This window comes from Triticum aestivum, chromosome 5B (assembly GCF_018294505.1).
Source record: "Triticum aestivum cultivar Chinese Spring chromosome 5B, IWGSC CS RefSeq v2.1, whole genome shotgun sequence".
NCBI lineage: Eukaryota > Viridiplantae > Streptophyta > Magnoliopsida > Poales > Poaceae > Triticum > Triticum aestivum.
In genome coordinates, this window is record NC_057807.1 from 472,154,555 (window position 1) to 472,223,666 (window position 69,112).

Here is a 69,112-nt window from a genome sequence, read left to right on the forward strand (position 1 = left end):
GAAGGAGTAGTATATTCTAATCTAAAATAGATACAAACTTCAATGCCCGAGCGTGGAACGACTACGAACCATGCTCAAAGACTATGTCTACGTGGTGTTTGGACTTATATGCAAAAAATAGCAAGATGCCCGTGCATTGCACGGCACACCATCATCACCAACTCGGTTTTTTCTCTACTCCTACTCCTATAAAAGACTCAGTTGGTGATGATGGAGGCAAGGAGGCGTGTTCAGCCGGGTGTGCAATGGACGGTGCAACACTATTCGATTTGTTATAAAAAACAAAGAAGAGCAGTAGAGATAGAGACTTAAGGGAGGAGCACGAGGTTGTGGGAGATAAGGATGAACGAGGCAAGGCCTTATCTGTAAATGTGGAGACAGGTGCGGGTATCTTTTGTAAAATTGTCATAGTTGGCTTTCTATCCGTCAGATATAGATCGGACAGTCTGTATTACAAGATGGCAGGCATACCATCATAACCAACTCGATTTTCTATAAGAGTAGATATAGATAGATAGAGACTAGGGAGTACTAGTAAGGACACCATCTACTGCTTCATGTGCTACTCCCGTGCTCCATTCGGCGGCCGCAACGTCCCCTACAGCCACTCCCTCCTACGCTTCATCCGGCAGGCGCTGTTGACATTTGGGGAGCGCACTCTCGTGACTTCTAGCAGCCATGACTTCACCGACAACGACTTCTTCCCCGACCTTGGCAACCTCTTCCTCAATGACATGGGCGACAACCTCAATGCCAACGGTGCTGCTCCCGTTGCACCGTATGTGTTTCTATCCTTCCTGTTCGAAATCGTGGGAGAATTCATGTTTCTATTCAATATCCTACTACTATGCTAGTCCACATGATTAGTTTCATCTCTGTTATAGCCGTCATGATTTATTTTGTGCTTATCGGATTAAATCTCGTAGTAACTTGCTCATATATTCAATTGGCGCAACGTCCCCTACAACCACTCCCGTTTCATGGACGGCCTGGTCGATGCCTCCAAGGAGCCCTTCATCCACTGCTATGAGTGCCCGATGTCGTTTTGGGGCTCGCCGGCGGACATGGTGCATCACCTCACGGATGCATGCAGCGGTCACTACTGGCCCTTGGTGGAGAACATCAAGTACGAGACGTGCTACCCGTTCACCATGCCGGAGTCGCTGGAGGATCACTGCCGCCTGCTAGTCTCGGAGGAGGACGACATCGTCTTCCTCTTGATCGTGGACACCAGCTAGGCCCGCGTAGGCCGCCGCCCCGTCTCTGTAGTGTGCATCAGGGGCGACGCCGCTGACACTGACACTGACACGAGGGCGATGTACGGGTGCGTGGTCAGTGTTACTACCCCTTCAGGTCACGTGGGCGGCGACACCGGCCTCATCGAACGGACATGGACTCTGGGGAGCTGGGACTATCCCGCCGATGTGGACTTGGAAAACCCATGGCATCCTTTACCCGCCGACGCGGTGCACGGGGACTCCAAGGAGGTTCACCTGGACATACGCATTATCAAGTTAAATGTTGATCATTAGTCTTTGCTCAATGTAATCCGCTGTCTAAGCATGTGGAGACTTCCATGCAGGATCTTGATCTATTGGAGTATCGCGCATGAATAAAAGTGTATCCGTTTATGGTTTAGTCTAGAATCTTCCATGTATGAATTTTTACTACAGTACTGGTGAAAGACTTACGATGAATCATTTCTTACATCTCCTCTGCCCCCTTGCAAGTCATCCTGATTTAATCCCTCCGTCTAGGTGTATAAGGGCATGGTTAATATTACTTAATAGTATAGCCAACTGTTGACTATAAGAAAGTGCCATGTCATCTGTAGCCAACATGTATAACAATCGATACTCAAAACTAATTCTTAAAGATCATTTCTTGCAAAGCACAATAAGTGTTATTTCTTCACAAGTTTTGGATGCAGGGTTGAACAGTTGAACGCTTTTGTTTGCAAAAGATACCTTTTTATCTATTTCACCCGGATGTTTGTGAGCTCTAGAGATGAAATAATATCCGAAGAAACCTATTGATACCCGTTACACATGAGATGACCCCTACATCCTTTGTCAAAATAAACAACTCCCTGATCAATGCATTTCACTCTTCGGTGCAACGCACGGGCACCTTACTACTATAGATTTGTACGACCAAAAGTCGAACTAACATTATATATAGTACGATAAATGCTGATGCATGTCACCTAAAATTATATCATTCAAAACTATGTTCAAATATGAATCCAACGATATAGTTTTTGTTGACATGCACTAACATTTTGTCAGTTAAATCTTCAGTCAAATTCAACGGGGGACTAATAAACCACGACCGATGTAGTACAAGTGTAGAGGGCGGCGCTGCACGGGAGTCTCACCTCTCGCCCTGCTCATGGCGTGGAAATAAAGCCGTCATATCACAAAACCCAACCACTCCTAGTAATAAGTGGCCTGGTAAAACAAACGGACAAGCAATCATCACATCCCTCTGTCTTTTTTGCACTTCATCTCTCTGCATTTACTTTCTCCGGTTCATCTTGCACACTCGATCCCTAGCTACTACTCCTAGGGCTAGTTCTTTTGGCGGCTTCCCCAGCTTTTCCCATAAGACTACTCATAGTGGAGAGTAACAATAAGGCGCCTCACTCATTTATTTGGGCTTCTAAACTACTAATCCATCCTGGTTTATTCCTCACCATTGTAATTTGTGCTAAATTTTAACCAAAGATTTAACTGATAAAATGTTACTCCCTCCGTCTAGGTGTGTAGTCATCTTACGAAAACCAAATAATCCCAAAACACTTAGCCATGATGCATTAACTTCTACCTCGTTTCTTGTTTCTTGACATATCAACCAATAAGAGATAAAGAGCATGCATGCTTTTAATGACTTGACATATCAAACACGACATGCAGTGGTTAGTTCATTGCATGCAATACTATTAATTAGCAAATAAACATTAACGTTTCTCGTTTTCTCCTCCTTGGTCACAGTGCACAGCCTAAGATGACTTACTCACCTAGACGGATGGAATAGTGCATGTGACATGCACTAACATTTCATTAGTTAAATTTATGATCAAAATTTGACACAGATTACAATGGGGACCAATAAACCAGGACAGAGGTAGCAGTTATGGGATTACTAATCTAGAAGCCTAAAACAACTGGCCCCTGGTACTCCTACTAGTAGTAGTACTCAAGTTGGAATTCCAATTGCACGGCACAACTTGTTAGGCAAAAAATTCGATACAGGGTGTAGGAAGCGGTTTGGGAATTTGCATGCCTTTCCAACCAGTGAGATACTCCGTACAAAGTACGACAGAGAAATAACTACAGAGAAGGAAGCTAAAAGTAAACAATCAAATGAGCATTTTTGCATTTGTTTTGCATTGAATCGTTTCACAAGCTTGACTAGTGCTATTTTTCTACTTTTGCAAAAACCGCATCGTAATGTTAAAACGTGCATTTTCACGTACATAAGTAATAGTAGTACTCCCTCCGTCTAGGTGTATAAGTCTTCCATCCTTCTTGGTCACGGTGCACAACCAAAGATGACTTATTGACCTGGATAGAGGGAGTATCATAGTCTGCAAGCATATATCGAGAGAGACATGTAGTGCGATAGTATATAGTAAAGTTTGTGCTATATGCACGTACTTGCAAAATGCGTATGAATACACAAGGTTTCCAAACTTTTCGTTTTACGTACTTAATTAAGGACGCTAAAAATTCCTGAACGTTCGGGATTTATCATTTGCGTCCCAAAACTAATGAGATCACCTTATGAAACAAAAATTATACTCCTCCTAAAAGCCACGACGCTCGCAGGAGCGCTTGCGGCGTGCCATGAGTGCCCTGGTGCGCGGCCGTTTCCCAGCGCACCGACACAATGCCTCTTCCTCAGCCTCGCAACTCGTGAGGTGCTGATTGGCGGCTTGCCGGCGGGCGAGCGCGATCTCACCGGTGTGGTGATCCGGCGCCAACAGGTACTCCTCCTCGCTGGAAGCATGCACCCGGTCCATGTACCGCCAAGCGTAGATGAGGCACTTGGGCCCGACTACATTTAGGGCATCGGCACGGGCGTCCTCCGCCATCCTCACGGCCCTCGCATGAGCCTTCTACCAAAGCGCCAATTGCCTGACTCTCTCGGACGCGACATAGGCCTCCCAGGCAGCTTGTTCTGCGGTGCACTTCTCTTCCTCGGCCTTCTTCTCCACCTCTATTTTGGCACGCTCTTCTGGAGGCAAAGCCTCCCACAAGGCAACATCCATTTCTTTCCAAATCTCCTCAAGGCTGGGGGGCTCGGCGGGCGGCACGGCGTTCTCTCATAGCGGGGAGCCGACGCGTCCTCCGACGCGCGTGCTGGCAAGATTGAGAATGCCGACGCGTCCACCTCGACGCGTCGCGGCGAGGAGCGGAACGCTGACGCGTCCTCCTCGACTAGTGGCGGCGAGGAATGGAACGGCGACGCGTCGCGTCACGGCGAGGAGTGGAACGCCGACGCGTCCTCCTCGACTAGTGGCGGCGAGGAACGGAATGGCGACGCGTCGCGTAGCGGCGAGGAGCGGAACACCGATGTGTCCTCCTCGACTAGGGGCGGCGAGGAACGGAATGACGACGCATGACCGTCTGCGTGGTGCAGCGAGGGGCTCCTAGGGCTTGGGAGGGGCTATGCCATAGTGGTCGACGTGAGAGGGATGGGAAGGAGATAGCGATGAACGTGAACGTGAGGGGCAGGAGATAGCAATGTCACGGGAGGCGCAGTATTTATAGTGAGCAATGGCACACCTACGTAAGATATGGACTGAGCTACACTGACTTAACTGCAGGTTCAGTTGCATCACTGACATGTGGGCCAGACCCCTGTTGGGCCCATATGTCAGTGATCCAATGCACCTACTGTTAAGTAACATCTACGTGGGCATATTTGTTGGAGTAAATTACGGGGGAGGGAAGGGGTGGAAATATTGCTGGTCACAATGGATTGGACGAGCGTGGGGGGAGGAGAGTCATGCATGCAGATTTTTTCACACAAGGTGGAGTGGTGGGACCGCCGGAGATCCTTCCTCTCTCGTCCATGTTTTTCCAACTCTCTCATCAAACATGTTGTCTCTTCTCCTTCCACGTATATAGAATCCGGATACGCACGCATCTCATGTATATTACATGTCTCCATCTTTCTCACAGACCTAACTTCTTACTCTCTCTTTCTCTCTCTATCTCTCTCTCTGTCTCGTTAGGTTTGTCTCCTACTCTCTCGTCCACATACATACAATCTTTCCCGCCCTATCTGCTCCATCTTCAAAAGCTCTCTCTGCACGTTTCATTCACACATTGGGATATGTCAAAATGTTGCTTCTATAATGGCTGATGTAGAGTTATGGTTGTTTTTGTTGCATCCTACAAAGTAATAACTATGAAATGCATTTAGATTCTCATTTGACTGGGATTATGTGAGTTTGAGCATGTTGTGAAGTACTATAGACCTTATATACATCTTGGGATTCGACAATGATTGTAACTATTGAATTGTATAGACCATTACATTCGTAGTCAATAGCCTAATATATTTATTTCACAATTTAAACAATTGATTAGTTCACTACAAACTAAGAAAACAAATGTGTACTCCCTCCGTTTTTATTTAAGTCCGCGTATTAGCATTGGTCAAAGTCAAGTTCTGTAAACTCTCAGAAAGCTTATAACAAAAAATATTAACATATACAATAACAAATAAATACCATTAGATTCATTATTGAATGTACTTTCACATCATACATATTTGTTATGGTAAATGTTTATATTTTTCTATAAACTTGGTCAAACTTTAGGAAGTTTGACTTCGGTCAAACCTAATGTGTAGAGTTTACTACTACTACTCGCTAGTTGCTTAGCCTAATCACTCAACACGCCACACGGGGAGTCGAGTGTCACAAAATTTTGAGGTCGGCGGGAAAATCTCCCGCGACCCTGATTCGAGCAGTGGGAAGTTACCATCATAGCCTTCGGAACAGGCCTACGGATGACGCTTGGTAGGGGGCTGTTTTTGTAACTTCAGATTCACCCTACCCAGCCAACCCCACCCCGGCACCCAGAGTACACCTGAATACTCCCCATTTTCTATCCCCACCACAAAATAGACTTCTCCACGACACCACAGCCTTCGTGCTCCTCCCCCTTTACATCGGCGCACTCGTCCAACGCATCGCATCTGCCTCATCGACGACCTCGTACGTCGCACTGGAGCCGGTCCACCGTCGTCGTCGTACACGGAGCCTCTTCCTCGGCATCGTCTTCCACAGTCTCGGATCTGCTTCCCAGAAGCCAACGCCAAGCGCAGAAGTACCATCGTCGTGGACAATGAACTGACTCTCGTTGCCGACCATGACTCACAGAGGCCGCCGCGACCATTGTTCTCCTCCTTGATTGGTAATGTTTCTATTGAATCACTTAGCAGTACATGTGTAGTTCCAATTTTGTTCATACCTACCCTTCAAATTTCCTGGGTGCTATTGTTCCCGTAAAAGTAATTGGTTATAGCCTCCATTGTCCAACAGAATATCAGCTGGTAATTGTGCGTCGCTCCTGTATCGCGTTGTGCTTGGGTAGGTTTTTCATCTGCAACCAGTAGTGTGGCAAATGATGGAAAGGTTTTTTAGAACTAGCAAGATGCCGATGCATTGCACGCATCAAGATGCATTTGTATGAGTAGTTTATCTTGCGGGAGAAAAGGATGAACGAGGGAAGGCCTTATTTGCAAATCTGGAGAGGGCTATGGGTATCTTTTTGCGAAATTCCCATTTGTTTCCTTCCTATCTGTCAGATATAAATCAGACGGCCTATATTGCAAGAAAAAAAAGTATAGAGAAAAAGTAGACAGTAGAGAAGTAGAGATAAATATTAAATATTAAATATTAAATATAAAATAAATATAATAGTAGAGAAGAGAGTAGAGATAGCAGAGACATCGGGAAAGGATTGCGCGCGCAGGAAAAAGTGGACGGGTGTGCGCTAGTTTTTGCACGCGGCATCCGGCGCGCTTTATAAAATCCAACGCCCTCCCACCACTCTGTGCCTTGCCACCGCTCTATGCCTCGTCACCGCTCTCTCCCTGCTCTTTTTCGCCTTGCCGCCGCCGCGCCACCATGCCGTCACGTCGCCGGGAAACTCGGGGATACCGCGGCATCCGCGCGTGCCCCTCCGACGGCTTCTTCGCTGAGATCCGGTTCCGCGGGATGCGCCTCAACCTCGGCAATTTCGACACCGCCAACGAGGCCGCCCACATGTACGACGCAGCGGTGTGGCGCCTCCGGTGCATCATAGAACATTGAACTTCCCCAATGTGCCAACATGAGAGCGGGTGCAGGAGCTCGTGCCTCTGCCACGACTTAGCACTGACGAGGATCGTCGCGAGAACCGGAGGCGGGAGCACCGTCTCGGCATTGCTGAGATGGACAAGGAAGCCATGTCACTGTGGTGCCAACACTTCCCGCAGGACATCATCAACGAGCGCGAGTTCTACGCGCAAAGGAGGGCGGAGAGGGATAAGAGGAGGGCGGAGCGAGTCGCCTATCGCGAGGACAAGCGTAGGCGAGAAGCGGATGCTCAATTCAACATGAGGCTAGGAGCAGCATTGCCCTGGGAATCCGACGATGATCGGTATCTTCACGCCTACAGTCAGACGTTGGAGGAGGACATCACCGAGGAGGAGCCGGCGACGAGGAGTAGTTGAATTATATTTTTTATCTATCTATGCTGAGAACTATCCTCTACTCTCTAGTCTCTACTTCTCGATCTCAGCACTGTAAATGCTTTTTTAAAGCGCCGCATGTTGCGATTCTGTTGGAGATGATCTAACATGGCAGACGAGTGCTTTAATGTTGCCCACAAGATGCGCGAGTATTACTAGTAGTATCTTTTTTCTTGCCATGTTGAGATTGTAAAACCATGAGTGCGGACATGCAGAGGAGCAATGAAGACCAAACACGGGATATTCGGGACATCTTCAAGGAGCATGGCAAGTTAAAGAGGAGTTGCACCGAACCTGTAAAACGAGCTTTGGTAAGTAACACCCTTTCAATTACTTTCATTTAGCCTCGTGTTCTTCGATGTGTATATGTTGTAGTTTCTATTTCTCTTAAGCGTGGTGTTCTTCGATGTGTAATAAGAAGAGTCTTAATCGTCTTAATGCTTTCATTTTTAGCTTGATGTAGGAAGTGGGTGTTCTCACCTTGTAGTCTGTTTTTATATTTTTTTCCTTTTGAATTCACTTCTCCGAGTTCTGTTTATCTGGCTTCTACTAAATGGATCTAGGTTGCTCCGAGTATTGATCTAAAAGAGAAGTAACTTCATGTCAGGATGCAGTTCTTGCGAGGAGGGAAGTATGGTCAACCTCGAGATCATGTTTCCAAAATGAGGCTGGATTACACACAAGGTGCCAATTCCCTAATGATGCTGGATTAGACACAAGGTGCAAATTCCCAGATGATGTTGGATTACACACAAGCCAGGCGGAGTCGTCAGTTGTTCGTGTCCTCGTGGCATTAGTAAAGGCTGAAAGAAAGCGTGTAGCTAAGTTCCTGAAGAAGCAAAAAGAGCAATCAGATGCTCTCTTCACCCAACCCAAGGAAGAGATGGAAGAAGCCAGAAATAAGCTAGCAGAGGCAGAGCAGGCTAGGCGTCTCCTGCTATCTAAAACTGTTGTCAATACAAAATTTCTTTCATAATAGCTAGGTTTAAATGTTTATCCAGTCAGCATGCCTGTTGTGATGTCCGTGCATCTACTGATGTGGTACAAAATGTTTTTTTCGGGTCATGTAATAACAGCAATTACTTTTCAAACAATAACAAACGAAGCATTGGACATGGTATAGTTCACGCGCAAGCCCAACATTCCAAGTTCAACTTCCACATCAAACTCATGTTCACAGATATCTGCATATTCATACATAATGTCCACCACCATGATTCACTTCAAAGCCAAAAAAATGTGAGGAGAGTTATAAATAAAGAAAAACCTCTACTAGTTCCTGCTACCAGTGCGAGCACAACAAGTCAAGACCATGCGTAAATTAATTATATTTTAGTCATTTTTTGTGTTCTAAAATGCATGTCGGCTCGCGGAATGACGTGTTGCGGGCACACGCGGGGATTCAATGAAGGCAGGCGGGGCAGTCTTAAGCTAGTTGCACGCGGCAAGGAGGCGTGCTCAGCTGGGCCTGCAGTGAGTGCGGCCCTCTTGGTCGGTGCGTCGATTCAATGCCTGCGCGATGAGAGGACGTGTCCGTGTCAGAGCAATCACTCCCTCCAGTCCTTTTTTGTTTGGGTATAACCTCGTTTTCCATTCACATTTTACAAGTAAAATTCGTGGACAAACTTTGACCCAAAGTACGATGGTGACTAGTAAACCAGAATGGAGGTAGTAGTTTTTTTAATCAAAGAAGAGTTTCTTGTTCCGATTTTCATTACTGAAAACCAGCATCTAAATCTAAACCATAGTATTTGCCCTAGAACTACCAGGTTAAACATCTCGCAACATAAACCCATACAACCATACGCAAAGGAGGTACATAGTACTATGAATTCCATTTTCGCTCCATACCAATCATTCTAAAAACTAGTTACTACTTATGACGCGCCATAGAAAATCGGAACTCTTAACCCCGCTAAAAAATGATATTTTAAACGTGGCTACTTGATCTGTGGCAACTGGCGAGCCACCGCGCTCCAAGTCATTCACGTGTGGTCCCGACCATCAACTCCTATGAATCAAATTATCACGCGAGTTGACTATTCCTACAAAGGTGCCCCACCACGTACCCGGTACCCGCGAATGCAGCAATCGTGCACCTAGGGTTTTAGGGTTTATTTGTTAATGTCGCCTTTACGTAACACTCATGTGTGCGAGACAGCGAGAGGCCGACTACGTGCGTGCACCTCTTCTCTTCGTATATGTACTCCACCGTTTTTCTGGTGTCCAAAAATTTATAATAACTACTAGCAATGTGCCAATGCGTTGCCACACGATCAAAGTAGATTAATACATATTCACCGATTTGATAGAAAAAAGTCTAGTTTTGAAATACGTATATCACTAAAAATATATTATGTTTCACTCAAAATATAGTCCTTTGGCGGTTTTGATGAGATAAGGGAGGAATGTTGTTGGTTTCAAGATTCGAGAAGTGGTATATGTCTAATATCTACTCTTACTAGCAAGATGCCCGTGCGTTGCATGGAACATCAAGATCTTGTGGTAGAAAAGGATGAACAAGGGAAGGCCTTATCTGCAAATGTGGTGAAGAGTGCGGGTAAATTGCCATATTTTCCTTCCTATCCGTCAGATATAAATCGGGCGACCTACATTGCAGGATGGCAGGCCCACCATCATCACCAACTCTATTTTTTATCCCTACTCTTATAAAAAGCATTGTCGGTGATGATCGTGTGCCTGTCATCCTGCAATATAGGACGTCCGATCTATATCTGACGGATAGGAAGGAAACTATGGCAATTTTGCAAAAAGATACCCACACCCCTATCCACATTTGCAAATAAGGCATTCCCTTGTTCATCCTTTTCCCCCACAAGATATACTACTCATACAAATGCATCTTGATGTTCCGTGCAACACATGGGCATCTTGCTAGTTGTTGCAAAAAGCCCATGTGTGTGTGAGAGAGAGGGAGAGTGGAGGAGGACGGAGTGCATGTGTGACAAAAACACAAGGAGTGTGTGTGCGATAGGTATCAGCTTAAAATGAGGCGATAGTGTGTGTGTGCACGATCGAGAGGGCATGTCTCAAGAAGGGAAGAAAAATCTATATAGATACAAGGAGCGGGAGAGAGACATGTATGCGATAGTGGAAGCATGAGTGTGCGGGTGTATAAACCTATCTAGAGGCTAGCTAGTCGATAAATGTTTGTGAGAGAAATACGAGTTGGGGTGCGAAAGCGAGAGTTTTGTGTGTGCGAGAGAGAGAGACGGTAGTCGGGAAGGGGAGTGAAAGCAGGAGTTGTGTGTGCGTGTGAGAGAGAGAGAGAGGTGGGGGGTTGTCTGATCGGTAAACAAATGAATAATGTCAGTCTGGGATGGAGACGAAAAGGAGACCGCAACAAATGTTGTGTCTACAGGAGAGAGAGAGAGAGAGTATTTTTAGTGGTATGGGTCATATGTAGAGACATATAGGGTGTGTGAGAGAATCCCATAGAGAGAAAGACAAAGTGAAAGACGAATGGAGATTGTGTGTGTGGCGGTGAAAAAGAAAGCTTAGGTACCGAGTGATACCAGAGAACAGTAGAGACGTGAGAGATAATGAAAACCTTGTAATGTATAATGATAGGGAGCGTGTGACACTTCTCCAGGGAGACGTCGAGAGACCATGTTTGCGAGGATAGGAAAAACATGAAGTGAGCGTGCGGGTGAGCTGGAGAAAAGAGAGTGATAGCTACCTGAAGGAGCATGCATGCGAGAGAGATGGGCGTGAAAGGAGTGAACAAAAAAGGGATTCAAATATTTTGATTCGAGATGATGATACATGTAATCCATACTCGAACCAAAATTGATCTATCAAACATGCATACTCATATGAATTCACGCACATCTATGTTATTTAATATGTAGATATTACTGATCCATACATTTTAGTAGAACATAATTTGGTTAATTTTTTTTGAATTCAACCTTAAGATTTTGAGATCGTTGTATTTGTAAATCATATTATACATATAAAGGAGCAGAATTCTTTGTTGTGCTTTTGAAAGTATATATAAAAGAATGATGTATATAGAATGTAATTCCAATTGAAAATGGACCCCTCCCGAAAAAATAGAATACAAACGGGATTCGAATTGAGTTGGCATGGTAAACGTGCACTGTGCAAAATTTGAACGAAGCGGGGAAAGTCGTAGTAACCACCCGAAACCAAAATCTGCGAGATGGAAATTACTACTGCCTATCCCTGCCATGCAAAGCCTATCTGCTGGATTTGTATAGGTTTCGATAGGGGTAGGTTTATAATTTCACCCAAACATGACGTAACCGCCTCTCACCCGGATTCATACACGGTGGGCGCCAAAACACAGTGTGTCCTCGACCAAAATCGACTCCCTCCCCGATTCATATTCATACATGGTGGGCACCAAAAACAAACTCTCGTATTCGGTGTATGCGAGATTATCATCCTATCCCCAACCGACTAATGTTGCTGTGATGTAGTAGAAAGTTGAAATGGGGGCTAAGTTTGTAAATTTCCTCGCATTTGAGACAAGCACGCCCTGAATACGTGGTTCCCCCTTCCTCTCTACCTCCCTTTTCCCCATTCGTACTCCGTGGGCACCAAAACACCCTCTCCACCCCACCCTCCTCTGTCCGCCGCCGTCCGCCACCCCATCCACTGCCGTTCTCCTGCACCATGCTGGAGCTGCTACCCCGACACCGCCGTCCATTACAAGAGATCAACCTCTCTCATCCACGGCTTTGGACCAGGATCCTTGCATCCCGTCCTCTCGCTTCGTCCCCACCGTCGTCCAACTTGCCGGCACCGCTCCTACGACCGTCTCGTCCACCGCGCCCCGCCACCACCGTCTACAGCCATCGCTACCGCAGCACCATCAAATTCTCAGCAGATGCGTACACGGCGCCGCACTAGAGGCGGTACTCTTTTGTATCTGCTCAACTTATTTGTCGCAGCAAGAAAATAGATCGCCACTGCTTTACTCTGATTTCTTTTCTTGGTTGCAAAGTTGCCTTTGTCCGGTTTGCACCTTCAGATCTGCCATGGCAGACTCAACACTATACTCCCAATGCTTATGGTTTTCCCCTTTTATATTCCACACTAGTTAAATCACAGTAGACTAAATTTCAAAATTGGGTCAGTTGATTTTTCAGAGCTCGCCGGAGTTCGCCGGTGAGAACGAAGGGGCTCGGGTGGTTGTGGGGCCTTGCCGAACGAAGAAAAATTGACGCGGGTGGGGGTTGGGGCGGGGGTGGGGGTGGGGGTGGCGGAGGAACACAGGCGGTGGGGGCCGGTGGTCCAGCCGACGGCCCGTGCGGTGTTTTGTAGGGAAGAATCAGAGACGAGGAAGAAGATGGGTTAGGAGACGTAGGATCTTCATCCAACCGCCTAAAATGGTCGAGAGACAGCTGGGAGTTGCATTCTTAATGCGCTCTGGTTCATCATGTGTGGGCACTGCGCAACCAACACTTTATTATCCAAAATCTGCTTGCTCTTCTTTACCATGTTCCTCTTCCGTTCTTCTTTAATATGTACTCTCTCCGTTCCTAAATACAAGTCTTTGTATAGATTCCACCATGGACTACATATGGAGCAAAATGAGTGAATCTACACTCTAAAATGTATCTAGATACATCTGTATGTGATCCATAGTGGGAATCTCTACTAAGACTTATATTTTGGAACAGAGGGAGTATGATAATAGTACATTATGTTCCTTGTACTGAAGATGAGTAGGGACATTTGCAGTGTAGAGGTCTATACGGTCGATTGTGATGGACACTTTGAGCCTCTTTGATTCGTAGGATTTTGTAAACATAGGAATAGGATTTGTAGTCACCTGCCCACTTGAATACTATAAGAATAGCAAGGAAATGCGGGGAGCTGTGTCGCCTTTGAGAATTACACTGATATTAAAAGTACCGCACCTTCAGTTGAAGAGAACTGGTATCCGAAGCCTTTCTAGCCGTACCGGCAGTACTAGCACATATATTCCAGCAAGTTCCACTTTGCTGATTTTACTCGGATGCTTACGGTTTTCCCCATTATATCTACACTATGATCTGTGTAGCTGCTTTGTGTCGCACTAGCAGCAGTGCACTCTTGAAGCTAAACACTTTAATGACTTACAAAATTGGAACCAAGGCATTGATTGCCATTCTGGATGCAATGAAACTCATACGCTCCCCACCTGTTGATTCTTGTTCAGAATATGATCCTAATGACTACTCTAACCTCGAGGAGTCAAAGGCAGATGGCCTATCCTGTTCACCAATCAAGGTGCCTGTTCTAATTTGGCAAGGTTTTATTGATTGCGGGTATCTTGCATATGTTGTCTTGCATTTCTTCTACTTTGTTGCACCGCCATCTGCTTAGTTTACTCATCATATATGTCAAGATGCCATGCCCATCCATTATCAATACATATTCCATCTATCATCATACCATGTTTTTCCACTCAAATGTTGTTCTTGTGCATTAGACATCAAAAAGGAAGAGGGTGATTGCCGAACTTGAAGGAGAACCAGCAAAGTCCTTGAAAAACGTGGTGGTGCCAGAGAAATCAGACAGCACCCCACTTATATTGGTTGTATAGCCAGTGACACAAAACGTAGGACCGACTCCAGCAGACTGTACCCATACTTCACTGGCCACACCACTAGCCCCACCACACAGGACCTGCACTCCAGCAAAAGGTATACCGATTTCATTTGCCATAGCACTAGTCGTACAATAGAAAAATCCCACTCCAGCAAAAAGTACAGCAAGTCCACCGGCCGAAGACCTATCCCAACTGCAAAGACGACCAATTCCTGCAGATTGGAACCCCATTCCATTAATTCCCAGTTTAAAAGACAATGCTTTCAATGTTGTTAGGGACTACATGCATATATTCCCATCATGGGAAGATTATAGTGAAGACAAACACCATTTTCACATCTTCCTGTCCAACTTACGTGTAAGTGCTTTTATTCATGGTCATTATCTTCCTGTTTTCTGCTGATTGAACACATCAATGATTTACATTATATTGTTGTAACTAGGCGAGGGTCAATCTGGATAGTCATGACAAGCAAAGCTTGCTTGTGCTTTTCAAGGAAGCATTGCAGCAGTATCGGTGTTACCTGAGGAAATCACACTTTGATGGCAAGTCTATAAACGAATTTCTGGTGAAGTCTCCTGTGCTAAATTTAGAATACATTGAATGGAAAAACCTTGTTATGCACTGGTCTCATTCCCAGGATGAGGTATTGTCTATGAAATCACATGAAAATTTGAACTTCTACTTTTCCGCATGTGCCTTACGGATCTTTTTTGCACGAAATCTGCTCGAAGAAGAATTCCGGTTTGAAAAGAACGACAGGATATCGCAAATATGCTACCCGCTGCTTTGCTCTTATTAGTACCTATTATCCTGTATCACTATACTTGCATACATACCTGGTTCATTGTGTGACAGCAGTATGCATGATAGCTTGCTTATCAATTGTTTGCTCCAAAGTATCTGATCTGTATGAATGGTTACATTAGTGTAGAATATATCCAATGCCAATGTTCTTTTTTAGCTCTGCATTGTTCTTGTAAGTACATGCTGTCCTTTATCAGTGTACTTATAGTGACAGGTAATTGTTCATGTACCATCACTCTGCAGCTTATTTTCCTTTGCCCTCCATTTTCTACACATCAGATCTATATTTACTCTTACCATAAGGTTGGTACTGAAGAAGTTTGGTTGTGCATTGCTCTTGGCTGTACCTTTTGCCTGTATCGCTGCACATACATTTATAGCTACTTGGTTTGTAGCATCACTCTTCATCTCATCTTAAATATTCTCCATTTTTTTATATTATCACATCTATATTTACTCTTAACAAAATGTAGAATAAAGGCAATGCTTATGAAGAAGATTCTGTGGTAAACTTCTTGAATTGCCCCCCCCCCATCAGCATGGACAAGGCCTTTATAGAGCCTGTCTTCACCAACAATGTAAGTTTGTCCTTCTTAAGCCTTCAAACTTTGTTGTATATATTTGGTTAGGCATGACTGCAACAGCTATTTATTTTTGGTATTTGCATCAAATTGCATGTTTAAAGTTTATTATGTAGTTCATAAACAAAGTTTGTCCTTCTCAATTTAAGTTTTCAGTTGTACAACCAAGTTCCTTCTTCATACCATGTAAATTAAACTATACAGAGCAAGTGATCTTCTTTTGCACTGCATGTATGCTTCTGTTCTTCATCCGTAATCCAGTGGTGTGGTGAACCTACCCACTACAACACAATGTCATATTCTGCACTGTCTTAACTATGAACAATGTCATATCATTCTACTATTATTTAAACCGTCTCTTTATTTTCCAATCTGAAATGGGATAAATTGACAACACACTAACCATTGATACTTATGAGTTCTTGATCTATAATCCAGTGGTGTCGTGAAGCTGCCAACTCCTTCACAATGTCATTTCCTGCCATGTCTTGACCTGAACAATACCATATTATGTTAATGCAATTTTAAACTGTGTCACTTTATTCGTCAATAAGAAATGTGATGAATTGTCAGCACTGATACTTTTATGTGAAAAACCTGTCATCTGTCTGCTTGTTTATCTTTCAAAGTGAGGAAGATATAAGTGTTGAACAAGCGCAGTCTCATCATCTTGCTCAGCTGCTTGCGCTGCAGCTCCCCAGCAGGGTTAACCTTTCTTGAACTCTATTGAAGTGCTGTCGGTTTTGTATATTATTTTGTCGGCATGTTTATTTGCATTGGTGGCGATCTATGATGCCCAGTGTATGTAATATGTTGTCTGCTTGTGCTTTATTATCGTAGTGGCGAACTTTGATGCCCAGTGGATGTAATATGCCATAATTTCTTTATTGTATAGTCTAGGTTTTTTCTTATTCACGATGCTTCAGTTATTTTACTGTATATATATCCTGTCTTCGCAGTAAACCGGCCAAACCGTAAAATTATGGTACATAATCGGGCCGTCATGCAATCACGATGTAGGTTGGGCCTGAAACATGCTGAACAGCTCACGGGCTGGCAGCAGCCCGAAATGGACCCCGGCCCATGATTGTGCGAATCAAATCACGGGCTTTTAATAGGCCAAAATTGTCTTGGTCCTTGTTTGTCCCAATCAGATATCGGCTGCGAGCAGGCCGGATGCAAACCGGGCCGTAGTTAGGCCCAACTATATGACGGGCTTTTAACAGGCCGAAATTAATATAGGGCTGAAATGTTAAACGGACCCTTAACAGGCCGAAACTAATCAGGTCGAATTACTAAGTGGGCCTTTAGCAAGTGAGCCCAAAAGCATAGCGTCCAGGTTACGGGCCGAATCTGATATGGGCCATAATTGAGCCCAAAGCCTCTTAAAGGGCCAGACATGATCTGGGCTATAATTTGGCCCAGAACATGGTAGGCTTTTAATGGGCCGGATCTCATATGGGCCATTATTAGGCCCGGAACGTGGCAGGCCATTAATGGACCGGATCAAATATGGACCGACATTTGGCCCAAAACATGGCAGCCAGTTAATGGGACGGCCTACTAGGGTCCTCAAAATCTTGTGGGCTACAGTTGGGCCGGCCCATTAATGTTGGCAAAATCTCGTGGGCCTTTAGCTGGGCTGGCCCATTATGATCCACAAGAATCTTGTGGGCCTTTACCTGGGCAGGCCCATTATGGCACACAAAAATCTTGTGGGCCTTTAACTGGGCCGACCCATTATGGCCCGCAAAATCTTGTGGGCCTTTAGCTGGGCCAGCCCATTATGGTCCGCAAAATCTCGTGGGCCTTTAGCTGGGCCGGCCCATTATGGTCCACAAAATCTTGTGGGCCTTTAGTTGGGCCGGCCCATTTAAACTTGATGGGCCGGTCCACGTGTCAACATATCATAGGCGCGTCTCGCCCATTGGATGAGTGACACCTGTGCCAACGCGGACCTGACACGTGTCTCCTCCAGCCAATGATGATTTTACACGTGGAAAATCCCCACGGGGCTGTTAACGGGTTATCGAATCCCAAACCCGACCCGATAGCTTAACTGTGTTCCGTTACGGTGGATGCCATGTGTCGGTCACCCTTGACGAAAGCACTTCTGTGACGCGCGATTTATCGTCATGGAAGTGGACACTTCCGTGATGATAATTTTGGTAATGTCATGGAACACTTCTACGACAGCACATGTATGACTATATTGATTCTGTCATAAATTTGTCATGGATGTACATGCATGACAAAAAACACGACCTACTGCGACAAACACGTATTATCACGGAAGTGTATTTTTTTGTAGTGATATAACTATCCCTCAACATGGAACAAAGAGTCACTCCAAAGTCACTAATAGCGGAGAACAAACGAAGAGATTACTGTAGGGTACGAAACCACCTCAAAGTTATCCTTTCTGATCGATCTATTCAAAAGTCCATAGTAAAATAACACGAAGCTATTCTTTCCGTTCGATCTATCATAGAGTTCGTACTAGAATAACACCTTAAGACACAAATCAACCAAAACCCTAATGTCACCTAGATACTCCAATGTCACCTCAAGTATTCGTGGGCATGATTATATGATATGCATCACACAATCTCAGATTCATCTATTCAACCAACACAAAGTACTTCAAAGAGTGCCCCAAAGTTTCTACCGGAGAGTCAAGACGAAAACGTGTGCCAACCCGTATGCAGAAGTTCACAAGGTCACTGAACCCGCAAGTTGATCACCAAAACGTACATCAAGTAGATCACGTGAATATCCCATTGTCACCAGAGATAAGCACATGCAAGACATACATCAAGTGTTCTCAAATCCTTAAAGACTCAATCCGATAATAACTTCAAAGGGAAAACTCAATCTATTGCAAGAGAGTAGAGGGGGAGAAACATCATAAGATCCAACTGTAATAGCAAAGCTCGCGATACATCAAGATCATGCCGAATCAAGAACACAAGAGAGAGAGATCAAACACATAGCTACTGGTACATACCCTCAGCCCCAAGGGTCAACTACTCCCTCCTCGTCATGAGAGCGCCGGGATGATGAAGATGGCCACCGGTGAGGGATCCCCCCTCCGGCAGGGTGCCAGAACAGGGCCCCAAGAGGTTTTTGGTGGCTACACAGTCTTGCGGCGACGGAACTCCTGATCTATTGTGCTCCCGAATGTTTTCGGGGTATATGAGTATATATAGGCAAAAGAAGTTGGTCAGTGGAGCCACGAGGGGCCCATGAGAGTGGGGGCGCGCCCTGGACCCTCGTGGCTTCCTTGAAGCTTCCCTGACTTCTACTCCAAGTCTCCTAGATTGCGTTTGTTCCAAAAATAACTCTCCCGAAAGTTTCATTCCGTTTGGACTCCATTTGATATTCCTTTTCTTCGAAACACTGAAATGGGCAAGAAAACAGCAATTTGGGCTGGGCCTTTGGTTAATAGGTTAGTCCCAAAAATAATATAAAAGTGTATAACAAAGCCCATTAAACATCCAAAACAGATAATATAATAGCATGGAACAATCAAAAATTATAGATACATCGGAGACGTATCACATCCCGATCAGCCTCCAGCTATGGAATCAGCCTAAGAAAGAAGACCCTCAAGTTTCTTATGTCACCGATTGAGAGAAAGATGCTCTTTGGACCTCGCTGAAGGCAAATTTCACCCTACCGCCAGACGAGGATCCGAATAAGCCAGTTATAGAGCCACTGATCAAGTCGTGTGCTCTTAAGAAGATGGCAGAGCTATTTAGGAGGTGGAAGAAAGAGTTGAAATCAAAGTTTGTCGACAAAGGGAAGACTCCAGAATTCTTTGGCTGATTTGAGAAGATAAGAGACCACTGGCCCACATTTGTGGCCTACAAGACATTGGGAAAGAGTAAGAAAATGTCATAGATAAACAAGATAAATGATGCAAAGAAGCAGTGGCACCATCGCAGGGGGTCAGGCGGCTACCTCAAAGCCCAACCATTGTGGGACAAAGCTGAGCAGGACCAGATTGCTAAAGGGGTCGAACTAGAGACATTGAGCTGGCCTGACCGTTCAAGGACTTGGTTCTTTGGGGTTAGGGGAACTTTGGACCCTAAAACAAGGAGGCCTCGTTGGACGGACGAGCAACTTGCAACACCCATCACGAAGCTTCAGGCAACAATCAAGGCAGCGCGAGAAGGGACATTCATTCCCGATAGGGAGAATGACGAGCTGACTGAGGCCCTCGGGAATCCTGAGCACCCTGGACGAACACGAGGCACACCAGGCTCCATTGCATGGAAGATTGGGTTTCCCGACGCAGACGGTTACAAAACCCTGGAGAGGAAGAGGAAATAGGAGATGAGCGATATACAGAAGGTCAATGCAAGAGTACTAAAGCTAGAGGAACAAGTTGAGAGCCATCAAGCTGCTGACCAAGCATCTCAGCGGCACGAAGCTACCCGAGAAGCTACCCCGCCATCTCAGCGGAGAAGCAGCATGGCTTCCATGGAGCTCATTTAGCAGCCTGACTTCACGGCTCCTAGCTACCCTGTGGATGCTATCATAGATGCTCAACATTGTCAGCTTATGACGAAATGGCAAAACATCACCTTGAAGGCGGCTGTCGGCACTGTTCCACCTCCTCAACCTGACGAAACTTTTCACTGTCGTCCGATTCTATGCTATTGTGATGGCGGATGAAGTAATGGAGGGATTTGAGGAGCTCGTGCTTGACCACCCTACAAGTGAAGGGGAGATTCAGCTAGGTCTTGCTCTGAAGACTCCATGTCTATGGCGGAAGGAGTACATCAAGCTTCCAAACTGGACGCCTCCGCCGCCTCCTCCTCCTCCTCCGGCGAGTCAGGGTACTCCGCCTCCTCCTCCGTCTCCTCCTCCAGCGAGTAATCAAGTCTCTCCGCCTCCTCCGGTGCGTGAACGCACTCCGTCTCCTTCTTCGCCTCCTCCGACGAGCACTTCGCCTCCTCCGGCGTGTGAGGGCACTACGGCTCCTCCTCTGACGCGTCGGAGCACTCCCGCCTCCTCCGGTGCGTCAGGCGACTCCGCCACGTCAACAAGGTGGAAGATAGAGGCTGCCGCTCTAGCGGCTAGCAGTAGTACAAGCACAGGAGTGAAGCAGTTCAAATACGGTCCATCTCTCAAGGCTCCAGAAAAGTTACCTTATGAGAGGACTGATAAGGAAAACGAGGACATCAGTCATGCCCAAGTGAGGGACTTTTTTGCACCAAAACCTCCACCTCCGAAGGAAACGGTAGACTGGTGAAAGTAAAGCGGACTATCGATGCCCTGAAGCGATAACCGCCGCCTCCGCCGGATTCCAACTATGTGCACACTATTAAAAAGGCATATAAGGAAGCAGAGCCGTCGGGGAGTACTTGCACTGATGCAAGGTTAGCAACACGAAGAAGTGGGAAAAAAATCCCCAACTCAGCGAACAGGCGAAGCAAATGTGCCCCCCGCTCAAGGTGTCTAGGGATATCGTTGCTAATCATCCGAGGATGGTGCCTGGTACCTATATTGGTGATTACCTGCCCGGTGATGTACCCATTGAAATAATGGAGGTGGACGAATTCAGATACGAGTACGGGAGGCCTCTCGTCAAACCTGATCATCCTCATCTAACAACGATGATGCGAAGACTCCATGAATGGTACATGGAAAGATGCAGGCAATTTGGGAGGCATACTTTGACGATGAGAATTAAAGAGGAGCACGACCTCATTGGAATGGATATTTTAAATATTGAATTTGATGAGTTATTCCAGTTATACAATCAAAATGCCCTTGACAAAACACTCCTGACTTGCTACTATCTGTAAGTACTACTTTTGTAATTAAGTCTCTATATATAGCTCATCTCTTTCATTGCATGTATATATAATTATCCTCACTATATTATGTAGGTTGAAGATCATCGAATGCAGGAAAGCGGATATCTATGACATTGGGTTCATTAACGCAAATATCATACATGAATGGACGGTCAAACACAATGTCAAACAGAACGAGGACAACTTGCTAAAATCGTTGCTTGTAAATCAAAACAAATATAAAATACTATTTCCTTACAACTTCCAGTGAGTGTTACTGTCTTGTGCATATTCAGTTTCCCTTACTCGAGGTTAATTATAGTAATGTAACTGATGAGTTATGCATGTGTGCGCAACTTTCATTTTATTTTGCTAGAGATTAAGCTTGTAACTGGAATAGTAATTATCGTGGACTCGAGAAGAAAAAGTCCCGAGGAGTATGCGAACATGACTGATATGCTCCAGAAGTAAGTTCAATCGATCATTATCACACCATAATATCAGCAACTTTGTTCATTTCCTAATATCAAGTAATTATTCTCTTTGTCTGGCATGGTTTGGAAACAGTTCACCGCCATTTTTCTGGCACTGTCGAAGGAGCTGCGGTTTACACACTCGAAAGTAAGTACTACTAGCTAGTTCCGTGCATCTCCCATTGATTCTAGCTAGTTTCATCAAAACCATTAAGCATGCTTGATTATCAGTTTGATTGAAATCTATTTCTCGTAAAGTGCTTGTGGCAGGAAGTCAGGAATGATTTTTGTGGATACTACATTTGCGAGTTCATCTACAACTCGACGAAATCTAACTAGGGCTACTCTAAAAAAGATTTTGATGTACGTAAACAAAAAAATCACAATTTTATTTTATTACCATAATTTGTGTTGAGTTTCATTCATATACATGTATTGACCCACTTCTTTAAATTAGACGCGGGAGATGCGGGATGAACTCCTACCATATGATTGCATACGAGCAATTCAAGAGGAATTGGCGGGATTCTTTCTTGACCACGTCATAAATAAAGACGGAGAATACCGTGTGGAAGTTCAAATAGACCTTAGATGTTAGGGTTTGTAAGAGATCTTATATTGTATATATGTAGCTAGTAGCGTCGGATAGATATACGGAAACTTGTTGTTCGACCAACCTCGCGGAGAAAGAGAGGTCGATCACTTCTCTCTGTATATGTTCATGAAAATCTTGTGTACTTAATGGTTCCTTCATTTGCTTACTAGCTAGCGTGTCGAGTTCTCTCTATACGTATGGTAGCTAGCATCGACCAAGCATGTAGATAAGAGAGAGGTCACTTCTCTCTAGCTATTAGCTAGCTAACACAATATATGAAACCCCTAAATTAACCCTCCAAAACCCCCTAACCCCCCCTTTTCAAAAAAACAAAAACCCCAGCTCCTAAGCTGTTGACGCGTGGATGCCATTTGGTCCCGGTTGGTGTTACCAACTGGGACTAAAGGCCCTCCTGCCTGCGCTCGCCGCAGCGGCCACGTGGATCACCATCTGTCCCTGTTCATAAGTGAACCGGGACTAAAGGTGTTGGGGTTTAGTCTCGGCTCTTTAGTACCGATTCCAGAACCAGGGCTAATGGGCCTCTAGAACCAGGACAAATGGCCCATTTTCTACTAGTGCTAGTAAGTGTGCAAACTTCCAGGTATCCTATAATGGACTGAAGCAAGCATAATGGAGTTGAAATATTTGTTTTGATGAAATAGTCAAATAATATGATTTCATCGATAGAAGCGAAGATGCTTGTATTTACAGAAAGAAAGTGGGAGCATAATAATATTTCGAAACAACTATATGTGCATGACGCATTGTTGGTTGGGAAAATATTATTGACACAAAATAAGAACTTCATTAAAATAGTTTTTCAGTAAAGTACTTAGGCAATAGCCTTGGTATTAGGAATAAATTCTATGGAGGTAGTAGTGCCAAATTGGGTTTAGCCAAAATACATATTGACAAGATATTAAAGAAGTTTAGTACAAAAATGCCAAGAAGAGTTTCTTGTCGAAGTCACATGGAAGGAGTTTTAAGCAAGAATCAGCATCCTGACATACCGATGAGCAAAATACATAATTTCAATCACACTTGTTTTAATTATATTCCATGGTATGTAAACAACCAGTTATGTATAGTACTCAAAGTTAAAGTTACCAGAATGGTCAACTTGTTGATCATAGGAAATAGTGAAAATGTCGTTAAGTACTGACGACATGTTTCTTGCATACGGAGAAAATGAAGAGATTGTTGTAAGGAGCTACATCAATACATGCTCGTTGTAAGTAGTACATCAACAAAAATCTTCATCGGTCCAGGAAAGTTACTATGGTGAATTCTATAACCGAAGGCTAAGTATATTGTCTCTTTAGAAGCAACAATGGAGGGTGATGAATCAAAAGTTCATTTCTGGGCTTGGTATGGTTTCTAGATGATTGTGCCAATGGAACATTATTTTCAACAATGGTTCCATGGCTCAATCTAAGGAATCAAAGGTCCTGCCAGTGATTCAATACATACAAAGTCAATTTCACAAAAATTATGAATACTTGTGAGATCATGATAGATGCATAGAAATGCAAATGATACACGCAGATATGAAGTTATCAAGATCTGATGGGATGAAGGTTATACCACAAGCAAAGCATGGAACAACACTGGATTGCCACTGGTGTTAAAGAAAATGTGCTAATTAGATTATTGACTCTAGTGGAAGTGGGAGTTTCCTGGAAATATACCCTAGAGACAATAGTATTATATTATTATATTTTTATGTTCATAATTAAGAGTTTATTCTATGCTATAACTGCTATGATCCTGGAATATGTGATTCAGTGGAAAACTCATATGCACATGTGGAATAGTAAACGATAAAAATCTGATTCCTAGTCTCGCCTGTAAGACTGGCTCAACTGTTATTTGAGGTCATGTTTTCCGGATCTTGAGATGTCGTTAAGTGTAACAATAGTCTAAAACAACATTGATAATATGAAGTTAGAAAAACAATCATATTGAAGTGTCCCAAACTTGATTGTTACACTTTGAGAGCTATCGTCACAAGTCAATCGTTATAACACGGAGAGTTAACATATGCTTTAGTTCCTTAGACCATGAGAGTATCGTAGTCACTTCTTACCGTACAATGGATTTTGGGGTTGCTCAAACGTCATCTGTAACACAATGATCATAAGGACAACTTAAAGGTTCATCGTAAAATTTGAGAAGGGACTAGATAGCTCAAGAGTGGGATTTGCTCCTCCGGCAATGGAGAGATATTCTTAGAGGCCCCTCTCAGTGTCACAACACCATCGTCGTCTGACCAGACACAGGTGACTATGTCATAGGGGTGCTGGAACATGTCAACGAGAAAGAAGAACAAAATTGGTAACACGGAGACTAGTATAGTGAGCATGAGAATGACTCAAGAGGACACCAATACATCTCGCCTCGGGTTTTGTAATGTACTCATAGGGATCGATATGAACGTCCACAGTTCCACTATCGGTTATTGAACGAAAGGGGTTTTACCGAACCTACAGGGTCACAAGCTTAAGGTAATCATGATATGCTGAGTGTTAGGAGTAATGAGGAAATATTTATGAAATAGTTTCATTAATATTCAAAATAGTTTCAGGAGGAACCGGAAGCATTTCGGGATCACCAGGAGGATTTTGGGGTTTACCGTGTAATACCGATAAATAATATATAGGTGGAAAATGTTTTTGAGGATTTGTTTTGGAATATTTCCAGAGATGTTAAACTAATAATAAAAGGCTCTAATAATAATTAGGAGGTTTTGTATTTAATTAAATATGAACGGGTGTTAAAAGGCCAAGGGATGGAAAGATGTTGAGCCACTTGGGCCTAATAGGGGAGGCGCCCCCCTTTCTTCTAGAGAAGGAAATAGGAGGCCGAATTGGAGGGGGCTCATGGCACCCCTCGCTCTCCCCCAACCTATATATACTAGAGGTTTTGGGCACTTTTGTACACAAGTTTTTAAAGACTCTTCTAGTTATCTAGTTCTAGTTGATTCAGTTAGAGCTAGATTTAGATCCTCTCTAGTCCTCATATCTAGAAGCCTAGTGTGGTTTTAATCTTCCCCCTCTAATTTTCTGACAGTGATTAGCTCTGGATGGCAAAGCGCTGCCGGATCGTGAAGACCGTACACTTGCAAACTGTGCAGAGTTTGCACTTTCGGTATTTCGTTTGAGGGATCGTTCGTGAACAGTTCGAGGGACTCCAAGTACGATCTACATCGACTCGCCTTCTTCCATTGCAACTAGGAGTTGGTAACGATCTGATCTAAACCGTTATTGCATCTTTGTAGTGTTCCTGATAGATGATAGGCGATTTTTTTTCTACTACGTTCCCAACAAATCCAACACACCAAATCCACCAGAAAAAAGAATGCAAACTTTATTAACACTTCATGTACAACAACACATTCCCTTCTCCTCGCGATGGTTTGGTGCCAAGATACCTTCACAGTGTTGGGGTTTGACCTTGCTGTCTCTTTGCATGTGGTGGAGGGACTCAAAGTCAATACTTGTGTTTTATGTCAAAAGATAGACTGAATAAATTATTGTGATCTGAAGAACACAAATAGTATGGAAAAATAATAATGGTGGGTGTACAATCCTTTGGTTCAGGTAGCATTGTTTCATGATTCTTAGGTTGCGTATCTTTTGAATTTGATGCTGAACAGGTGGGGGCGTCAACCTGCTGCTGTGAACAAAATCTTCAAACAAGAAGTGCACTCAAATATTCAGCTTGGAAGGCTCATCTGTACATAATAATTCCATGTACTAATCTGTTAGAGTGCACTTCCAGCCTAGCTAAGCCTAAACCAGTCTATAGCAATAAGTCGAGGTAGCGTACGATCGAAACGCACCATCGCCAGCGTTCCTGACTCGGATACGACGCACCACGCACACCCTAATAAAAGACCACTGATAGGCACCGGTGTGCCGACTGAAATTTCGGCCGGTCGGACGGCGCATGTTGGGGATATAACTATTAGATATGACCCGCCCAGAAGGGGCTGGGTTATACCTATGACGATTCAAGAAGCCCAATACGATACTTTAAGATGGCGGCTCAGTTAAGGACCCAAAGCCCAAAGGTGACTTAAGGCCCGTAGAGATAAACCACCATATGTATATAACTTGTATTATAAGGCAGGAATAGAGAGAGAGAGAGAGAGAGAGAGAGAGAGAGACCGAGCCGGACACTGTTTATGTGCCGTCCGGGACTCTGTGAGCCGCTGGGCGTGGACCTCTATATATAAAGGGACGACCCGGTGGCGGTTCAGGACAAGTAACATCAGATCGAGAGCTAGGTCAAGCGATTTTGCTCCCTGGTAATTGAGACATAAGCAATCCCACCTCAAACTGGATCAAGCCATTACCTTCACTGCAAGGGGCCAAACCAGTATAAACTTCCGTGTCCTTCGTCCCGTTTTAACCCCTTTAAGATTCCTAGTTGCGATGGCTCCACGACTAAGTCCTTTCACTAGGACATCTGTCGTGACAATTCCACGAGAGTTGGCGCCCACCATGGGGCCAGTGCACAATCGATTTGAGTTCTTGAAGGGCAGCTTCGAAGGGCTCAAAGGATATGTTGTGGGCTGGATGACCAAGAGTCATCACGGAAAGCTCTACATCGACGATGCAGGCTGGGGCCCCGACGCCGGCTCAATTGAGTACGGGTATCGGGTCCCCTTCGGCAGAATCCACGTCTTCATCGGCAAGATCGGCGAGCCAGGCCCTGAGCCGGACATCTGCACCAACATTGTCGAGACGGCTCAGCGTGCGAGACCCGCCCGGGCTCAGCCTGCTGTGAAGCGCGCCTTCGTGGGATGCATCCATTGAGGGGAATTTTCTGAAGGATCTGTGTCTGGCGGTGAGACAGCCATCTGCTCTGATGGTGAGTCGTCCATGGGTGAGATGGATTCGTTGTATCAACTGCAAGATGGCGGGCTTGGGGGATGTTCCGATGGCAGCAGTATTCCGGACCCTTTTGAGCCGCCGAGTAGAGTCGGGATCTTCATGGATGGCACGCAACCCATTCAAAACTCTACGGCTGCAGCAACGATAACCTCCGGGTTAGCGGCAGCCGGGGCAGGAGGCCCTGCGCGCCCATCGGCTCAGGTACTGATGGATCTAATGGATAGGATGATAGCCCTGTTAACCGTCGTGGTCAACCCGGTGGATCAAGCTCAACATGATGCAGAGGTGGCACGGTTACGCGAGGAGGTAGCACAAGCTAAGGAAAACTTAGCAGCAGAGGACGCCAGGATGGCCATGGAGCGGGTAACTCTGGATGCTCGGGCCCAGCAGATTCAATCAGAGGCTCTTCAGCTTATGATGGATCTAAACGCGTCGAATGAGGTCATGAGGAGAGGGCACCAGAAGGCTCAATCCCATCTGCCTCCGGTTTATGATCCTAGAAACCTCTTTCGCACACCCGGTGCAGGGGCCAGTAACCCGCCAGAGGTAAATCAGGTTGCAACGCCCGGGGCAGGGATGCCGGTTCAGCCATGTGTGACGGAGTCCCGTCGTCCGAATACTGCTCCACCTCGCTATGTACCAACACCACCGGGTCATTATTCTAACCCTCTGGAGAACATGATCGCCGCGGCGGCACGATTGGTGGCTCTCTCGGTGGATGGTGACTCTCCGACGGTGGTTGAAACACGAAGGGTCAGAGAACTTCTTCAGACGGCTTTGGCGCAGCAGGAGGCATATTCTTATAGTCGAGACAGGATTCACTCGACCCCTCGCCCAAGCTGGAGCCCGAGCTATAGCAGGCACATGGATTTAGTAGCCGTTTCAAGCAACGCCCGGCGCCGTGACCAGCCAGGCGGGCATGACCCGGCTCGTGATGGAGCTCTTAATTTGGTTGATCAGGACGGGACACGTCAAGAGGCTGAGCGGGCGGCTCAGTAGATGGCTGAGCAGGTGGCTCAGCGGGCGGCTTACCAGTCCTTTCCGGTTTATTCGACGACTTCAATTGAAGCAGGCGTGGCCACTAGTACTGGAGGTGTCCCTTGTCTGGTGCCGGCTCTGCGTAATGAGCATTTGCCCAAGGATTTCAAGGGGCCTCGAAAGGTGCCTAATTATATGGCCGACTTACAGCCTGGGGCATGGATTGCAAGCTATGAGATGGCCATGGAACTACTGGAGGTCAGTGACGCTGCAATGGCCAAGTACTTCACCATGATGTTGGATGGAACGGCCCGCACTTAGTTGAACGGGCTACCCCTAATTCCATCGGTTCATGGGCAGAGTTAAAGGCCCGGTTTATTCAGAACTTCAAAGATACATGCAAGCAACCTATGTCAATTGTGGATTTGACTAATTGCAAGCAAGAGGAGGGTGAGTCCATGACCCATTGGGTGCGCCGGGTCAAGGCCATAATATATTCATCTGATAAGATGGATGCCAGCTTTGTAGTCTTAATGTTGGAGAAAAATTGTCGTTTTGAGCCTCTAAAACAGAAGCTGGGGCGGCTCAAGCGCGATTGTAATGACATGGGCCAGCTGATGGCGGCTCTAGTCAAATACGTCGTCTCTGATAGTACCAAGGATCCCGAGTCTGATGATGAGAAGACAGAGAAGGGAAAGACGAGCGGTAACGCCAAGGGTCCTCAGCATAACTCGGCAAATCAAGGAGGCAATAATAAACGTAAGGCTAATGGTAGCTCAGAGTTTGTGGCTAACGCCAATGCACAGGGTAACAATCAATGACGTTAGGGGAGGCCACCTCCTCAGTCCGGTGGGTCAGGTCCCACTCTTGAGAAGTTGCTAAATGAGCCTTGTCCAAGGCATGGTACTCAGGAGAAACCGGCCACCCACCTGTGGAAGGACTGTACGATCATGAAGGCTTTCAAGAACTCTAACATGTTTGATAACAATCATGAGCCGGGCGGCGGCTCAGGCGGCGGCGGTTTTCATGGGCGGTTCAGATTCCAGCTTTTAAGGCTCTCAAGGTAATCAAGGTGGTTCTAATCAGCAATCTGGCCAGGGAGGTCAGCAGCAGCAGCAATCTGGATATCAGAGTAATCCAAAGCAGCTGAATAGTGGACAGTATCATGTGTTTACCACCAGTTTGTGCAAATGGGACTAGAAGCTTCATAAGAGGGCCGTGAACGCTGTTGAGACGACAGTTCCTCGTTATTTAAGATGGTCTGAGCAGCCTATTCTATGGAGCAGGGAAGATCATCCTCCCCAGGTTGACAATCCGGGTCACTTGGCCTTGGTGGTGGCACCTCGGGTCGGTGGATATAAATTCACTAAGGTGCTCATGGATGGAGGCAGTAGCTTCAACATCCTCTATTATGAGACTTTCCGTCGCATGGGGTTGACTGATAAAACTTTTAAGACGTCCAACACTGTTTTCCATGGAGTGGTGCCTGGTAAGTCGGCATACCCAGTGGGTAAGATTGAGCTGGAGGTGGCCTTTGGAGATGAGCATGATTCTAGGGCTGAGAAGTTAATTTTTGAGGTGGTCAAAATCAAGAGCCCGTATCACGCCCTGTTTGGACGGCCGGCTTATGCCAAGTTCATGGCACGGCCGTGTTATGTTTATCTACAGCTCAAGATGTCGGGTCATAAGGGAACCATCACAGTGCATGGGAGTTGAAAGATATCCCTGGAATGTGAGGAAGGCGATGCTGCCTATGTTGAATCTGTTTGTGCAACAGAGGAGTTGAAGTTCTACAAGGACAATGTTGACCCGGCGGACATGACGTCCTTGAAGAGACCAACCACAGAGCATGAGCCAGTGATGAAGTTTAGATCGGCCGACAACACCAAGCTAGTTGATTTTGTTCCTGGCGATTCATCTAAGCAGTTCAGTATCAGTGCTAATCTGGATCCCAAATAGGAAAGCGCGCTCATCGAGTTCATCTGTGAGAACCGGGACATCTTTGCATGGAAGCCTTCTGACATGCTGGGTGTACCGAGAGAACTCGATGAGCACACTCTCAATATTGATCCAAAATTTAAGCCAGTCAAACAGTTTCTTTGGCTGTTCAATGAGGAGAGGCGTAAGGCCATTGGTGAGGAGGTGGCCCGGCTCTTAGCGGCTGGGTTCATTGTTGAGGTTTTTCATCCAGAGTGGTTGGCTAACCCGGTGCTCGTGCTTAAAAAGAATGGCACTTGGCGTATGTGTGTGGATTACATAGACTTAAATAAGGCTTGTCTAGCTGATCCTTTCGCTCTCCCCCGTATTGATCAAATCATTGATGCTACGGCGGGTTGTGAGTGTTTAAGCTTTTTGGATGCTTATTCTGGTTATAATCAGGTCAAGATGGCAATTAAGGACCAGGAGAAGACGGCTTTTATTACTCCGTTTGGAGCCTTCTCCTATGTGTCTATGCCTTTTGGGCTTAAGAGTGCCCAGGCGACTTATCAGCGATGTGTGCAGAACTATCTTCACAGTCAGATTGCGTGCTATGTTCATGCTTATGTGGACGACATTGTGGTGAAGTCCAGAGAGAAGAAGATGTTGATAGATGATTTAAAAGAAACCTTTGATAATCTCCGAGTCTACAAGATGATGCTTAACCCGGCCAAGTTCGTTTTTGGAGTGCCAGTAGGCAAGCTTTTGGGTTTTCTGGTTTCTAACAGAGATATTGAAGCTAACTCGGAGAAGATCAAGGCCATCGCCTCCTTAGCTAAGCCGGCGTGTATCAATGATGTTCAACATTTGGCGGGTCGTATTGCTGCTTTAAGCCGGTTTATAAGCCGGTTAGATGAGAAGGCCATACCACTGTATCAGATGATGAAGAAGACAAACGACTTTGTCTGGAGTGATGCTGCTAACGCCGCCTTTGAAGATTTGAAGAAACAGCTGGCTGAGCCACCGGTCCTTGCTGCTCCCATTGATAAAGAGCCATTATTGTTATATGTGGCTGCTAACACATGTGCTGTCAGTGTGGCCATTGTGGTGGAGCGCAAGAAGGCTGGCAAGGAGCATCCAGTTCAACGGCCGGTTTACTACATTAGTGAGGTGCTTATTGAGTCCAAGCAAATATATCCACATTGGCAGAAGCTCGTTTACGGGGTGTTCATGGCAAGCCGGAAGCTTTGGCAATATTTCTTGGGTCATCCCATCACCGTGGTCAATTCTGCTCCTTTAGGAGATATCATTCAAAACAGAGAAGCCACAGGACGAGTCGCCAAGTGGGCCATTGAGCTTCGGCCTCATGGTTTAAAGTATGTACCACGCACTGCCATCAAGACTATTCACTTTGATGGGTCCAGGCAATTGGAAGGCTTGGGGGCTGGAGTTGTTTTAGCTTTCCCCTCGAGGTGACAAATTTTGTTATGTGCTAAGGTTGATGTTTCCCTATACTAACAATGCAGCTGAGTATGAGGCCTTGATCCATGGTCTTCGGATGGCTAAGGATATGCGCTTAAGCCGGGTAAGGTGCTTTGGCGACTCAGATTTGGTGGCTCAACAAGTATCAGGCAAGTGGGATTCCAAGGATCCTCTCATGGCGGCTTATCACCGTGAAGTTGATGCCATTGCTGGACACTTCAAGGGTTACCAAGTGGAGCACATTAATTGTAGAAAGAATGAGGCGGCCAATGCTTTAAGCCGGCTGGGGTCTCAGTGTAAGCCGGTGCCACCTAACACTTTCTTGGATATTCTACATAACCCTTCTGCCAAGTTGCCTATAGAGGAAGACTTGGCTTTTCCTGACCCGGAAGCACAATTGGTGGCGTCTCTTCACGTCATCCCAGATTGGACAGTGCCATATTTGGCTTACATGACCCGGGGCGAGTTGCCTGATGATGAAATGAAACCTTGGCCAGACAGATAATCCGGCAGTCTAAGTCAATGACAATTGCCAATGGCGAGTTGCATCATCGCAGTGTCACTGGGGTGTTTCAACATTGTGTCTCTCCTAAGGAAGGTCAAGAAATTCTTCGTGAGATTCATGAAGGAGATTGTGGCCATCATGCCGGTTCAAAATCCCTTGTGGCCAAAGCTTTTCGTCATGGATTTTATTGGCCGACAGCTCATGCTGATGCGGAATATCTGGTTAGTAAATGTGATGGTTGTCAGAAATTCTCACGACGAGCTCATGTGTCGGCTCAAGAATTGAGGATGATTCCAATTACTTGGCCGTTTGCAGTCTGGGAACTTGACATGGTTGGGCCTTTCAAACGGTCCAAGGATAAAAAAGACCCACCTCTTGGTGGAGGTTGACAAATTCTCAAAGTGGGTTGAGGCAGAGCCAGTTAGTAACTGTGATGCAGCCACGGCGGTCCAATTCATGAAAAAGGTGATCTTTCGTTTTGGCTTTCCACACAGCATTATAACTGACAATGGTACTAATCTGTCCAAGGGTGCCATGGAGGAGTTCTGTCAATGTGAGCATATCCGTCTTGAGGTTTCATCAGTAGCTCACCCCCAATCCAATGGTCAAGCTGAAAGAGCCAATCTGGAAATCTTGAAAGGCATCAAGCCCCGGCTTTTGGTCCCTTTGCAACGGACGCCGGGTTGTTGGGTGGAGGAGTTACCCTCTGTGATATGGAGCATCAATACTACCCCTAACAGGTCTACGAGTTACACGCCTTTCTTCATGGTTTACAGAGCGGAGGCGGTTCTCCCTAGTGACATCCGTCATGACTCGCCCCGCGTGGCAGCTTATGTTGAAGCTGATAACGAACAAGCCCCGTCAGGATGCACTTGACTTGTTAGATGAAAAGCGTGACTTGGCAGCAGCCCGTTCGGTGATTTACCAACAGAACCTGCGCCGTTATCACATCCGCCAGGTTAAGTCCAGAACCTTTCAGGAAGGTGACTTGGTGCTCCGACACATCCAAGATCAAACTGATGCACATAAGTTATCCCCACCTTGGAAAGGGCCCTTTGTGGTCAGCAAGAACTTGAACAACGGGCCATACTATATTATCGACGTTCGAGAGCACAAAGACTCACGTAAGTCGGAGGAGGAGACCCGTCGGTCGTGGAATATTGCTCATCTTCGACCTTACTACACTTGAGCTATCAGCTCTCATGATGTACATATTTTGACGATGTATATATTATGATAAGTAATAAAGCAGGACCTCTGTCCTTTTCATCCTCAACGATCATATGTCTTCATCATCATCATTTCAAACGACCAATTGGGGCCTGATCGTATTCGAATCTAGCTTAATCCTCTTGGTCCGGCTCATGATCATATTCGAATCTAGCCGTTAAACCTAATGATCACTAGGGGGCTTCCTGTTCAAACGTAGGTCCTATTCGAACCAAAGAGAACATAGCTGTCGGTACCCTCTTGATCGGCACAATGCCAAACTCATTAGGGGGCTTCTTGATCGTATTCGAATCATAGCTTAACCCCTTTTGAGTCCGACTTTGATCGTATTCGAATCAGAGTAATTAAAAAACTCTCAAGGTCATTTGGGGGCTTCCTGTTCAAACATAGGTCGTATTCGAACCAAAGAGAACATAGCTGTCAGTACCCTCTTGATCGGCGCAACGCCAAAGCCACTGGGGGCTACATGATCGTATTTGAATCCTAGCTTAACCCCTTTGGCCCGGTTTACTGATCGTATTCGAATCAGAAGCCTCGATTTTTCTTTCTTTTTTGGCTTAAGTTTTTTGAAAACAATCTTTGATTTTGTCTTGAGACTTTTTTGTTCAGATCTAAGTATAAGTGTGGTTTAAATTTAACCCGGCTTGGCTTTTGACAATAAGTGCCAGCATATGACAATCATCATATATTTGGAAGTGTTGGCTTCTAAGGATTGGGTTATCACCCTTACTGTTCAGGTCACATAAATTGGCAGTGCAAATTCAAAGTCACAGGTATGATATTATAGTTGTGTTTCAAAACTATAATTCAGAACAGGCTTATCTATGACGCTTTTTTTCATATTAGTGGTTGTATGAAAGATAATATGACCCACCCTGTGGTAAGCCGCCAAGGGCTCTTGTGATCTATTTCTATGTGCAGGACAATTCAAGACTTTCTTATGCGTAAGGAAAACAGATGATAAGTATAAAAAGGGGCAGATATAAGACAACGGCTTAACAGTGTTGATTACCAACATGTGCACGATGGCACGACAAAGCAAAGTTATTTTTACCCTATTACATGACTCCCCAAGTCCAAATGATTAAGTAGCTTTTCAGCAGGCTACAAATATGAGCCGCCCGGCAGATCAATTTTCTTGTTGACCTGAAGCTTCTGGATCAACCCTCTTCGCTCCTTCGTCCTGTTCCATGTCCTGGAAGGTTGATATTGACCAGTCAATGTCATTCAAAGCTTAAAATTCAGCTTCATCATCAATTAGTCCAGCCGGTCAACTTCAGGGGCGAAGGTATGCTTACGGATTGGTGGGATCAGGTTGGTCACTTTATAATGCGGCGTTGGGATCCTCCGATTCTCCGCGTCATAACCCGGCTGGTACCTGGTGAGATCCACCTCATCAGCAATCAGGGTGGCCACAGGGCGTACTTCTTTCACACAAGCGGCGAAGTCCTCCTGTTCAAATGAAGTGCCATCCTCCTTAAGGCTTGGATACCTAATGGCGATGCCGGCCGGGTCTAATTCCGGTAGCCAAGCTTTGGCCCGGCTTAAGGCGGCAATGGCTGCGACTCTTGCAGAGGATCGCCTTAGTTCATTGAATCGTTGGGGCAGCACAGAAAGCTTCCTTAGTACATCCACCAGGACTGTGGGGACTTCGTTTGACAGGGCAACTGTGGCTAAGGCACGCTGAGGTCCAGTGTAAAGTTGTTCCACGAGCGTATAAAACGCCTTCAGCTTCACCAGCATGTCCTGATTGAGATTTGTGCTCCTGGGGCCTGCATAGCAATGTCAGGTGAGTTAATGGCAATTCATATGATCACTAGAAAGATTCAAATATTTGACACTTGCAGGGCGACTTACCAAAGATTGTTGAGACGATCTGAGATACATGGTGTTTTAAGCCAGATAACTCGGCGGTCACCTCTTCAAGAGCCGCCTCTGCTTTCTCAGCTCGATGGGTCAAGGCGATCTTTTCTTCAGCCCAGGCCTTTTTCTCCACTTCAAAGTCTTTTTTCAGTTTCTCTTGTTCAGACACACTGAATTCAAATTTGGAGTTGGCTCTTTGGGTTTCAGTCTCCTGTGCTTTCAGGCGGTTCTTCAAATCAGACAGTTTTGATTGAAGTTGAGTACTTGTGGCCTGTACAAATACGGGGTCAAAATCATGAATATCATCATACAATATTAAGTCCCAAGCCTTTTGCAAGCAACAACACTCGGCGCTTGGGGGCTAATGTCTACCAAAGGATTCTATCTAAGTGGCGGTTCATGAGAGTAAGTCCCAAGCACTTTGCAAGCAACAACACTTGGCACTTCGGGGCTAATGCATATTGCTGTTAAATCTGCGCAAGTGCTATATTCTACACAAGCATGTGAAGGCCCGGCTCCTTCATTTTGATTAAACCGGCCCTTGGGGACTACGGATTAAGACAGAATTTTACAAATTTAACCAAAGGATATTACTAATGCTTATACATTTGTTCTAAGTCTATAGCATATTCATCATAAGCAATAGACTTGGGGGCTGGCATAGTAAGGATAATTTAGTGAAGGGAAGAGTTTATACCTCAAATTTCTGGTGCATTTGCTTCACCATATCAACTTCGAGGTCACGACTGCTGTGCACTTGGCTAAGATAACCAGAAAAAACTTCCCCAATGCTCATGTGAGTATAATCAACAATGCCAAATCTGACCTTATGACGTTCCACATGCTCCTCCTTGGCAGAACACTTGGCAAGCACAGTTGGTCTCCCCAGCTCAGTGTAGCCGGTCTTGGTAATCTCAACATCAGCATCTTGCGGGTCGTCTGTCTTGGCCGGGCTAGAGACTTCAGGGTTTTCAGAGCCATCGGCGGCTTGCTCGGCAGGCGGGTCAGTAGTTGACGTTGGCGTATCATGCACCGGTTCAAGTGGCAGCTCAAGAACAGAGGCCTCAGGCGCGACCGTCTAAAGTTCTGGCTCTTTGAAGGTTGACTCTTCGGCCGACTTGTTCTTCTTCACCCTCTTGCTAGGCTTTGCTTTTCCGCTCCACAAGATCAAAAAGATCAGTACAAGTATAAAGAATTGAAATGAATACAGGATAAGTAAATCATCGTTACCCTGGAGTAGTTTTAAAGGCCGGCATGTTGGACTAGAGTGAGTCACCGGAGGAAGGTGAAGTTTCCTGATAATTCGAATCAGAAGAGTTGAGTGGTTGACAAGTGAGACCCACCAAAGGAAAAAAAGGATTTAAGTCGGAGGTGACCTTGTTCCGGCGCTTCCTTGGTGTATTAGGTAAGCCGAAGGAGAGTTCCGCATCCTTGCTGGTCCGGGTTTGCCTCCGGCTCTCATGAATATGCCGCTTCAAAAGAAATTGAGGATCTTCATAAGCTAAGGGATGTGAAAATCTTACTTTCCGGGTTACTCTTCGGATTTTCTGTCTTGGCAAAGGCTCGGAGTCGGAGGAAATAATAGTTACCTCTTCATCCGCTCCATGACTCGTTCCCATGTCCTCCTGATGATAGTCAGTGCCAATAAGGTGGTTAAAAAAGGAGCCAAGAGAGTCAAGAGCTACCTCCGACTCAGAGGAATCTTCTAGTCGAAGCAAGTCAGAGGCGTTGCCCTTCTTTCCTTTCTTCTTGGCGGCGGCTTTCCTGGCGACTCTCTTGGCCTTCCTGTCTCTTTTTGCAGCCTCATGATCATACTTTTTCTTCCAAAATTGGTCGTCAGCCTGTGAAAGTCAGCAAAGGTTTAAGTAAAGACAAAACATCAAGGTTGAAGGAAAATTTACTCAGTCTCGCGGCTTACCGCTGAAGCCGGGTTAGTTTTGCAGAAAGGGCTTAAGCCCACCCTTGCCACAATCTGCTAGGATCTCATTCAAGAGTGACTTGGTCATATCGTTAATGACGTCGTCAAGTAAATCGTCCGGGCTGTGCCGCAGAGGGTCATCCTTCTTGCCCGTGTAGGTGCACATCAAACCGGAGCGGCGGCTTAATGGAATGATCCGCCAGGCAACCCAAACCCGGACCAAGTCAATACCGTTTAAACCGTTCCCCAAAAGAGCCTTGACTTTAGCCATGGTGGGGGCGAGTTTCTGGCGATCAGCGGGTGACAACTTGTCTAGAAGAGGACGATTAGACTCGAGGCGCAGGGCGCGAAAGCCGGGCAGAGGGTTCTCATCATCCGGAGTAGTATCTTGGCAGTAGAACCATGTCTGGTTCCAGTCTTTGGGGTGACTTGGTGGATTCGCATAAGGGAAAATGGCGTCTCTCCGTCGTTGGATTGAGACCCCGCCGAGCTCCAAACTAGTTCCATTGACACATTCGTTCTGGCGGTTCAAATAAAACAACTCTCTGAAGAGTAGCAAGCTGGGATCTTCTCCAAGATACACCTCACAGGACACTTGAAAGTTGCAGATATTAGACACGGAGTTGGGTCCGATGTCTTGAGGGTGGAGGTCGAAGAAGTGCAGAACATCTCTGAAGAATTTTGAGCCGGGTGGCGAAAAGCCTCGGATCATGTGATCAGTAGAAACGACGACTTCCCCTTCTTTGGGCTGAGGTTTTTCTTTTTTTGGATCAGGAGAGCGGTATGACATGACCTCCTTCTTCGGCAAATAGCCGGTTTTCACAAAGTCATCAAGGGTACTATCAGTGACAATGGATTTGACCCAGTTGCATGAAGTGCTTGTTTTGGGTGGCATTGTGACGAAGGAAGCCTAACAAAGAGTAAAATGCCGGTTCACATTTAAGCCGTAGGAAAAAAGATTACAGTTCATATTTAAGATGGCGGCTTATAAAGGGGCCTAATGGTATATGACTAATTAGTCAAGTTACGTAAACTGCGATGAGCAGTGCAAATTATTTAAGCCGCCATGATAAGTTGGATGATGTCTATTGAGCATTGCAATTTAAGTCGGCAGTTTAAGCCTCCATGGCTAGATGGATCTAGCAAAGTGCAGTTTTTGGCTAAGTGTTATACAAACAAGTTTCACATGCCGCAACTATTATTTTGGATCAACAGCTGTTCAGGAAATAAAATAAATCTAGACCTAAAAACCAGTACAGATGAGTTCATGAGCTCTCGCAAGATCTTTTCTTCTAGGGAAGGGGATCTACTGGTATCAAAAGTGGAAACAAAACAACTACTGCATTGGTTTTACACCATTTTCAGATCAAAGAGGCTCGCGGTATGAGCATTGAAGATGACTACGAAGAACACAGAGAAACTCGCAAACCCTAATGCGGATCTGAGGTACGGGAAGGCAGAAACTTACGGCTGCAGATCTACTGCGAAGGGTCGCCACCGTTCTCTGGATCGACTCAGGTTGATGCAGCGGCCGAGGTTGAGGAAGATGAGGTGCTCTACGGCGGTGGCGGAGCTCAAGCGGCAGAAGGGTTATGAGAGGAAGAAGACGCTGGAAAGGGAGAGAATGAGGAAAGATTGGGTCGTGCCTATTTATAAGGGAAAGACTGATAAATGGGCGCGAAAAACGAGGAGGCCAAAAATATGGCTATCCAGCTACTAGGACGCCTCAATTCTCGGGATGGTCATTAAGATAAGGATCCGCTGAGATATGTTGGACAAAGTGTGAATTAAAGACAGATGACGTCATGGCGGGTTATCATAGATCCAGAGGATGACGTCATGGTGGGTTACAAAATTTTCGTTCAAACGAAGAGCAGAAGATTTTTTTCTAAGTATTGAAGATTGACATGAACGAGTTCAAATCAATCTGGGGCCTAATGTTGGGGATACAACTATTAGATATGACCCGCCCAAAAGGGGCCGGGTTATACCTATGACGATTCATGAAGCCCAATACGATGCTTGAAGATGGCCGCTCAGTTAAGGGCCCAAAGCCCAAAGGCGACTTAAGGCCCGTAGAGATAAACTGTCATATGTATATAACTTGCATTGTAAGGCAGGAATAGAGAGAGACCGAGATGGACACTGTTTATGAGCTGGGCGGGACTCTGTGAGCCGCTGGGCGTCGACCTCTGTATATAAAGGGACGACCCGACGGTGGTTCAGGACAAGTAACATCAGATCGAGAGCTAGGTCAAGCGATTTCGCTCCCTGGTAATCGAGACATAAGCAATCCCACCTCAAACTGGATTAAGCCATTACCTTTACCACAAGGGGCCAAACCAGTATAAACTTCCGTGTCCTTTGTATCGTTTTAACTCCTTTAAGCTTCCTAGTTGCGATGGCTCCACGACTAAGTCCTTTCACTAGGACATCTGCCGTGACAATTCCACAACAGCGCACATACGATTTGTTGATTATTTTAATCCCATGTGCATCAGCGCCATGCCGTGCATGCTGCATGTTGTTTCGTGCATAGAGCCCACCCTAATGATGCTACACTTCTCATTGCTATCTATATAGGGAGTATGCACTTGTTTTTAGAGTGTATCACCTATGTCGGCAAACCTTCACAACCTACAAATCAAAGCAAAAAAAGTATGTATCATTGCAGCATAAACCTAAAAACAAAAACCATGAATGCAAAATTGGTGTATGTTTGTAGCATAAACCAAAAAACAAAAACCATAAAAGCAAAATTGGTGTATGTTTCCAGCATATTCCCCATATTTCTAAAATAAAAAGCACTCATGTAGCATTCCATCAAGAAACAATAACAATTCCTTGGGAGTAGATTTCCAGCTTGTTTACAAACAATAATCACCAAATACTTTCAAAAAGTAACTTGATTGAAGCACCCCCGGTGCGCCGCCGCCGCCCTCATCGTCGACGCTCGCTGCACGGGGTTGCACGAATGAGTAGCCAACCAACGCCATTTAATAGATGTAGCAAAAAACCTTGCCGGTCGTAGCAAAAAAAAATAACAACGATTGCAGCAAAAATCATCGTCGCCAATGTCTCGGGTCAAACCTTCGCTATGAATGGATGTAGCAAAAAACCTCTCCAGTAGTAGCAAAAAACAATTACGGGCGCAACAAAAATCATCGTCGACGCCGTCCCTGGTCGCATCTCCGCCATGAATGGGTGTAGCAAAAAAACATCGCCGGTAGTAGCAAAAAACAATTATGGGTGCAACAAAAATCACCGTCGCCGCCGTCCCGGGTTGCGTCACCGCCATGAATGAATGTAGCAAAAAAAACCTCGTTAGTAGTAGCAAAAAACAATTATGGATGCAGCAAAAATCCTCGTCGCCGTTGTCCTTGGTCACATCTCCGCCATGAATGGATGTAGCAAAACAACCTCGCCGGTAGTAGCAAAAAACAATTACGGGTCCAGCAAAAATCATCCTCGCGCCGTCTCGGGTCGCATCTCTGTCATGAATGGATGTAGCAATTTTTCTCGCCGATTGTAACAAAAACTAACAACGATTGCAGCAAGAGGCCGTCTTCGTCGTCGCGGTCGTAGCTCCGTCGTGAATGGATGTAGAAAAAGTCACTGGTTCCAGCAATGCGGCCGCCACTTGGGGTAAGCTCCTCATATGGGAAAAAGATAACAAAAAGTAGAGGACGACGCATTGAAGGATGAGAAAAAAAAAGCAGCCATGATGGGCCAAGGGCATGTGGTGGGCCGAGGAGGAAAATCCAACAACGCAAACAATGAATATTCCTACGTGTTAGCCATAGATCGCGACCGGCCGAAGCTTCGTCCGGTCCGCCGGCACATAACGTTTTCCATAATAAAAAGACCAAGAAACCACACACGATCGTCCAACGCATCACCTCGCTACCCCTCAAAAGATGGCCGGCTGGACCTCCATCCCGGCGGAGCTCCTCACGGAAATCTCCGGCCGCCTGCCAGGCGACGCGGACCGGATCCACATCCATCAGGTATGCTCCCACTGGCGCGCATCCACTTCCCGGCTGGCCGCCTGTCGTCCGTGGATCGTCGCCGGCCGCGAACCATGGAACTTGGTTGGCCCGGTCGGCGAGCACTCGTTTTGGCTGCCCCTTGGCGGCCGGCGGATCTACTTGGGCACGCCCACGCCGGCGGGCCTACCATATTGCTGCGGCACGCCCCTTGGCTGGCTTGCTCTCATGGACAACCTGCAATCCCAACGCGGTTTGTCCTCTGGGAGCCCCTCTCTGAAGCTGAGATCTTTCTGCCCTGTTTGCCCGCCGTTGTCCAAGTCTTCCTCTCAGGAGACCCGCTCACCTCGCCTGATTGGATGGCGATCGCAAGCCAGAAGCTCTACAGTACTGATACTTGCATGGGCCAGACACTCTTCTTCTGGCGGCCTGGAGATGCCGCATGGACTATGCAGCTCGAGCCGCCAAACGGCAGAATCGATAGCGCGGCATTCCATCAAGGGAAATTCTACTTCACCGAGATTGGGTGGAGCCTTCACGTCTATGATCTTGATCGCTCCCCTCCCAAGCTTGTCGAGAGCACGTACCTTTACAGTGCTCTGCGAGCGTGCCATGGATGTCGACAGTTCCCTGGTGGTGGCAGGCCGACGTGGTATGTGGTCGCATTCAATGGCGAGTTGCTGCTTATTGTGATGTACCGGGCGCCCAACATAAAGGCTGTCGAAGTTTACCGCCCGGATTGGGCAGCGGAGCGCCTGGAGCTGCAGGACAAGGTTACGGATCTCGGCGAGTACTCACTCTTCTTGGGCCGCGGTGACGCGTTTGCCCTCTGTGCAAAGGACTTTACTATGATCCGGAGGAATTGTGTCTACTTTGTAGAGCACGATACAGTCAAGCATCAAGATTGGGCTATTGTGTTAGACTTGGGGTCAAATGTTTTCCAACAAATTCCATATCCCGGAGAGCAGATGGAGGGCGCGGGCAGAAGCAATCACTGGACGGCGTATTCGTGGTTCTGTCTCAGAAGACCCTTCTTGAAGGCTGAAGCCCAGTAAGGTAGATCTTCACTGACCATCTTATATGAAAGTAACCGAATCAGTATTGGAACAGCAACAGCGCTTCCCATGTTTGAATGATCTAAACACCAACACGTATGTCTTGTCACTTCAGATCATCAACCTTGTTCCTCCCATGAATCCTTGATAAATCATGGACTCCAACAGCCAAATTACTAACTCTTTGGCATGGAAGTGTTAAGAGCTGATTTATAATAGATATCACCATTGTTGTATCTCTATTTCTCTTGCTACTAATATAACTGTCATTATTCAGTCCGTTGGCAAGTTTGGTTCATTCTTTTTACTGGCAACACTAAGTGCCTTGTTCTGATTGGACTAGCAGCTGTGTTATGGTCGGTCTGGAATTAATACTAGAAACAGAGCATGCTTCCAACATACTCCCTCTGTCCCAAAAAGCTTGTCTCTCAAATGGATGTATCTGTATCTAGATAAATCGAACGCAAGCTTTTCTGGACGGAGGTAATAGTTGTTAAACTGATAAGCCATTGGCTTCATAATTTGGTCTTCGCGCTGCGGTTAAAGGAGGAGATGCAAAATCTGCTGCTGCTGTTGGGAACAGAGTTGTTTGGAGTAGGCAGCAAGGGAGGTGTTTAATGCAGCGAAAGCACGATACAAAGATTAATCTATTGAGGGTGGTGCTGTAACCGAAGGAAGTGTGTTCTTTGTTGAAGATTGCTGGTGCTTCTCCTGGCAACACAATACTAGTACTATTCATTTCCCTTGTTTCGGCTCGTTGCTAGCCTGATGTTTTGAGCAGCTAGCTGATATGTGAGTATAGCTTTTGACAGCTTTTGCAGGGATTCTGTTTTGCATGCCTGCTGTGTATGCAGATTCAATTCCCATGTAACTATATTTCCCCCCTTTTTCTGGTCTGTAAAAGAAATAGCATCCTAGTACACTGGCTTCCAGAAAAACGCTGTGTTCGTTGCTGGTATTCTGCAGTTTGAATAATCTGGGACCTTTCTCTTGTTTGATAATCATATACCCAAAATTCAATCCAAATGTTCTATCTGAGCATTTCTCTATTTACCATGAATGCCAAAAGGAGGTGCAGAAGAAAATTAGTGTAGATATGTAGGAGTAGGTCCGTCTAGGATATTTCTCTTTGTTTGATGGGAGGTAATTTTGTGTAGGCTCGTCCTGTTTTTCGGTTATTGGATATCTCTACTCCTATAAAAAGCAGAGTTGGTGATGATGGTGCGCCTGCCATCCTGGAATATAGGCCGTCCGATCTATATCTAACGGATAGAAAGAAAACAATAAAAATTTACCCGCTCTCCTCTCCACATTTGCAGATAATAAGGCCTTCCTCGTCCATCATTTTCTTCCATAAGATCTTGATGTTCCGTGCAACGCACGGACATCTTGCTAGTAAGATATAAAAGTAGGAGGTTGTGCCCCATGGGCAGATGTACACAGGTATACATGGGTTAAACCCCAACAAACTCCTAACCGCTGATCCTAAAAGGGTGCTAAGGGGATCAAAAGGCCAACATCCACCGCCGGACACCGCAAGGCAGAGCCGGTGGCTTCCTGCTGCCATCTACCCTGCTGCCGCCTTTCTTCCCCAGCCATCTCCCCCTTGCTGGAGATCCCAAGGTGCATCCAGCATGGGCTATACTCTACTGGTCCCTGCAAATAACGGTTAGTACATGGGCTATACTCTACTGGTCCCTGCAAATAACGGTTAGTACATCATATTCCGCTACACTTAGGCCCTGTGCTAGATGCTTAGGGAGGTGCTTAGAAAAATAAACCAGATTTTTCTAAAGCATCAGTGTTTATTTCTAGACGCCTAAGGGCATGTACAACGCCCGGTGCTTAGCACGGGCGCCAGGATCAGATTCCTGGTTGATTAGGCAGTTATCACTAGAATCCCAGCGTCATGTGTAGCATCGATGCAAGCCTGAGCGCCGGGCGCTTTCCTGTTTTTCTTCCCACGCGAAGCGCCCGGGTAGTGCAATTTAACGCATGTAATTAGCGCCTGCCATTGCAACGTAGGGCGCTTAGGCACTTTTTTAATTCGGCAATATTTATTCTTTTCACTGTTAGCGTGTTTGCAAGCGTCTACCATTGTAGATGCCCTAAGTAAGCGTCTATCCTATACAAATAAGCACCGGTGCTTAAAGAAACACTGGTTTATTTATGTACTCCCTCTGTCCACTACTTTTCCCTATAAAGTTGGTCAAAATTTCAAAACTTTGACTTACGACAATAGTTTAAGGTGTTCCAATCAGAGATCTACTCCCTCCGTTTGGAATTACTTGTCGCAGAAATGGATGTATCTTTTAGTATTTTAGTTCTAGATACATCATTTTCGAGACAAGTAATAAAAGGAGTAGATCCTAATGATGTTTGGTAGACCATGGATGAAGTTGATTGCTAACGCCACGGTCTAATTTCATATGCTAGTGCTAACTGAACATGATTAAATTCTAATGGTTTACAGATAGCAACCAACGTTCATGTTTTACTGCTAACTTATTTCGGTTATATTCTAACAATAATGGTTTCACCACGCGATATGATTGCAATCTAAATGGTTTTCTGTCCAAGCATAATGGTCTTAGTTACATGTTTAGGGCACAAATATTCTCTGTGATTGATTATCTGATCATGATTAAGGGACTATACTTCATGTTTATGATGGATTAGCACTTTATACGTTTTGGGTAGCAACGAGGAGCGGAATTAGCAAATTTATGAAATCCCCAATTTTCCCCAAATACGAAACCCTAAGCCTAGATCGAAAATCCCCAAAATTTGAAGCCCAAAATGCAGAAATCAAAGAAAAGGTGGGGGGATTAGCTTGGATGGCGAAGGCCTTCGGGGTCTGCACTGTCGTGCTGTTGCGTGAGGACGATGAGGCCGGCAACGCCGCCGTTCCTCGGACGACGCGCGGAAAGATGCACCCGTCCGCGCACGTCGCCGTCTCCTCATGTCATGGTGACCGCCGCTCGCGTCCACAACCTCGTCACCGGACGCCATGCGAGCGTCACCGGCAGCCACAGTCGACGGAGGAGCGCGCAGGCCCGTCGCACGCTGCTCCGCCGAACACAGCCACCGCGCCGCCATGGATGGTGTCGCCGGATAGGAATCGCCGCTGGAATCGCCTCTCTCGTCGGGAGCGGATAAGTACGGAGCTGTTCGATCTGATCCAACGGCTGGCGATAGAGCGGAGACACAGCCTGGAACGGGAATGCTAAACGGGCCAAGTCTGACCATGGGCAACGGCCTAGGTTGTCCTGACCGAGCAAAGAAATGTTTTTCTTTTTAGTTTTAAAAATCTGGCGGGCTATGTGTGTAATTGGCATCCGTGGGCCATGTTATGTTCTGGACTTTTTCATTGTATTCAGTGCCTCTTTTTCAACCGCTCAAAATAATTCAATGCCTTTTTCCCATATTATTATGTTTATTTTAAAAATGTTTTTGCACTGCTATAAATTGAATAATTGCCACTAAAATGTGTTGTAAATTATGATTCAATTTTCAAACAAGAATAGAACAAACAAGAGATTTTATTTGCAAAACGTGGTTTCATATTGATGTTGATGTCATTTTCTTGTGTCATCTTTTATGACGATCACCTTTCAAGTATTATTTCAATGATGAAATTAATTTTATAAAATAATATTAATAATGAGCACAATTATGAATCATCATTAGAGTTTTGGAAAAAAAATATTTGAATTTTTTATTGCGTGTGATATTTATGTTAATGCCATGTTTATGGCATTTTTAACCAATTTGACCATTACTAGTGGGCTAAAACTACCTTAAGGAAAATTATGATAGTCATGTGGTTCGGTTTTTCGCACCACACTGTGCTGCATAAAAAATGATGATGAGTCTATGATCAATTTCTCAATGACATAAATTTTATTTAGAAAAGAAAAATCGGTGTAAATTTACTATAATTTTTATTTTCTGATATCCTGAAGATAATATCAATGCCATCATTCTCAATGTCGATTATAATGTTTACTCAATGGCAATGACATTTGCATGCATGCCTGCTTGATACGTCCATTTTGCATCATGCTTTTATATTGATATTTATTGCATTATGAGATGTTATTACACATTATAGCACAATACTTATGCTTTTTCTCTCTTATTTTATAAGGTTTACATGAAGAGGGAGAATGCCGACAGCTAGAATTCTGGACTGAAAAAGGAGAAAATATTAGAGACCAATTCTGCACAACTTCAGAAGTCCTGAAATTTCACGGAGAGTCATTTTGAAATTAGTAAAAAATATTGGGCGAAGAAAGCACTAGCCATCCACAAGGGTGGGGGGCACGCCCTACCCCCTGGGCGCGCCCCCTGCCTTGTGGGCCACCTGACAGACCCCCGCGTTGATTACATGACACTTCACCATGATTGGGCCTAGGAAAAGGCATTGGGAAGTAATAAGTAGATGATGGGTTGTTATAGTGACAAAAGCTTAAACCCTAATTTATGCGTTGCTTCGTAAGGGGCTGATTTGGTCTATATGTTTCATGCTATGGTTAGATTTATCTTAATTCTTCTTTCATAGTTGCGGATGCTTGTGAGAGGGGTTAATCATAAGTGGGAGGCTTGTCCAAGGAAGGACAGCACCTAAGCACCGGTCCACCCACATATCAAATTATCAAAGTAATGAACATGAATCATATGAGCATGACGAAAACTGGCTTGACATTAGTTCTTATGTGTCCTCGGGAGCGCTTTGCTTTATATAAGAGTTCGTACATGCTTGTCCTTTGCTACAAAAAGGATTGGGCCACCTTGCTGCACATTAGTTACTTTTGTTAATTGTTACCCGTTACGAATTATCTTATCACACAACTATTTGTTACCGATAATTTTAGTGCTTGGAGAGAAAACCTTGCTGAAAGCCATTTGTCATTTCCTTCTGCTCCTCCTTGGGTTCGACACTCTTACTTATCGAAAGGACTACGATAGATCCCCTATACTTGTGGGTCATCAAGACTCTTTTCTGGCGCCGTTGCTGGGTAGTGAAGCGCCTTTGGTAAGGAAACATTTATATAGTGTTCTAAAATTTACTTTCACTTGTTACTATGGAAAATAATCCTATTAGGGGTTTGTTCGGGGTATCTTCTGAAGGAAATATGCCCTAGAGGCAATAATAAAGTTGTTATTTTATATTTCCTTATTCATGATAAATGTTTCTTATTCATGCTAGAATTGTATTAACCGGAAACTTGATACATGTGTGGATACATAGACAAAACACCGTGTCCCTAGTAAGCCTCTACAAGACTAGCTCGTTAATCAAAGATGGTTAAGTTTCCTAACCATAGACATGTGTTGTCATTTGATGAACGAGATCACATCATTAGGAGAATGATTGGACAAGACTATAAGGGCATATTTATCCCTCAGGTGTTTTGGTGATTGACGACAATGCATTTGCGGACTAATCATGTGCCTTGAGTTTCTCAGATACTTCATCTCTAGGCATGAGACGATTCGGTGCCCCTCGGAGACTATTGAAGTCGGCGTTGTTCTACGTTTCTCTTTGGTGGATTAGAGTCGTAGGAGAGCCATACTATTAAAAGGGGGTCCGCGTCGGAAAGGTTTGGGTGGAATCAACACGTACACTTGTTCCTCCTTTCCCTGCATTTTGGAGCTTCCCTTTGTTATCTTGGTTGTGCGGAAATCTGATGACTACTGCTGTACTTGCGGTAGTACCGCAAGTACAAGCGGCAGTACCGCTGTGTGTCACGGTAGTACCGCTCATCTGGAGCGGTAGTACCGCGGCTCCCATGCCTTGTGCCGCTCCGGTGCGGTAGTAGGGGAGAATGTAATTTTTTACATCCGCGCCCTCCACGGTAGTACCGCTCGTCCAGCGCGGTAGTACCGCGAGGGCCCACGGTAGTACCGCTCCCTAGGAGTCGTAGTACCGTGGCCCTTCCTCCTAGTACCGCAGTGTCACGGTAGTAGGCGCGGATGTAATTTTTTACATCCGCGCCCGCAACGGTAGTACCATACCTCGCGAGCGGTAGTACCGCGTCGGATTTTTGTACCACCTCAGTTTCAGCGGAAGTAGGCACGGATGTAATTTATTTCATCCGCGCCCTACCTAGGCCGTGACTTTCCTGCCTTGCGGTAGTACCGCAAGTGGGTGCGGTAGTACCGCGCAAGCGGTAGTACTGCTCCCTCGTCAGGCTAGTTTCGGCTTGTGCTGCTGTCGCGGTAGTACTGTGGTCAGCCACGGTAGTACCGCACAGCCTCACGGTAGTACCGCGCCCCTGGAGCGGTAGTACCGTGTGTCGCGGGCTGAACATGTGGATAACAGTTGGATTTGTTCCACGACTATATAAGGGTGTCTTCTACCTCTAGTTGACTACCTCTTCCACCTCTAAGCTCCATTGTTGCTCCAAGCTCCATTTTCGCTCGATCTCTCTCCCTAGCCAATCAAACTTGTTGATTTGCTCGGGATTGGGTGACAAGGGCTCGATCTACACTTCCACCATAGGATATTTGATTCCCCCCACTTATCCCTTGCGGATCTTGTTACTCTTGGGTGTTGAGCACCCTAGATGGTTGAGGTCACCTCGAAGCCATACTCCATTGTGGTGAAGCTTCGCGGGATTGTTGGGAGCCTCCAAGTGTTGTGGAGATAGCCCCAATCTTGTTTGTAAAGGTCCGGTTGCCGCCTTCAAGGGCTCCAATAGTGGAATCACGGCATCTCGCATTGTGTGAGGGCGTGAGGAGATTACGGTGGCCCTAGTGGCTTCTTGGGGAGCATTGTGCCTCCACACCGCTCTAACGGAGACGTACTTCCCTTTAAAAGGAAGGAACTTCAGTAACACATCCTCGTCTCCACCGGCTCCACTCTTGGTTATCTTATCCCTTTACTTTTGCAAGCTTACTTGTGCTATATCCATTGCTTGCTTGTGTGCTTATTGTCTTTGCATCATATAGGTTGTCCACGTAGTTGCACATCTAGACAACCTATTTCATTGCAAGTTTTAAATTGTTAAAGAAAAGTCTAAAAATTGTTAGTTGGCTATTCACCCCCCCTCTAGTCAACTATATCGATCCTTTCAATTGGTATCAGAGCCTCGTCTCTTTATTAAGGACTTTGTCATCCGAAGAGTATGGTTGACAACAACGACGGTGCGGAGGAGCACTCCGGTGTGAATCCCGTCTCGTCTTCGGCCGAAGGGGGAACCTCGGTCTCTCGTGAGGAATTCAATGTGGCTTTAGACACATTGAAAACCTCCATGACGGCCGAGGTTAAAAGCATGTTTTCTGAATTCCTAGAGGGACTCAAACTATCTACCTCCCCGATGAAAGTGGGTGATCCCATTAACAAGGTGACGGATGCTAACGCCGACAAGGGGGAAGCTAATAGTGAAAAGAGTCCGTCTACTAGTGGTAGAAATGGCACTGGCATCTTTGCCAATGTGGAACCCCCGGTGTATAGAGGACCGATCCCCTCTACTCATTTGAATCATGCCAGTCCTCCTCCTAAATATGTGAAAATGAAGATTTTGATGCTTGGCTCTATCGCTTCAAGCGTCACTTAAAACATGTGAACACTAACCTTTGGACAATTATTGAAGAAGGTTTCTATCCTCATGATCCAAGCAACTTCACCCCTCGAGAAGAAGTGGACAATCAATTCAATGAAAGTGCTCTCTTCATCATCCAAGATGCAATCCTTCCCGAAGATCTCCCTCATCTTCGACCTCATGCCATGGCTAAAGAAGCATGGAAATGTGTCGAGCGTCTCTATCGAGGAAGTGCTAGCATTCAACGCTCCAACTATGAAGTGGTGCAAGATGAAGCCGATGAGTTTGCAATGAAAGAGGACGAAGAACCTCGTGAGCTCTTTCGAAGAGTGATCATACTCGCAGTCGCACTCCGAGATCATGGAAGCAAGGACACGGATGACAACTGGATCAGGCGCAAGTTCCTCAAGGCCATGATGCCCTACAACAAGGCCATGTCCTCCGTCATTCTCCAAAGACCGGACTTCCGCTCCATGACCTCTAGTGAAGTGTTGGATGAGTTTGTTGCAATGAGAATCTTGGACAAGACCGCCGACAATGCGGTGCTCCGTTCCCAAAGGGCAAAGAAGCCCAATCTTGCCTTGAAGGCCAGGGTTAGTGTGGAAGAAAAATAAGAAGAGGAAGATGAGGAGAGCAACCCCGAGGACACGAAGTATGATTATCATGAGCACATGGCTCTTGCCTCAAGACAGCTTTGGAGTAAGAAGAATACAAGACCCAACTTCAACAAGAACAACTCAAGTGGCCTCAAAGGGAAGCAACGAGTTAGAACCTGTTTCAACTGTGGCAATGTTAGCCATTTCATTGCGGATTGTCCCTACGAGAAGCGGGAAGACAATGGTGGCAAGTTCATCCAAAAAGACAAAGCCAAGTCCTTCCCCAACAAGAACAACTTCACCAAGAAGACTCCGTCTCGCAGGTTGGTGGTTCAAGAAGAATACCATGAGGATGACGATGATGATGAAGATGGTGAAACAATGGCCATGGCATCCGTTGCCATTGTCACAACTCCCCGGGTGTCTCTCTTCGATGCACCCAACGAGAACATCACCGCCAAGTGCCTCATGGCTAAGGCCACCAACAAGGTAACCCCCAACATCAAAACCACCATTATTCCTAACCCTCCTTCAATGGATGATTTTGATAATGGTAAGGGGTCTAATGAGGAGTTCAATGAATTTGAGTCCTTCATGAGTAAGCTCAAGGGCAAATCCAAGAAGCATTTCGTTGCTCTCTTGGAACAACTTCGTGAAGCCAATGACATGATCGAGGCTCATGAAGAAACCATCACTAAGATGGAAAGTCATAGTCGTGACTATGCCGATGAGATATCGGATCTCTCTAATGCTCTTGAGGAAGAGCGTGGGCATCGTTTGGCTCTTGAGGAGTCACACAATGGTGGTCATGCTAAACTAAAGAAAGATCTTGATCATGCTCTTGTTGTGTCTCGTGTTCTAGCTTCCGAGAAGGCTAAACTTGGGGTTGACACTAGTAGAAAAGCACCTAATAGTCCCGGTTCGTGAGGGCCTTTAGTCCTGGTTCATGAACCGGGACTAATGGGCCGTTACTAATACCTCCACCCATTAGTCCCGGTTCAAACTAGAACCGGGACTAATGTGCCTCCACGTGGCTCTGTGCACCGAGCCCAGTCAGGGGGCCTTTGGTCCCGGTTGGTGGCACCAACCGGGACCAAAAGTCCATGTTTTTTTTGGAAATTGACTGCTTTAGGGGTTTTGGGGGTTATTTTTAGGTTGTTATATTAGCTAGCTAATAGAGAGAAGTGTCCTCTCTTATATCTTCGTCCTTGATTTACCAATGCTATTGCTATATATGTTCATTTTACCCGCTGATATAATAACTCATGCATGCTCGCATACATCAGCATATATAATAACAAGTACTCGTTCTACTAATCATGCATCATCATACAACTTCTACTCGTTATTAATAATAAGTCATACGATCATCATCCTCATAGTCATCGAACCCAACCCTACATAATTGTTCTTAACACATGATCATCAGTATCAGGTAGGACCTAAACACCCTTAAGGTAAAATAGCATAAAACAATATAGACCCTGACTCTCCATTATGAAGAATGGCGATCATCCTGTCTCCAATTTTTTCCCTTCGCTGAATGTTGCTTCCAAGAAGCTCCTTACGACTGTCCATACATTTTTTCCATTCTTTGATTCTCATGTCTCCACTTATTTTAGAAACCCGGTATGGACAGTTGAGATTCGTAGGACGACCTGGTTGTATGTTCAAAACATGAAGGCTACCGTGTGTATACATCAGATGAGGCACACAATCATTCGGGATTATCTGTTGAAAAACATAGTAATAACTTCGTAGTTAGCAATGATATGATGTACTAGTTTTAGAAGTGTGCAAAAAGATGCACGGATGTTGTAATAGTACAAAAATCTTACCAGGGTATCTCCATGGTAGTTACCGTAGTTCAACACGTGCACTAGTGGCACGTATTGACCATAATGTTGAGGAGTTCGATTGTAGACATTGTAATTCTCAAGATCAGTACAAAATGCGACCAGATGATTTTTCTCCTGATAAGTTAGTTCGGAGCCTTCGGTGTAGTAGGTTCTGTCTACCATCTTCCGCACATTCTTTGAAGAATGAAAATAAGCTGTCAATGGAGAATAAGTTGTCAACTATTTTGAAATAAACAATATAAATTACTTAATAACTATGTTAAGCTCACATGGGGGAAGAATTGGAGGTGTATCCACAAGGACGAAAATCGTAGGTCTCTCTTGCTCGATTGTAGGATCACCAAGATCCATGGTAACAAGCATACCCTCATCAAAACCATACATCTTGCAAAGTGCTTCCCAATTTTTGCAACCAAAATGGGTTACACTCTGAGCATTGTACAGCTTTACTTGAAAATCCACACCATGATGGGTACTTAGGATAATTTTTTTGGTTTCGAAACTTTCATGGTCTTCAAAACCCATCCTCTCCAAGACATAGCGTCTTGCAAAGCATGGGATAAGCTAGTCGAATTGGAAAAGATGAAAAATATTGTCATGATTAAAATAGTTGAAGTCATGAGTAATTACGAAAAAAAACTTTTATCGTCGGTTGCGTACCGTATGAACATCGAAGGTCTCCTCGAGCTTAATGCTGAAGCGACGATCTTCGTCCAGCACAATGAACCTGTCGCAGATACCTCGGTCGTCGTGGCACCAGTCGCACTCCCCCGGGCGGTTTTCGTCGTCCGATGAGTACGACATTTCCGGCCTACGTTCATAATTCAAATATTAAACTAGATCATTATTATTAATCACGGGTTGACTATCGATGATCGATGTACGTAGCTCCTCCTTTCATTCCCGAATGCATTATTATATCAAATTGTCTAGCACACGGGAATGAAGGAGAACTTATCCAATATGAGCATTCAATAAGCTAAACCAAATCATAAAATAAGCAAAACCAAATCATAAAATAAAGTATAGTATTCAAATTAGCACGCATTCAATAATTATAAGCAAAAGTACATCATCTCTTGGTGCCCGTACATCGTCGAATATTATCTCTAATACAACTAGAACCGTAGCGCCAGACGGGTATCGACGCGAGCGGTGGACACCCAAAGATAAGGAACCATCACAGGATCATAGCTCCAGTGAGATCCCTGAAGAACCTGCCAGGTATTGTCGAATCTGCCCTCCAATGCAACCATGTAGCGACGGACGTGCTCGTCCTCCTCGCTGACACGGTGACGTACCACCTCCGCGGTGTCCGGATGCCTCACCACCATCACTGGCCCACGCGACTGCCACCAAACAAGGATCGGGTCAACAACGGGTTGCCTCCTCACCAACCTACGTCCCCCGGAAGGTAGCACCTCCCAATACCAGCCCGGCGGAGCCCAGTCCCGAACATGGCCCTGATCAAGCAGGCCTCCACTGCCGAGTCGACGATGACGAGGATGCGGGATAGGCATCGCCGACGCGGATGCGGCAACTACTTCTATATATAGTTAAATAAAAGTAGTTTTATTAATTAAATCAACTATCTAGTTCAACTACTAAGCACTTACTATAAATAAATAAGTAGTACTTACTAAAAACAAACTACTTCTATATATAGTAAAATAAATTAGTTTATTAAATCAACTAGCTAGTTCAACTATATATAAACTACTTCTTATTTCTACACATCTAATCTAACAAAAAAATCATTAATTGCTACACATCTAATCTAACAACTATATATAAACTACTTCTTATTACTACACATCTAAACTATATACAAAAAATCATTAAAATTCTATGAACAAAATTAATTACTACACATCTAATCTAATCTAACAAAAAAAATCTAATCTAACAAAAAAAATCTATGAACTACATATCAAAATTACTACACATCTAATCTAACAAAAAAAATCTAATTAATCTAACATAATATAAACAAATTAATTACTACACATCTAATCTAACCAAAAAAAATCTAATCTAACAAAAAAATCTATGAACTACATATCTAAATTACTACACACATCTAATCTAACAAAAAAATCTAATTAATCTAACAAAAAATCTAACATAATATAAACAAATTAATTGCTACACATCTAATCTAACCAAAAAAATCTAATCTAACAACAAAATCTATGAACTACATATATCTAAATTACTACACATCTAACCTAACAAAAAATCTAATTAAATCTAACAAAAAAATCGAAGGCGACGGCGAGGTGCTCACGTACGGCGACGACAACGGCGACGGCGATGGCGAAGGCGACGACGAGGGGGCGGCGCGGGCCGGGGCGGCGGGGCGGCGCGGGCTGGGCGGGAAGGCGCGGGCCGGGGCGGTGGGGCGCGGCGCGGGCGGGCTGGGCGGGGCGCGCGGGCGGCGATGGCGTGGGGCGGGGGTGGGCGGGGCGGCAACGGCGTCGGGGCATGGCGGGGCGGGGCGGCGACGGCGAGGTGGCGGCAGGGAGACGCGCAGCGACGGGAGTGGAGCAGGAGGGATCGAAAACTGCCAAGTCCTATATATATAGGAAGAGCATCGGTCCCTGTTGGTGCCTCCAAACGTGACTAATGGCCCCTTTAGTCCTGGTTGGAGCAACCAACCGGGACCAAAGGCCTCTTTTCAGCAGCCCAAAGGGCGGGAAACGAAGATCTTTGGTCCCGGTTGGTGGCTCAAACCGGGACTAAAGGGGGGGCATTGGTACCGGTTGGTGCCACGAACCGGTACCAATGCAACCCTTTAGTTGCGGTTGGTGCCACCAACCGAGACTAAAGGCCATGTGCTGCCCGCATCGCGGCACGAAAGTTTAGTCCCACCTTGCTAGCTGAGGGAGCTCGAGAGTGGTTTATAAGCACCAGTCCCGCTACCCTCTCGAGCTCCTCTCAAATGCAGGCTTACGGACCTAAACGCACTATATGTGCCTGTGGGCCTATTGGGCCTATTGCGGGCCTGAATCCTGGCCCATTGTTGGGTTTCTAGTCATATTCAGGCCGTGGTAGCCCTTTAGGTGGCACTTTTTTATTTTATTTATTTTATTTTGATTCTTCCTGCAGCTGTTTTTTTAGTCCCACCTCGCCAAGCGAGAGGCACTCACAGATGTTTATAAGCCCTGAGTGCAGAGACGATGACGAAGAGGCTCAATGCTCCTGCATGTTGGTTAGTTTCAAGCCTTGAGGAATACGGTAGACTGCACAGAGCTATGTGCAGTGCAGTTGACACTATTCCGAAAGGCTTGAAGCAAATTAACAAGCATTGCGCCTCTTTTTTATTTTTAATGACTTATTACAACTGAGAAATAAAAAGAAAAAAATAAATATAGCTGAAAAGAAAAAAAACTATATAGAAAACTACTCAGAAATGAATTGAAGCAAAAAATAGTTGTGATTAACTGTACTAAAAAAGGAGCATAGATGCTTATTTTTAATGACTTATTACAACTCAGAAATAAAAAGAAAAGAAAGTAGTTGTGATTAACTTTACTAAAATATGAGCATAGATGCTTATTTTTAATGACTTATTACAACTCAGAAATAAAAAGAAGAAAAAATAGTTATGATTAACTTTACTAAAAAATGAGCATAGATGCTTATTTTTAATGACTTATTACAACTAAGAAATAAAAAGAAAAAAATAAATATAGCTGAAAAGAAAAAAAACTATATAGAAAACTACTCATAAATGAATTGAACCAAAAAATAGTTGTGATTAACTGTACTAAAAAAGGAGCATAGATGCTTATTTTTAATGACTTATTACAACTCAGAAATAAAAAGAAAAAAATAAATATAGCAGAAAAGAAAAAAAACTATATAAAAAGATACTCAGAAATGAATTGAAGCAAAAAATAGTTGTGATTAACTGTACTAAAAAAGGAGCATAAATGCTTATTTTAATGACTTATTACAACTCAGAAATAAAAAGAAAAGAAAGTAGTTGTGATTAACTTTACTAAAATATGAGCGTAGATGCTTATTTTTAATGACTTATTACAATTCAAAAATAAATAGAAGAAAAAATAGTTATGATTAACTTTACTAAAAAATGAGCATAGATGCTTATTTTTAATGACTTATTACAACCCAGAAATAAAAAGAAAAAAATAAATATAGCAGAAAAGAAAAAAACTATATAAAAAGCTACTCAGAAATGAGCTTAGATGCGCTTATAGAGGAAATTCAAATTAAATTCATAACAAATTTCAAGAGAAATTCGTATGAATTTAGCCTAAATTCCCTATATAAGGGCATCCATTTTCATTTTCAGAGGAGCTCAATAAGGCAGAGAGGGAGGGGCTTATAAACCGGTCTGATTCCCCTCCGGTTGGCGAGGTGGGACTAAACTTTGGCCGCAACGAGGACCAACCCTTTAGTCCCGGTTGGTGGAATGGACCGGGACTAATGGCCGTCCTTTGGTCCCGGTTCAGGCCACCAACCGGGACCAATGGTGGTGGGCCAGGAGCGAGGGCCATTGGTCCCGGTTCGTCCCACCAACCGGGACCAATAGGTCCAGACGAACCGGGACCAATGGCCCACGTGGCCCGGCCGGCCCCTGGGGCTCACGAACTGGGTCCAATGCCCCCATTGGTCCCGGTTCTGGATTGAACCGGGACTAATGGGCTGGACCGGCCTGGACCATTGGCCCCTTTTCTACTAGTGTGATCATGTTAGACTCACAGAGGAGTTTGATGTACTTGACAAGGCCCACAAGGTCTTGAAAGGTGCTCATGCCACCCTCAAGGAGTCTCATGCTCAACTCCAAGTTAAGCTAACCAAGGAAAATGCCACATTTCCTCACATGGTCTTAATTGATAATGCAAATGCAACTAACCCGTGTTGTGAGCATGTGCATCTTGTGGAGGAAAATGCCAAGTTGAAGGAACAACTTGAGAAAGGTCTTGTGTCATGCATACAAGGCGAGAAGAACCTAAATGACCTTTTGAGCAATCAAAAGGAAGTTGTGGGCAAGGAGGGAGTTGGGTTCTCACCCAAGTCCAAGAACAAGAAGAAGACAAGGAGAAGAAGAGCAAGACCAATCGACCTCCTCCGCTCACGCAAACCTTTGTGAAGGAGGGTGAAGGTGCTCCTAAGGAGAAGAAGAACAATGGGAAGAGTGGTGAAGCCAAAGAGCGCAACGCCATCTCTCCCAACAAAGCCGGTGACTTTAACCCCTCTTATGTGTTGTGCCGTGCTAGTGATGGACATGTTTATGCTAAATTTGTTGGTTCTCCTTATGAGTACATTGAATGGTCTATTTGGGTTCCTAAGACCCTTGTTACTAACATCAAAGGACCCATTACTCAATGGGTACCTAAAACCAAGCATTGAATTCTTGTAGGTGTTTGCTTCCGGTGGGGGATCATGGTTGCTCGATAGTGGAGCAACAAATCATATGACCGGGAGCAAGGACTTGGTGGTGGACGTGCACAAGATCCCATCTATGCCCACCAATGTTGAATGGGGTGATGCCTCACATTCTAAGGTATTGGGTCTTGGCAAGGTTGTCATTTCTCATGATCTAACGATCGAAAAAGTCATGCTTGTTGAGTCCCTTGCGTTCAATTTACTTTCCGTTCGTCAACTCGCACTCATGGGTTTTGCCACCTTCTTTGATATTGATACCGTGGCCCTCTTGTGGAGCAAGACTCTTAAAGTAGCCTTTGTTGGGCATGTCGAGAACGGTCTCTATGTGGTTAACTTCTCGGAGCAACCCACTAAGACCGCGACATGCCTAATGGCTAAAGTTGATGTGGGATGGCTTTGGCATCACCGTTTAGCCCACGTCAATATGAGATCTTTGCAAAGTCTTCTCAAGGGGGACCATGTTCATGGACTAACGAATGCTAGTTTTGCCAAAGATCGTGTTTGCAGTGCTTGTATCGAAGGAAAGCTTCATGAGACGGCTCACCCTCCCACGACTATCATCTACTCGAAGAGACCCTTGGAGCTCCTTCACATGGACCTCTTTGGGCCCCCATCCTTTGATAGTCTTGGGGGTAGAAAGTATTGCTTGGTGATAATGGATGATTATTCAAGATACACTTGGGTATACTTCCTCAAGAGGAAGAGTGAGACTCAACAAACCGTCATCGACTTTGCAAATGAAGCTCAACGTCAACACAATGCAAAGATCTTGACAATAAGAAGTGACAACGACACCGAGTTCAAGAACTACACCTTGGATGAGTTTCTTAGTGATGAAGGGATCAAGCATCAATTTTCTGCACCATATACCCCTCAACAAAATGGTGTTGCGGAGAGGAAGAACCGGACGTTGATGGATGCGGCAAGGACCATGATGGCGGAGTTCAAGTCTCCATACAACTTCTGGGCCGAAGCCATCAACACAGCTTGTCATGCATCCAATCGGCTCTATCTCCGCAAAGGCTTGAACAAGACTCCGTATGAGATACTCACCGGGAACAAGCCCAATCTCAAGTACTTCCGGGTATTCGGGTGCAAGTGTTTCATTCTCAAGAAAGGTGTTCGTTTGTCTAAATTCTAAGCTAGAGCTCATGAGGGCATATTTGTTGGTTATGCTACAAACTCTCATGCTTACCGTGTTCTCAACAAGTCCAACGGACTCATTGAGGAGACGTGTAACATAGATTTTGATGAAAATAATGGCTCCCAAGTGGAGCAAAGTGGTACTTGTGATGTAGGTGATGAAATTCCTCCCCAAGCCATAAGAAGAATGGGTATTGGTCATATCCTACCCATTGAGGAACCCCTTGTGGCCGAAGGAGAAGGACAATGCTCCACTCAAGTGGAGCCATCACCTCCCCAAGACCCACACGCTTCCGAAGAACAAAGTGAAGGCCCTCACCTTCATGAACAAGACCAAGGGCAAGATCAACCTCAAGATGGTGGTGAACCTCTAAATGATGCCCAAGGTCAAGTTCAAGATCATGAGCAAGCTCAAGACGGCGCTCAAGATGATCAAGTTAACCTTCCTCCTTCCACTCCCGAGGAGGAATTAGAGCGTTGTGCCGCGAAGATTGCTTCCAAACTCACCACCCAAGGCCATCTCATGGAAAACGTGGTTGGAAGCCTTAGAAAGGGGGTAAGCACTCGTAGACAATTAGCTAACTATTGTGAACATCATGCGTTTGTCTCTTGTGTTGAACCCCAAAAGGTCTATGAGGCGCTCGAAGACTCGGATTGGCTTAATGCCATGCATGAAGAACTCAACAACTTCGAGTACAACAAGGTGTGGAAATTGGTGCCAAGACCTTCGGGGAACCACAACATCATTGGAACAAAGTGGATCTTCAAGAACAAGCAAGATGCTCATGGGAACATCATTCGCAACAAGGCAAGATTGGTAGCACAAGGCTACTCCCAAGTCGAGGGTATCGACTACGGTGAAACCTTTGCTCCCGTTGCTCGTCTTGAATCCATTCGTTTGTTGATTGCTTATGCTTCCCATCACAACTTTAAGTTGCAATAAATGGATGTGAACAGTGCTTTTCTTAATGGTCCCATTAATGAGTTGGTATATGTCAAGCAACCCCCCGGGTTCGAGGACCCCCACTTCCCGGATCATGTGTATCAACTGAAGGAAATATGCCCTAGAGGCAATAATAAAGTTATTATTTATTTCCTCATATCATGATAAATGTTTATTATTCATGCTAGAATTGTATTAACCGGAAACATGATACATGTGTGAATACATAGACAAACATATAGTCACTAGTATGCCTCTACTTGACTAGCTCATTAATCAAAGATGGTTATGTTTCCTAACCATAGACATGTGTTGTCATTTGATTAATGGGATCACATCATTAGAAGAATGATGTGATTGACATGATCCATTCCGCTAGCCTAACACTTGATCGTTTAGTATATTGCTATTGCTTTCTTCATGACTTATACATGTTCCTGTAACTATGAGAAATATGCAACTCCCGTTTACTGGAGGAACACTTTGGGTACTACCAAACGTCACAACATAACTGGGTGATTATAAAGGAGTACTACAGGTGTCTCCGAAGGTACATGTTGAGTTGGCGTATTTCGAGATTAGGTTTTGTCACTCCGATTGTCGGAGAGGTATCTCTGGGCCCTCTCGGTAATGCACATCTTTATAAGCCTTGCAAGCAATGTGACCAAATGAGTTGGTTACGGAATGATGCATTACGGAACGAGTAAAGAGACTTACTGGTAACGAGATTGAACTAGGTATTGGATACCGACGATCAAATCTCGGGCAAGTAACATACCGATGACAAAGGGAACAACATATGTTGTTATGCGGTTTGACCGATAAAGATCTTCGTAGAATATGTAGGAACCAATATGGGCATCCATGTTCCGCTATTGGTTATTGACCGAGAATAGTTCTAGGTCATGTCTACATAGTTCTCGAACCCGTAGGGTCCGCACGCTTAACGTTACAATGACAGTTTTATTATGAGTTTATAAGTTTTGATGTACCGAAGATTGTTCGGAGTCCCAGATGTGATCACGGACGTAACGAGGAGTCTCGAAATGGTCGGGACATAAAGATCGATATATTGGAAGCCTATATTTGGACATCGGAATCGTTCCGGGTGAAATCAGCATTTTACCGGAGTACTGGGAGGTTACCGGAACCCCCCGGGGGGTTATTGGGCCTACATGGGCCTCGAGGGAGAAGAGGGAAGGAGGCAGGAGGGGGCCGCGCGCTCCTCCCCTTCCTAGTCCGAATAGGACAAGGGAAGGGGGGCGGCGCCCCCCCCCTTTCCTTCCCCTCTTCCTCCTCATTCCCCCCTTCTCCTATTCCAACTAGGAAAGAAGGGAGTCCTACTCCCGGTGGGAGTAGGACTCCCCCTTGGCGCGCCCTCCTTGGCTGGCCGCCTCCTCCCCCTGGCTCCTTTATATACGGGGGCGGGGGGCACCCCATAGACACACAAGTTGATCTACGGATCGTTCCTTAGCCGTGTGCGGTGCCCCCCTCCACCATATTCCTCCTCGATCATATCGTCGCAGAGTTTAGGCGAAGCCCTGCGCCTGTAGAGCATCATCATCGTCACCACGCCATCGTGCTGACGGAACTCATCCCCGAAGCTTTGCTGGATCGGAGCCCGGGGATCGTCATCGAGCTAAACGTGTGCTGAACTCGGAGGTGCCGTACATTCGGTACTTGGATCGGTCGGATCGTGAAGACGTACGACTACATCAACCGCGTTGTCATAACGCTTCCGCTTACGGTCTACGAGGGTACATGGACAACACTCTCTCCTCTCTTTGCTATGCCATCACCATGATCTTGCGTGTACGTAGGATTTTTTTTGAAATTACTACGTTCCCCAACAGTGGCATCCGAGCCTAGGTTTTATGCGTTGATGTTATATGCACGAGTAGAACACAAGTGAGTTGTGGGTGATACAAGTCATACTGCTTACTAGCATGTCATACTTTGGTTCGGCGGTATTGTGAGATGAAGCGGCCTGGACCGACATTACGCGTACGCTTACGCGAGACTGGTTTCACCGTTGCGAGCACTCGTGCTTAAAGGTGGCTGGCGGGTGTCTGTCTCTCTCACTTTAGCTGAATCGAGTGTGGCTACGCCCGGTCCTTGCGAAGGTTAAAACAGCACCAACTTGACGAACTATCGTTGTGGTTTTTATGCGTAGGTAAGAACGGTTCTTGCTAAAGCCCGTAGCAGCCACGTAAAATTTGCAGCAACAAAGTAGAGGACGTCTAACTTGTTTTTGCAGGGCATGTTGTGATGTGATATGGTCAAGACGTGATGCTATATTTTATTGTATGAGATGATCATGTTTTGTAACCGAAGTTATCGGCAACTGGCAGGAGCCATATGATTGTCGCTTTATTGTATGAAATGCAACCGCCCTGTAATTGCTTTAATTTATCTCTAAGCGGTAGCGATAGTCGTAGAAGCAATAGATGGCGTAACGACAACGATGCTACGATGGAGATCAAGGTGTCGCGCCGGTGACGATGGTGATCACGACGGTGCTTCGAAGATGAAGATCACAAGCACAAGATGATGATGGCCATATCATATCACTTATATTGATTGCATGTGATGTTTATCCTTTATGCATCTTATCTTGCTTTGATTGACGGTAGCATTTTAAGATGATCTCTCACTAATAATCAAGAAGTGTTATCCCTGAGTATGCACCGTTGTGAAAGTTCTTCGTGCTGAGACACCATGTGATGATCGGGTGTGATAGGCTCTACGTTCAAATACAACGGGTGCAAAACAGTTGCACACGCGGAATACTCAGGTCATACTTGACGAGCCTAGCATATACAGATATGGCCTCGGAACACGGAGACCGAAAGGTCGAACGTGAATCATATAGTAGATATGATCAATATAGTGATGTTCACCATTGAAACTACTCCATCTCACGTGATGATCGGACATGGTTTAGTTGATTTGGATCACGTAATCACTTAGATGACTAGAGAGATGTCTGTCTAAGTGGGAGTTCTTAAGTAATATGATTAATTGAACTTAAATTTATCATGAACTTAGTACCTGATAGTATTTTGCTTATCTATGTTTGTTTGTAGATAGATGGCTCGTGCTGTTGTTCCGTTGAATTTTAATGCGTTCCTTGAGAAAGCAAAGTTGAAAGATGATGGTAGCAATTACACGGACTGGGTCCGTAACCTGAGGATTATCCTCATTGCTGCACAGAAAAGTTACGTCCTGAAAGCACCGCTGGGTGCCAGGCCTGCTGCTGATGCAACTGACGACGTTAAGAACGTCTGGCAGAGCAAAGCTGATGACTACTCGATAGTTCAGTGTGCCATGCTTTACAGCTTAGAACCGGGTCTTCAACGACGTTTTGAATGTCATGGAGCATATGAGATGTTCCAGGAGTTGAAGTTAATATTTCAAGCAAATGCCCGGATTGAGAGATATGAAGTCTCCAATAAGTTCTATAGCTGCAAGATGGAGGAGAATAGTTCTGTCAGTGAACATATACTCAAAATGTCTGGGTATAATAATCACTTGATTCAACTGGGAGTTAATCTTCCTGATGATAGTGTCATTGACAGAATTCTTCAATCACTGCCACCAAGCTACAAGAGCTTCGTGATGAAGTATAATATGCAAGGGATGAACAAGACTATTCCCGAGCTCTTCGCAATGCTAAAAGCCGCGGAGGTAGAAATCAAGAAGGAGCATCAAGTGTTGATGGTTAACAAGACCACCAGTTTCAAGAAAAAGGGCAAAGGGAAGAAGAAGGGGAACTTCAAAAAGAACAGCAAGCAAGTTGCTGCTCAAGAGAAGAAACCCAAGTCTGGACCTAAGCCTGAAACTGAGTGCTTCTACTGCAAGCAGACTGGACACTGGAAGCGGAACTGCCCAAAGTATTTGGCGGATAAGAAGGATGGCAAAGTGAACAAAGGTATATGTGATATACATGTTATTGATGTGTACCTTACTAATGCTCGCAGTAGCACCTGGGTATTTGATACTGGTTCTGTTGCTAATATTTGCAACTCGAAACAGGGACTACGAATTAAGCGAAGATTGGTTAAGGATGAGGTGACGATGCGCGTGGGAAATGGTTCCAAAGTCGATGTGATCGCGGTCGGCACGCTACCTCTACATCTACCATCGGGATTAGTTTTAGACCTAAATAATTGTTATTTGGTGCCAGCGTTGAGCATGAACATTATATCTGGATCTTGTTTGATGCGAGACGGTTATTCATTTAAATCAGAGAATAATGGTTGTTCTATTTATATGAGTAATATCTTTTATGGTCATGCACCCTTGAAAAGGGGTCTATTTTTATTGAATCTCGATAGTAGTGATACACATATTCATAGTGTTGAAATCAAAAGATGCAGAGTTGATAACGATAGTGCAACTTATTTGTGGCACTGCCGTCACTAGTAGAAAAAGGGTCAAACGTGAAGCACATTAGTGCCGGTTTGTATTTGAGCCGGCACAAATGTATACATTAGTGCCGGTTCCAACGGCTAGCCGGGCCGCTCTCATTAGTACCGGTTCGTGGCTAACCTTTAGCACCGGTTCGTGCCACGAACCGGTACTAATGACAGTGGTGGCAGGATGTTGTCAGTCTGGGCCCCCTCCAGCACCTTTAGTACCGGTTCTTGGCACGAACCGGTACTAAAGGTCATCCTACATAAACCCTTCGTCCACCCGAGCTCGCTCTGTTCTTCCCCTTTCCCCTCTCCTCTCTGTTCTTCCCCTCTTCCTCTCGATCTCATCACACATTTTGCCCAAAATTTGTCAAGATTTGAAGGCCCCCATCCATTCAAATGATCACAAAGGTTAGCAACTTTGTCCTTTCATCTCTCATTGCTAGATTAGCTCTTGCAATGCTTTATATAGTTATTAATTTGTGAGTTTAGTAATTTGGGAGGAAATATATATATATATGTGCTAGTATTTGATTTATATGCAATTTGAGGTTAAAATAACACTTAGTTTGCATATGTAGGTGTGGTTTACTTAGTGCCTTCTAAATCTCCGTCGTAACCACCGTCGATCGCCCGCACCGTCCCGTCGCTGGCACCACCTTGTGGTGAGCCTCTTGTTCATGAAATTTTATATAAAAAATTGATGTTTGTGTGATTTGGATATATAGTTACTCGTATAATAATTATCTTACCCGTACGTTATTTGTTATACATAGTGCCATGGTTTTGATATCCGTCCCCGTCGGCCCTCGTCCTTGTTATGATTCGGATGTGGCATATTCTCTTTTAAAACTATTTGTTGCATTTAGTGTTTATGACAAATTATGCCCATCAAGTTGACATAGATATTTTTATCTAGGAGGTATGTGAACCAGAAATTCCAACCGACCCTATTGTCGAGAGGTTAAATTTAGTTGAAAGAGAAAATGAGTACTTGAAAGAAAAATTGAAAAGAATTGAGGGGGAGAAGATGGAATTGGAGTTGCATGTTGCCGATGTCGTCGATGATCACAAGATCAAGAAGGAGAAAATGCTCTTGAAGATTAGAAAGATTAGAAAATATGCCATCGATAGTGAGGCTTGGTATCATTATGCTGTTGGATCAATTGTTACCTTAGTTGCGATCTTGATCGCATTTGTTGTTGCATTTAAATGCTTTAGCTAGAGAGTTATTTGTTTGTTGCATTTAAGTGTTGTATGAACTTTATGTATGAACTTGTATTAATTTGGTCTATTCGGTGTTGTGTAATGAAGATGAGCCGGCAATGGATGTACGATGACCGATGCTCTCCCAAGTTCGTTGAGGGCGTGCATACTTTTCTGCTTGCGGCTGAGGCAAACAAGCGGGCGGATGGTTTTATGCCTTGTCATGTGCTGGCTGTAAGAATGGTCGCAATTACTCTACGTCAAGAACCATTCACGTCCACCTGTTTGAGTCCGGTTTCATGCCCCACTATAATGTTTGCACCAAGCACGGAGAAAGAGGGGTTATGATGGAAGACAATGAAGAAGAAGAGGACGACGACAGCTATCCTGGCCATGGGTTCCCTGAATACGATGATACAACAATGGGGGAAGAAGCTAAGCCGGTAATGCGGGAAGAAGCTGAGCCGGCAATGCGGGAAGAAGCTGAAGAAGAGGCATCAGATGAGCCCGTTGATGATCTAGGTCGGGCCATTGCCGATGCAAAGAGAAACTGCGCAAGTGATTTGGAGAAGAAGAAGTTGCAGCGCATGTTAGAGGATCACAAAAAATTGTTGTACCCGAATTGCGTAGGTGACAAGAAAAAGCTGGGCACCACACTGGAATTGCTGCAATGGAAGGCAGAGAATGGTGTATCTGACAAGGGATTTGGAAAGTTGCTGGTAATGATAAAGGATATGCTTCCAAAGGACAACGAATTGCCCGAGAGTACGTACGAAGCAAAGAAGGCTGTCTGCCCTCTAGGGTTAGAGGTGCAGAAGATACATGCATGCCCTAATGATTGCATCCTCTACCGCGGTGAGTACGAGGATTTGAACGCTTGCCCGGTATGTGGTGCATTGCGCTTAAGATCAGCCGCGATGAGCATGGTGATGTCGAGGGCGAGCGCCCCAGGAAGAAGATTCCTGCCAAGGTGATGTGGTATTCTCCTATAATACCATGGTTGAAACGTTTGTTCCAAAACAAAGAGCATGCCAAGGCGATGCGATGGCACAGAGAAGACCGTAAGAAAGACGGAAAGTTGAGAGTACCCGCTAACAGGTCGCAGTGGAGAAAAATCGAAAGAAAGTACGGGAAGGAGTTTGCAGATGACGCAAGGAGCGTATGGTTTGGTCTAAGCGCAGATGGCATTAATCCTTTTGGGGAGCAGAGCAGCAACCATAGCACCTGGCCTGTGACTCTATGTTTGTATAACCTTCCTCCTTGGTTGTGCATGAAGCGGAAGTTCATTATGATGCCAGTGCTCATCCAAGGCCCTAAGCAACCCGGCAACGACATTGATGTGTACCTAAGGCCATTAGTTGATGAACTCTTACAACTGTGGAATGGAACATGTGTACGTGCATGGGATGAGCACAAACAGGAAGAATTTGACCTAAAGACATTGTTGTTCGTGACCATCAATGATTGGCCTGCTCTCAGTAACCTTTTAGGACAGACAAACAAGGGATACCACGGATGCACACACTGTTTGGATGATACCGACAGTATATATTTGAATAGTTGTAAGAAGAATGTGTACCTGGGACATCGTCGATTTCTTCCGAGCAGGCATCCCGTAAGAAAGAAAGGCAAGCATTTCAAAGGTGAGGCGGATCACCGGACGAAGCCTCGCCACCGTACTGGTGCTGATGTACATGATATGGTCAAGGATTTGAAGGTGATATTTGGAAAGGGTCCTGGCGGACAACCTGTTCCAAAGGACGCTGACGGACGCGCACCCATGTGGAAGAAGAAATCTATATTTTGGGACCTGCCATATTGGAAAGACCTAGAGGTCCGCTCCGCAATCGACGTGATGCACGTGACGAAGAATCTTTGCGTGACCCTGCTTGGCTTCTTGGGCGTGTATGGGAAGACAAAAGATACACCTGAGGCACGGGAGGACCAGCAACGTATGCACGGAGAAGACGACATACATCAGGGTCATGCAAGCTACGCTCTTACCAAAGAAGATAAGGAAATCTTCTTTGAATGCCTGCTCAGTATTAAGGTACTGTCTGGCTTCTCGTCGTATATAAAGGGAATAATAAACATGGCAGAGAAAAAGTTCCAGAACCTGAAGTCTCATGACTGCCACGTGATTATGACGCAACTGCTTCCGGTTGCATTGAGGGGGCTTCTACGGAAAACGTTTGATTAGCCATTGTGAAGCTATGTGCATTTCTCAATGCAATCTCTCAGAAGGTAATCGATCCAGAAATCATACCAAGGTTACAGAATGATTTGGTGCAATGTCTTGTCAGTTTTGAGTTGGTGTTCCCACCATCCTTCTTCAACATCATGACACACGTCCTAGTTCACCTGTGCGAAGAGATTAACGTTTTGGGTCCTGTATTTCTACGCAATACGTTCCCCCTTGAGAGGTTCATGGGAGTCTTAAAGAAATATGTTCATAACCGTGCTAGGCCAGAAGGAAGCATCTCCAAGGGCCATCAAAATGAGGAGGTCATTGAGTTTTGTATTGACTTTATTCCTGACCTTAAGCCGATTGGTGTTCCTGAATCGCGGCATAAGGGCAGACTGGATGGAAAAGGCACGCTAGGAGGGGAACAAATAATATGTATGGATGGACATTCTCTCACTGAAGCACACTACACAGTTCTACAGAATTTTGCCTTGGTGGCTCCGTATATGGATGAACACAAGAATTTGCTACGCTCCAAACACCTGGAGCGGTCTGATGACTGGATTACACGTGAACAAACCAGGAGTTTCGCCAGCTGGTTGCAGACACGTACCATGCATGACACCTCTATTGAAGATGACCTGTACTTGTTGTCCCAGTTACCATCTTCGAATATAATGACTTTTCAAAGGGTACAAGATAAATGGTAATACATTTTACACGATCGCCCAAGATAAGAAGAGCACCAACCAAAACAGTGGTGTCCGCTTTGATGCAAAAACCAAGACGTGAAAGGAAACATATTATGGTTATATACAGGACATATGGGAACTTGACTATCGACGTGGTTTAAAGGTCCCTTTGTTTCGATGCAAATGGGTCAATATGACACGAGGCGGGGTAACGGAAGACCCGTAGTACGGAATGACAACAGTGGATCTCAACAATCTTGCGTATGCAGACGAACCATTCGTCCTAGCCAATGATGTGGCACAGGTTTTCTATGTGAAGGACATGTCTACCAAGCCAAGAAAAAGAAAAGATAAGGAAGCGAATGCATCGTATGATGAGCCAAAGCGGCACATAGTTCTTTCTGGGAAGAGAAACATCGTGGGAGTGGATGACAAGACAGACAAGTCAGAAGATTATGAAAAGTTTGATGAAATTGCTCCATTCACAGTGAATATTGACCCGAGCATCCCGTTAAATGATGAAGATTTTCCATGGTTACGGCGCAAAGGGACACACGCGAAGAAAAAGTTTCACACCCAAAGATCTGGGATGTGATCGGCTTCACTAGCTATCATCACTTTCTTCTGTGTTTCGCACCGAGAGGGGAATCTCTGTAATAGTTAGGGTAGTTATGT

General features: G+C 45.2%; 1 pseudogene; it reads left to right on the plus strand.

The window, feature by feature from the left end:
• Window positions 1–41,292: 41,292 nt before the first annotated feature.
• Window positions 41,293–42,433, plus strand: LOC123112551 (uncharacterized; annotated as a pseudogene).
• The last annotated feature ends 26,679 nt before the right edge of the window (window positions 42,434–69,112 follow it).